This window comes from Chenopodium album, chromosome 7 (assembly GCF_948465745.1).
Source record: "Chenopodium album chromosome 7, dcCheAlbu1.1, whole genome shotgun sequence".
Lineage (NCBI taxonomy): Eukaryota > Viridiplantae > Streptophyta > Magnoliopsida > Caryophyllales > Amaranthaceae > Chenopodium > Chenopodium album.
This window is the reverse complement of record NC_137840.1, coordinates 69,216,117-69,277,064: the sequence shown is the minus strand read 5'-3', so window position 1 is coordinate 69,277,064 and position 60,948 is coordinate 69,216,117. Positions and strand designations below refer to the sequence as shown.

The window sequence follows — 60,948 nt, the reverse complement described above, 5'->3', positions numbered from 1 at the left end:
TAAACATGTGCTTTGTTTTTTTTTTTTTTTTTTTTTTTTCCCTATGTTCTAAATTTATCCTATGTTCTAAACCTGTGCTAAATTTTTTTATGTTCTCCCTTGCTGCTCAGCCACTAAACCTTCACCACGACCTCTCTTATCCTACACCGCATCTCCAATCCACACCCCTCACTCACAGCCACCCAATTCGGCCTACCCCCTGATGCTCCCTCACGCAAAACCCTCCACCTCTGCTAACATCACCAACCTTCTCATTCCTTTGCCACCAATCACAGTCAACAATCACCACCAAATTCACACCACCATAGCAGCCGCAAAACAATAGCAGTACCCACACAACGACATCAACAACCAAAAAAATCGCCCCAAAAAAAATCACACAAAAATCAAACCATAAAAATGAATAAATTTAAATAGAAAAACGAAGAAATCTAAAAAATATTATCCTTTTGAAATCAAATAGAAATCTAACATAAAATCGCCAAATATCGCAAAAGAATGACGAAATCAATCATACAAAATTGACGAACAAATTAGTACTTTTACTAAACAATTTAACTTGCTTCATTATTAATGTCGTAGAAATTATGCGGAAAATTGAAGGAAAATCGTTGAAAAACCTTTGAATTGCAGCTTCAATGGCAGCTTTTGGGAGTTTGAGGAGAGAGAAAGTCATGAACAATTATGAAAGAGAGAGAAAGTCATGGGTTACGTTTTTTTTTTGAAAGATTAAAGTGGTTTTTATTTTGTTTTAATCCTGACCGCTCATCCCAATCTAATCCTACGGCTGAGATTGGTTCTTATATAAATAGGGTTCTTACATAAGGAGGGGTTCTTACCGGATCCCTCCCCTATATATATATATATATATATATATATATATATATATATATATATATATATATTCTTGTTTATACGAGTGATATCTAAGATAAAACTATATAAACCGTGTATGATAATGATAAACTTTGCATCAGCTCTATCCTAATTCTATCCGGCTTAAACGAACTAATTTTTTTTTTTTTTTTTTTTTTTTTATATAAACACACCATCGATGAGATCCTAAAAGTCTAAAACCAAATAGTTACTATTCGCTATAATAATGTCGTTTCAATTTGCATCGTACGATGATTCGGGTATTAAAATACCTTGCGACCATCCGCGTATTTTTCGTAGTTGTTCAAAGAAACTCAAAATTCGATTAATCTTTGAGAACCACGAACGCTTAGTTCATCATATAAAGAATGGTGAACAATTAGTGAGTTTACGCTATTTGCATAGTAAGAAGTATCTCTATGCTAACCCTTTTTGTGGTTGTTGCGAGCTTGATATAATAAGATTTCTGTCCAACACTTATTTATACAAAGGCAAGAAGTATCCTAAAATGGTAAATTTGAAGTCAGAGGTAGAACGTCTAAAGAGCGAGGCAAGGGATCAAATACAGGAGCTCATCAAAACTGAACAAGATGATGACGTTGAGATAATATATGATTATAACACTACTTTTATCAATTTAATTGGCGACAGACTTTGTGATGCGGACGAGTTTAGTGCGTGGATCACCGCCGGTAACTATGCTTATCGCACAACCATACTGGCTTTCGAGGGTATTTCAAGGGTTATCACCGAAAAAGATGAAGCATCGTTCAAGTGCTTCAAGCCGTGGTTGTACGGCGGCAGCTCCCCTCATTACAAAGAATTTCTGTATTGGAATAAATTGCCGGACATCAATGATATAGATAAAACTTGTCCTATTTGTTTTGAAGGATTGTTAAATAGGGAGTCTCAAAAGACTTATTTCGATCCAAATATTGACGACGAGTGCTTATTAGTAAGCTTATTTGGAATAGAAGAATCCCTTGAATCGATCGTAAAATTGAGGTGCAAGTGCAAGCATATGTTTCACGAGCCTTGTATTCTTAAATGGCTTCATCAAAATCCGGAGTGTCCTCGTTGCCGAACTTATATGTGGCCGAAATAACCGAGTTTCTTTTGTGATTTAGGCATTATTATTGTAGGAAGTACTACTCTATATCATATCGATTAATATTTCTTTTATTATTATGTATTGTGATTTGAGTCTTTTTAAGTTTAAAAAAATACTCCGTATATATTTTTGTAAAAGGTTTGTCCGTAGTTAATTTTAATGTCATCACGTACTTCATATATAATTCACCAAGATTTTAATAATTAGAATTATTTGACTATTTTCTCAACCACTGTATAATTTTTTTAAAAAAATTCTTGCGCCACAAGATTTGAGATTAGAGAAAGGAAAGAGGGCAAAATTAAAAAGGCAAAAACTAATGAGCGCCCCCGGGGCGTTAGATAAGTGAATGAAAGTGGAAATATTAGAGTAAAATTAACATTAATTACACCAAACGATGCGTGATTTTTTCAACCAATATAATATCTAACGCCCAGGGCGCTCGTTAGCAACCTCCAATTACCGAGTTTCTTTTGTGATTTAGGCATTATTATTGTACGATATACTATTCTATATCATATCGATTAATATTTCTTTTATTATTATTTATTGTCATTTGAGTCTTTTTAAGAATAAAAAAATACTCCGTATATCGTAATGTCATCACGTATTTCATACATAATTCACCAAGATATATTAATTAGAATTATTTGACTATTTTTTCAACCACCGTATAATATCAAAGATTTTCCTTGAAACACAAAATAATGGTTGAGAGATGTTTTTTTGCTTATCTGCTTCCCTCCTTGACATTTATATTTGCTTGTGGACAATTATAAGGCCTTTATTAAATTTTCTAATTCATAAATCTTCTTGAATCATATCCGTCCCTTATTGATGAGATTATTAAGGTCTTTTCTTTCTAATTCTAACAACTTATCTAAACGTATTACTTTTTTTTAAAAAATTTATCCAAATATTCTCTTTATTTGAATTCTTTACTGTGTGTTTATTTAAGCTAATTTTTGTTAAAATTGAACTTGATGCAAAACTCAACTTTGAATGTCAATTTAATTATCAAATGTTATTATGAATCTATGCATTCAAAGTTAAAGAGTGGGGCTGGGCTTGATGTTGTTGGGAATTTGGGATATCACTTTACTTTGCTCTCCCAATGCAAGTTTCAGCTGAAAAATCTTATGATCAAACACAATTAATTACCAATCTTAATCAGTTAGTTGGTGCTTGTTTGATGACGATGACTAATTATAAAAGGAGATGATCACATTGTATTTTTTGTTTTATAAGTGGTCAATCTCACAAACATCCTAATAATGTCTAGTTATTGGTATTATGTAAATATGATTGATGGAATTAAATAATAAACCGAAGGTAACTAGCTTTTATTAATAAAATTCTCGATCAACAACTAATAAAGGTTTGGACTCCTTCCCTTTGTTGAGCATTCAAGAAGAGTGTGAGGATGAATGCTGGAACATTTTTATTTCCAAGTGCATTATTAAAAATAACATGAACAAACAAATTAACTAACTAACATAGTTCATAGTTGTCGCATAAATTACATTCAAGTAAGAGCCATCACAAACAAGTCCAATGCTTGTATTTATTTATCACTTGCATCAATCTCCTTCAACGACAATGAATTTTGCATCCATGTATAATAAGCCTAACACCACAGCCTCCGCCTCCGCCTCGACTATCTTCGGGTGGAGAGTTTGTATGTCGATGAGTGTGTTGACTGTTATAAAAAAAAAAAATTAGATAAAACATGATGTTAGACGACATACTTAACGTTTCTAATATATACTTGAATACAGAAAAAGAGTATATGAGACCCAAATAAAAAGGAAACCAACTTCAAGCTCCCCGGCCCACCCAATAACGTAAGAGTAATAAATATGTATCAAACAAAGCATAAAACAAAGTCCTTGAAAATTACCTTCATTTTCGATCAGTTGCAACACGCACCACCATCGACACCATGTAATTGAATCTTGGAATTGCTTCTGAATCGAAAGAGAGGAAATGTTGTCAATTAGAATGGAAAACAAAGTTTAGCAAAATGGAAAATGTATTCAATCAAATAATTTTTTTTAAAAAAGAAAAAAGAAAATAACCTTGTTGTATGTAAGGATACAAGCAGACTCCATGCTCCATCATTTTCTGTGGTCTTGTATTGTTTTAAAATCCAACACAATGAAGGGAACATGTGAGATTTTGTGCCATTCAGATCCAGAATCAGGTCCATTTTCTTTGGCACTTATTCTTTCTTTCAAAATTGGACAATCATAAATGAAGATTCTTTTGAGATTTTGGGGAAGATGTTTTTTGGCTGGTAGATGTCTCAACTTGTTGCATTTGTCTAATTCCAATTGTTCAAGAGATGAGAGGGTGCCTATCCACTCTGGAAGTCTTTCCAACTCTTTAAATTCAAAAAGACCCAGAGTTTTAAGGTTAGGGAGGTGGAGTTGAAGTAGTTGTTGAAGCAGACTTTTCATTTTTTGCTGGTTATTTTTTGATCTCTCAAACAACCAAAGTTGTTTAAGGGAGTTATTGGGTTTATGGGGTGGAGGAGTGATGGTGTGGTGGTTGTCATTACATAACACCGTCAAATAAGACAAACACCTTGTACTAGGACTATTATCTCTGCTTTCTATTTCATGCTCCACATGAGCATATAAATATTGAAGGTGAGGAAGATGTGGAATCCACTCTAGCACTGAACTTGTTACATCACGAATTACCAACTCAACAAGGCCCTGCAATTTACTCAAATCTGGGATGGGATGCTTTAGTGATTTACAACCTTCTATTTGTAGTTTTTCCAAAGATGTGCATTCCGTGACACTAGTTGGGATATTTTCTAACCTCACACAATAATAAATTGTCAATGTAAGCAAGGAGGAAAGACCCTTGAACATATCATCAGGTAAAGAAACCAAGTTGGAACAACCCTGTACATGTAATTGACAAAGGGAAGAGAGACTAGACCCATGGAACATATCATCTGGAAGACTAACTAGGCCTGTGCAGTTTTCTAGTGTCAAATGCTTAAGAGAGACTAGGGAACTCAGACCGCAGGGTAAACTCACTAACTTTGGACAATCTACTAACCAAAATTTTTCTAGCCTAGAACAATTTAACAGAGATTGAGGTAGGCTTTTCATCTTGGGCATGTATTTAACAAAGAGAGAAGTTAGACTACCACTTTTGTGATATTTGATTATATTCAAGGGTTCTTCACTCTCAATATTGGCATAAAGAAATAAACTTTTTAAGGATTCAAAACTCAAGGCTGGACTTGTTTCCACAACTTCTAGCCTAGGACACTCAGCTATTTCTAAAACCTCAAGACATGGGAATGGGACTGCTACAGTGGTAGCATTAGCAGGGGGTAGAAGGTTCAACTTTCTCAAACGTTTAAAGCCACGAATTCGAAGCTCTCTTAAAACTGGGAAGAATTCATTTTCTAGAGACGATCTGTCAATATATTTGCCCTTATTCGTGGTATCAAGGCTTTCATTGACATGGTTATTCTCATTCTCATTACCATTTACCTCTTCACCTACAGTTTCCACTTCGGGCATCTTATACAAACACAAGCCCCTCAGATTAGGCAACCCCCCAAGATCATTAATCGGAAGGTGTTGGCAAACACAACCCGATATTGTAAGTCGTCTAAGATTGATCAACTTACACAATTCTTTTGGTAGCTCCTTTAATCTCGTCTCCCAGAGGATCAATGCCTGCAGCTGATAGAGCTTACATATAGAGTCGGGTAAAATTTCGATTGGGTTGGATGACAAATCAAGATATCTTAAATGCTTCAATTTCCCAATTGTAGGCGGCACTTCTGTTATCCCTTTATTAACTATTATCAAGGTTCGCAAGCATCTTGCTTCAGTTAACACATTCCAACTCGGACATTTCCCACTCCATATATTCATTGTTCATACCTGTAGTATTATTTCTTCCTTCAAAGGTTTGCTTTTTTCCTCTGTAAAATCGAATAAAACAAGATGGCGACAATTGAATGTAGTGAATGTATCAGCTTTAACATCCAAAATGAACAACTCCTTTTCGAAAATATGGATTGCAAGATCATGCACTAAATCGTGCATCTTGCATTTCCATATTTCTTTTTCTGTGTTATACTCTGTCCAATCGCCCTCCTCTAATTGTAAGAATGAGATATTCAACAAAGCTTTGAAATAGTCTTCCCCCATCTTCTCCATCTTCGAAGTTGAGTTGCTTGTTCCATGTAAGGTAAGGAAACCCTGAGCAATCCAAAGATCAATTAACTCATTCTTCTCCATAATGTGGTCTTTGGGAAAGGTCGCACAGTAGGCAAAACATTGTTTCAAAGAAAGCGAAGGTAAATGCTGATAACTCAAAAACAACGATGGTAGGATGTAATTTGGGCTACTTTCCAAGAAAGTATCCCATACTTCTTCTTTCTCCATTGCTTCCCAATCCGATAAACTCTTTTTCGATTGAAGTAAACCTCCCATAGTTGTTATTGCCAAAGGAACACCCTTACACTTCTTAACAATCTTATGCCCTACATCCTTATGAGAAGAAGGAATAGTTACCCATTTTTCAAAAAGAGACCAACTATCCTTGTCTGATAATCCTTCCAACTTATATGGTTTACCAACCCCTGCACTCGTTGCAACTTTTTCATTACGAGTGGTAACCAAAATCACACTACCTTGCCGACCCTTAATTCTCTTCAATTGGCCTTTTAATAATTCCCATAAGGCTGTATCTTCGGTCCATACATCATCAAGTACGAGCAAGAACTTTTTTTCTTTCAAATGTTTTTGAAGTTCTGCTACAAGTATATCCATTGTAGTCGATTCCAAGTCCCATTTCTTCGATGAAAGCATTTCAACCATTTCTTTAAGAATTTTTTCAACATTGAAATCCTCAGACACACATATCCACATTTTCTTTTCAAAATGTTTTGCAACTTTCTCTTTGTCATGGTATAGAGCTCTTGCTAAAGTTGTTTTCCCAAGACCTGATTATTAAACAATTAAAATAAAAAGTAATTACATACCATTATTATTGTGGTTAATATATAGGAAAAACATATTCATGTTGAATCTTTATTTTTAAATTCGTCTAAATAAGTACTATCATAATATATAACTTTAATATTTTTTCAGTAATGTAGAATTAAAGTTATTGATCGTTAAAGTTTTATATTGGCAAACGTCATAAAAAATATAGGTCAAGTAATTAAAAAAGAACAAAGGAAGTACGTCACTAACTGATTCTTACCACGGTTAATACTGCTATTGTTTTATTTTTTGGGTTATTTAGAAGTAAGTTTTTATATTCTATTTAGTTATTTTGTTATTTTAAAGGGAAAAAATAAAGGAGATCGAAATATTACGACGGAATTTTTTTAATGTAAATACAATATGTGTGCTTTTGGGATAATTTTGGTGATCTTACTTTAATACTAGTACTAGATGAAGCCCGTGCGATGCACGGTTTGTTTAAATTTTATTTTAAAAAAATTTATAAATATATTAATGTACTAAAATTTCTTATATATTTAGATAAAATTCGTGATATCAAAAGATAATATTTTATATTTAATTAATTTAAACTGGAAAACCTCATTCGCCAATTTTGTTTACGTGTCATTTAAATTATTTAATTCTAAAAGAAATTAATAATCTCGTATTTAATTGGCTACCACTAAAATTGTTTATCTTACGTGGCGCGCTAAAAAAATTAAATCCTATATGGCTCTCTAAAAACTCGGGAAAAAACACCCCTTTATATATATAATTATGACTCGCACGGTTTATTAGTATTTTTTTTTTTTAAAAAAAATCATATATATGTGATTAAAATTGTTATTATATTAGTTTTCAAATATTAGATAAAATTCCTAATTTCCTCAAAAAAAATAAAAATAAAATTCCTAAACTCAAAAGATAATATTTTGTACTTAATTAATTTAAACTTTAAAATCTCATTCGCCAATTTTGCTTACGTAGCATTTGAATTATTTAATTGTAAAAGAAATTAATAATCTCTTATTTATTTGGATACCACTTAAATTTATAATCCTACATGGCGCGCTAAGAAAATTAAATCCTACGTGGCTCTCTAAAAACTTGGGGAAAAACTCCCCTTTATATATATACTAGTTTTGTGCTCGTGCGATGCCCGGGTTTTTTATTAAATTTAAAAATATATTTTAATCTATATGTCAAATTTTAAAACATATCATTGATACAAAATTAGTTAGGAATTGACGTGTTTTTGTGACGATTTAAACTTGTAGACATGTAATGACAAATAATAATCATATTGGTGATTTTTTTTTTTTTTTGACCTTGTCTAAAATGACTCGTGATCCGACCTGATTGACAGGTCTACACACAGTAATAAAATTATATTAGATTGTGAAGTATATTATGTTAATTTATTAGAATATATTATAAACCATGGATGTGGTACATTTTGAACTAATTACTTCGCTCCAAAAAAATATTATAATACAAAAAATAAATTTATATGATAATTTATGAGAGTTATAATCTAATTTTTTTTTTTTTAATAAAATTATAATTCAATTTGTACATATGAAATATTGGTACTTTATCAAAAATAAAACTCTAAATTAACAATTTTATCCTAAAATTCTATCCAAATTTGATTGAAAATAAAATTCTAAACTACCTTTTTTATCCTACAAATTGAATTCTATATAACTCTATCCTACGTGACACGACACTTGGCAAAAAGTTAGAACGCCAAGTGTCGTTGTCTCGTCGCCTGGCTAAAAGTTTAGCTTTATATATTAGTTATATGATATTAGATTAGTATAAACTAGTATTGTATATGCACATGATACGTGCTTGAAATTTTGAAAGCATTTACTATTTGTAAGCAATAATTTTTTTTTATTATTATTATTTTTTTTTTATTGAAGAGCTATATGTAAAAAATATTATCAACAAAAAATAGCTAACTTAATAAAGCTATACTTACAAATCAATAAAGCTAACTTAACAACCTTTTTACTCCTATCTTCCACTTGGTGCATATAATAAAGCTATACTTACAAATCAATTTTGAATGTAACATAATTATAGTCGCACGCACTTGCATGGGCGATAAGGATGCTAATTTAAATGCTAAAATCTCATTAAACTATTTCAAAAATAATCTATAAAATTGGGATATTAATAGTACTCTGTAGTAAATTAGTTTATTAGTTTAGCTTGAATGTAATACGAAGTAGTATAAACTATAAACATTACATGAAACACAAAAGAAATTTAAAAACACTTGCATTATTTTAAAACTTACCTCCAAGCCCAACGATGACAATGGTTGAGAGATGTTCCTTATCATTATCATGACTACACATCATTTCGACCAATTTTTGCTTATCTGCCTCCCTCCCTACTATTAATTCAGCACTTGGATTATTCCGAATATGCTCCAAGTGTGTCCTCTCGTCAGAGGACACACTAAAGAGTGCCTCCTTGTCTAGATCTCTTTGTATGAGACCTATTTTCTTAGCCTCCTTATCTAGCTCATCAAACTTGGAAATAATCTCGAGTACCTTATGAGTCATCCGAAAGCGGAAAACTATAGGGTTATTGGAAGGAGAGAATAAATTACACACCTTTTTCTTACGTGTGAGGTTCTTACCCAGTTCGATCTCTCTACGAAGAATTTCATAGTCATAGTCATCCATGACATTATCAGCAAAGTAAGTGACATCCTTGACCTTTTGAAGCCAACGTTTCACACGCTCTCTTTTCACTACATCATTTGCACTTCCTACATCTTTTAGGAACGCTTGAGTGTCATTGAATTTCTCCTTCAGATTTTTGAGGTGACCTTGAAAACCTCGGGCAAGACTTATCTCCTCCCAAGCTTGAGCAGCAACAAATTGGGTGGTTGCTTTTATAACATCTATGGTTAAATCTACCATATTGAACAATTTTTTTTTTTTTTTTTTTAATGGGGATCAAAAAGAGAAAGAGGTAATACAATTCAATATGAAGTAGTTCACGTACTAAATTGTAACTAGATTTTTCTATGGACAATGATTTAATATAAGCTTATGTTTTTTGGTTTGTGATAATTTTTTCATGCATCTTGTACTCTTTAAATAATGTGTAGAAATTGATTCCTTGCTAGGTTTAGTGTAAAAGTAATCAATTCTTTACTTGTTATCACAAATCTTCCTATTTGCTTCGGGTAATACCGTAATATTATCCCTTGCTTCTTAATCAAATTCTTACTTTTATCTTGCCTATCTTAGCTTGAAGGAAAGTAATTGATTCTAACCTTTACTTGATCACCGAATCCATTCTATTAGTGTCCCAAGTTATGAATATTGCATTTGGGCACAAAACTACATACAGTGGTAAGGAAAGAGTTGGTGCGATGGATATAAAGAGTAAGATAACATTATCTAAAGCCCCATTATGTTCATCTTATTTCAGGAAAAATAAATTCACAAGTGTAGAATTTTAGATGAGTTGGTAAGGGTTACCATTTACCAAATAACAAATTATAACCAAAATAAATTCAATTGAGTGATAATCAAGTGGATATAACATACTCTAAATAATCTTTGATATAAAATAAAGAAGTATACATTTCTTTTCTTCACAAAACGAATGTTTGATGATAATCAAGAAATTAACGTTCATTCATCGAGTTATGTGAGGGTTGTAGATGTACAAAGTATAAGATATTAAATAAAAAAAAATAGTATAATTAAATACAAGTTACTTTGTAAGAGTTGGGCACATATTACATGCATGTATACTCTATCTGTGTTTAAATTAAATAAATTTTGTAAAATAATGGGTGGTAGGGTATAACCGTATAAGTTGAGAAAAGGGAAGAGAATAAGAGTTTTTTTTTTAGGGGACCACTAGCTTAGGCCTCGTGCCATGCACGGCAAGTCAAATTTTTTTATAAAAAAATAAATATATATGTAACAAATTAAAGTGATACTTCAACGTAATTCTTTAATACCTATAATATGAATCAATTTTATTATAACTACTTTCTATGGCAAAATCTAATGTTACTCCGTTTATCATATAATAAAGGAGTTGAAATAATATTTTAGGTAAATGTATATGAAAGAATTATAAACACCAAATAAAAACAAATATATTTGTCATAAATATTATATAAAAGATTTGAATAATATTATTATTATATCAAATATTCACCAAAAAAAAAAAAAAAAAAGGGAGTTTTGGAGGGAAAAAACTGCAACAGAATATGACACATGTTACTCTCGGTGTCTGTTTTAGTACTCCATCCGTCCCTAAATTACATTCCTTTTTCTCTCTATTATGTGAGGAATAAATACTGGAAACAGGAATGTAATTTAGAGACGGAGGGAGTATTAAGTTATTGATTAGTTTTATTTATTTATTTTTTTGAAAAATTTCTAAAGAAAATTAAATAAAAATGAAATAAAATGGAGTACAAAGAATATTACTGTATTAAAATATTATAGAGAGAAATTTATTTAAACAAAAAACATTTCATTTATTTAAACACAGTTTTCCAATGTAATTGCAAGATTAAATCTGAGGTTCAAAGTATAATTAATTACCCCAATGTTACTCTTTCTAATTCTTTTGCAAAAATGACTGTTTCACTATCTTTGTACTTCATACTATGTAATAAGAAGTATATAATGACTATTCGAGTCTACACTGAAGCTAAAAAGAGTGAAATTCCTATTTTCTACAACCTTTAAACAAAAATTATTATTGGTGTTTTAACTAAATTGAATAGGGAATAACATAAAGCAATGTCCGACTTCTGATTCAAACTTCAAGACATTATCAAGAAATTAAAGGTGATAATTGCCGATAGTAGAAACTCATTAGTCATTGAACAAATATCGAATTACATGATGAGTTAACCAAATGCTCTACCGATACAAAAATATTCTCATCAAACATCCAAAAATTAATAATTGTTAAAATTAGGTCACATAGATACAACAAACAAATTTCAAAGTGGAAGAATATCAGAAGCCCTGAGGAGCCCCTAGGCACACAAGGAGCACACATAAAGTAATTTTGAGTTGGGAGGCAGCAAATGGATTTACCGAGCAACCTGAGGTAGCAATCCCAGCAGTGTTTGCAGCAGGTCCACTGCCTGGAAATGAACCCAGAGGTGATAAAACTACGCCTGTGGAACCAGGCAACCTAGCTCCCCGAGCATGTGAGGGTGATGGTGATGGTGCTGATGCCGAAGCGTATATGGTATCCCGAGTAGCTGTAGTAGGAGGTGGAAAGACTGCAGGAAACTGCTGAGGCCCTAAACCATTTCGAGAAACTGCTTCAAAGAGCTCTAAATTTGCTGCAATAAGCTTAAATTACTAAGGCCTGACTACTAAAATGAGTCCTGATTTGCCCAATAATGCAAAAAGCCTGCACATGACACCACAACCAATAAAGTAAAACAAATGTACAATAATATAAACTTGAATCTACAAGAGGAATGTAATCCCGTTGATGTATACAAGAAGCAACTCAAACAATGACATCTTTGATAGAATCTATGAACTAATATCAACTATAATCTATCAATCATTTACTACTTTCTACAGTACCTATCATCATTAGAAATACCCAAACCAAAACCAATAAAAATTTACAAAAAAAAGAAAATAATAAAATACTAATTTCAGGAGACGAAAAACACAAATCTCACAATATTTCTAATCACACTTAATTTAAAAGTAAGAAATATAATTGCTCTAAGTTTGAAAATGAAAAACATGGTAGTGCACATACCCTATCAGTTGAATATGCAGCAACCTTAACCTCAATCTAAGCTTTCATCTCCTCGTCCGTCTTGGTAGCCTCATTAATCTCATTTGGCTTCCTTGCTTTCATATTACCATTAAAATTTACTTCAAATCTAAAGGCTTCTTACTTTCTCTCATATTTGTTCCTCTTTCTTGTCTCATTTCTCTTTCTTTATCCCCCCAACCTTATTGTTCCCTCTTCCTCCCTCCCTATAACTCTATTTTTACGGTTTAAATGATTTACCCCAACCAAATTGTCCCCTCTTTCTCCCTCCCTATAACTCTATTTTACAGTATGAATGATTTCCCCCAACCTTATTGTCTCCTTTTTCTCCCTCCCTGTAACTCTATTTTTACGGTTTGAACAATTTTCCCAAAACCCCCATTGACCTTCTTTAGTAACTCTTTTGAAGGGTTTTATATTCCTTACCCCAAGCACACTCTTGATATGGTCTCTTAAAAGTGATCTCTTTCTCTCTTTCCTTCTCCTTTTATAAGCTTGCATAGTTTATAACAAATGAAAGTTCATGCTTGATTCAACAGTCATTTGGATAATAATGCAAATAGCACTTTTGAAATGGCTTTGCAAAACATAGCAGATATCACTTCATGTTTACCTCTAAAAGCATATGAAAGTTCATGCTAGATTCAACAGTCATGTGGACAATGCATGAATCCCAACACTATCGAATGGTGCAAAAACTAATTTACAGCAAAAATTAACATAACATACTACAATGTTATCAATACCAAACAAAATCACCAATTAATAACTGCACTTATCCTATTTAAATTCATTGATCAGTTACACTGCAGATGCATAGCAAAAACTCATCATAGTTCAAGAGTGAATCACATCACATACTTGATTTAGTACTATAATAGACAAGCAATCAGGTTATAAAAAAGCTTCTAAAATGTCACCAACAGTCCAACACACTGAAGAGTGAAGTCAAACAATGAAATTCATTGACATTATGTTGTCAAAAGAAAAGTACTTACAAAATTCGAGCATTTTTAACGCACTGGCCTCATTTTAAGTAACCTTAAAAGTCGCATGCAAGGAGACATTACAAGAGAGCCAAATGGCAACAGGCAAACATATCAGATAGATTACTTGAGTTTGGCTCATTTGCCATACAGTTAACACAATAAAGCCATTAATATTATAGAATATATGAAACCCTATGACAGAGATGTTGCTACTTAGAAATAAGACCATTTCAGAGGTCCCGGCTTACAAATACTGCATAATCAGCAGGCAGCAAGAAGCAGAGAAGCTCATAAAAGTAGTTTGAAACTTTTCCATTAAGTATACTTGTAGATAGATTCAAACCACGCTGATAAATTGAGTGTTACTACTTCCAACTCTATCCATTACACAATTTGAATTAAGCCAATATTTTTTATTTATTTATTTTTTTTTTTTTAACAAAATCATCATGTATATGAGCAAGTCTTGGTATTTTATAGAAAATATCATAAACATGACACCATAGACCATATATTGACATCCGCTCCCTTTGAGAAAGAGCAAGAATTTTAAACACCAACATAAGATTCTCTTTGAATTTACATAGCTCCTAAAATTATATGCTTCGACCAAAATGGTTGGATAAAATATATACGAAGTATGTGAGAAGTTGACAGTTTTTTAAAAAAAAAAAAAAAATCTTGGATGGAAAGACACATAGATAAGGCATATCAACTGACCTGAACTAAAAAAATTTACAGTTGGAGAAAGATCGGCATCAAGATAGGGCTCAAACAATAGCACACATTAATTATTAGTACCATACCTTATCTCAATACAAGAAGTATATCAAAATTGGATGTGTTTCTACACTTAAGACAGACAAAGTTTCAATGTAGATTTTACACGGGTTGAGCAAAATGATACTATAGTAGTATGCAACATCTATATCACAGTTGAGCTTAACAATATCAGCCAGTTCAAAAACTAAAACAAAGATCACAAAGCCTTTAAAAGAAAAATTATCAGAACTGCAATGATCAATTTTAGACACTCAAATTTCCACACAATTTATGCGAAACGAATATCAATATCAATTCATAGAAACATGAGTAAAGGGGAAACAGAAAAGCTAACCAAATCGTTGACAACAAGAAGATGTGTCTCAAGAGAATTCCAAAAAACAGGAACAGGGACATCTGCTTCCTATCAAAATATCTCCGTCCACCTCATCCTTGACAAATTTGTCTCTAATTAGACTAAACCTCATCCTTGCAATTTCACCAAGCACTTGGTGAACAATCTTAGCCGCCCTAGCAAAGGTAAGAATCAATAAAAAAAAATCAGTAGGAACTAAGCATTATAGCAGCATGATTGGCAATTTGGTAACAAGTAACAACATATTTGCAAGTTGATCATGGTAAGATATTTAATTTCCAATTGCATTTTACCTTAATATTAGCCAATCTCACTAAGCTTACTCATTTGTACACAGGTCGATAACGACGATAAGTATAAATAATTCGTTTACCTCAATCACAGGCCAATATGGTCCAATATCTTATTTTAATTAGCATTTATACCTCATTACAAATTTGTGCTGCTTCAATGGCAATGTTCCTTATCGTGTTAGATTTTTAGCATTTTGTCAGTTGCAATTACCTACGTTTATTACACCCTTTTTTATTGTTATTTTTTCCTATCTTTTTGAATTTAAAAGATCATGAAGCAAGTTTAGGAGCACACTAAATTAAGTTTATAAAATAAATATCATCTTTTGAGTATCAAAGCAAAGGATTACCTCAAATGTTAATCCAAACTTCTAGACTCGTGTGTGTCAAGGATGTACCCGGCTACTCTTGTACACGGATAAAACTGTAGCACTCGATATTTAAAGTAGAGGTACACATTGATTGGGCTTGATTACTGCAAACAAAATCTCCCTTCCTGCATAATGTATTAAAAATTAACCATAAATAACCAGCCAATTATAAATTAGTATTTGCTAAAAAAACAGTTCAATGAAGTGATAAGATAACTATACTTCTCAGGAAAAGATTTTGGCTGGTTATCAGGCATTTGAGTCTGCAGAGAATAGTTTGCATATTCGACCTCGAAAGTTCAATATCGAGAGCTTCTCCAAATGGCTAGTACAGCGGCCAGAGGAGGTGCGTAAAGCATAGCTTACTGTTGAGGAAGGGAAGATCAGAGTTGCTGCAGCTCAGCTGTATCAGGGCTAGCTGACAGATTCAAGAAACTTTGCTTAAAGGATTTAAATGTTATTTGCATATACCTATCCAAAATCCTACAAATACAACAATCAAATTGATTCAAACTTCAACATTTCACTTATTCATTGACATGTATAATTCCCATTGTCTCAAACAGTACCCCCAACCTCAGCTAAACAAGCGATAATAAAATAAATAGAAAATTTTCACCCAAATTTAAACACAGGTCACTAATTGTCAATACTATTGACTATATAAGCAAGAAATTTGAACTCACTCAAGCATCACTAAGACACTAACTCTCTCCTAATACAACTATAAATTAGTCATAACACACTAAAATCATATCTGCCTTAGTAATTTGATTAAATTATGTGCTCTTGGAATTATAATATTCCCTCCTTGCCTCTCCTTTACTCCCTCGCCTTTCATGGTTATGAGAAAATCAAAAGGCTCCTAAAAGAGTTATGTCCCTCTTCCTCATTTACATTCAAAATGGTCTCTTAAGGTACTTCCCAATTATCCCTCGGATCCTCCTACTCTTTTTCTTACCCCATATTCTCTCCCAATTCAGTATGCACTTGCAAAGACCAAACAAAGGAGCTTCCACTTCCATCAAAGCTAGTTCCTAGCCATACAATAAACTTGTTGCAAATTCTAACAGCCTTACCGTGTTCTGTCCACACAACTAAACCAAGCCCAAACATCCAGCATCTCCTTCGATATCGAAGATTTCTTCAGGTGGCTGGCATATTACTTCAGCCAGCATTAAATGTTTATACCAGAAACAAGAATCAAAGCATGTACTCCGTATTTTTCAAAACTCGTGCTACTCTCTAGTCATAGACAATCTGGTTTCTATGGATCATAATGAAGTGTTTCTAGGCATCTAGCATCATTTCTCTAATAATTTGGAAAAAAAAACTCCATTACATAAGTAATGGAGTTTGGGTAACATAATCTATATGGTTGTTTAAGATGCATCAGATGTGGTGACATTTAACAAGTTAACATTCGATAGCCAAAACTAATTCCTAAAATTATAATGATGCCTGTATAATGAAAATGGTCTTCTCTTGAATCAGTCAGATGAATGCAGTGTCAATCAAAACAGAAAAAAAGTCATCAATAAAGGGAGTTAATTAGGGTAACAAATTATCCCAAATAGCTCTGAAAATAGTGAAAAATCAATAAAAGCCTCCCAAATGAATAGTTTGAGCATAAACTCGAATCAATTTTCCAAAATCAAAAGGGTAACAAAATTAAAAGAAAACCCACCTCAAATCAATCATCAGGTTCAATTATAACCAAATATAATTGAAATATAACAGTTACCCAAACAATTCAATCAACCCCACATCAAACAAAGCTGTAATATAATTCAATTAATTTGATATTTTAGATTGATAATCGAAAAGAGATTCGGATGAACAAATGAAAATCCGACAATTCAATTAATTTGATATTTTAGATTGAGAAAAACTTACAAAAGAATTGAAGCCATACGAATTGGTACTTCGAGGAGCAAATTAGTGGAAGGCGTGATTGATTGATTGCTTGCTTTGCTTTGCTCTGATTCCATTGAAGAAAGTCCAGAGCAGTTGAAGAAGAACTCTTCAATTGAGGAGAGAGAAAGTGAATGAAGAGAGAGCAAACACATGGACATCAAGCAACGAAAAATACTGAAAAGACAATCCTACCCCTGAAATTTTGGTGATTCAGCAAGGGAGATAAAGGGCTGGTATTTCTCAAACAAAAAATAAAAGAAAAAAGAAATAGCATAGGGACATCTTATGACCCCTATATTACCTATCCTCTTCTGATCATGGATTCAATACAGTCACATGTCCAAAGATGGAATCAAGCAGCAGAGCTACAGTTTACCATATCCCAACAAATCTATGGGAAAGCATGGGATAGCATACTGGAAATCAGGAACGCCATCTAACAAGGCCTGCATTTCCGTATGTGTAGACGCAGCGTGGAAAAGGAGACGGAGGAAAGACAGAGCATTGGGGGAATGATACACATACATTAAATGTATGTGGTTCCAACATACATTACCAATTAAAAATTGACAACACATTATTAGCTAAAAAAATGAGAGGGAAAATTGAGAGGGAAAAGTTTTTAGTTTTTGGCGCCATTTACCATAAAAAGGCGGGACAAATTTCATTGGCGCCAAATACTTAGAAAATGACATCCTAGTCAATGTCATTAATGAAGAGAGAGGTTTATTATAAGAATCGAATAATACTTCATTTAACGATATTTAACAAACTACAGATCAAAAAATTATTATAAAAAAACCAATGGAATTATATTTTAAAGATCTTTTTATAGACATCCATATCGATATATTTTCAAAAAAATTATAAATTTGGACATTTTTAACCTTACTATGTTTGTTAACTTTTTAAAGAAGTGTTAGTAATTTGTCATTATTGTTACTACAAAAATTTCAAACATACCAAAAAGTACATATTATATTTTTATTACGTATAAGGAACTATATAAAATTAAATAGGTGTTAGCTACAATTATACAATTATCAAGTACGTGTTGTACGGATTAAGTTATACATTGGAGGATTTTATTCATTTCTTGAAGGTTTTTAATCAAATAATTGGAAGTTAACATGAAATTACAAAAGCTAAGGTTACACACCAATTTTTATCGCTTATTGCTAAATACTCCCGTGTGTTTATAACTTATCTTTTTTATTTGCAAAGTTTTATAGTAGTATTATTTTAGTAACAACAACTTTTTTTTAGTAACAAACCACATGTTTTAATACCTATTGGTTTGTATAATCAATAAGGGAAGAACCCATTATTCATGCTATTTATTAAAAAACATACAAACATATCATATTGTACTAATTATAGTATTTAATTAATGACATTTAAGGATTATTTTATGTTTAAAACTATTTGAACATACACGACTACAAATTAAGATACTAAATAAAAGGGAAAAAATTATTTAATAATGTGGGAATATATGTCCCTTACTTGATTCAATTCACTTATTATTCAACTTCATATCTTATGAATAGTGTGAGAACATTTAAATTCTAAAAATGTTAGCTTACCTATAATTAAGCTCCTCTTGATATGATGTTAATTGCATCTAAACTTTTCCCTTGTGTGATTTAAGCTCCTCTTGATTTAATGATTAAACTCTTATTAATAGATGAGAGTATATCCTCTTACATGTTTATTTATGTATTTACCGTTAATAGCACTTTATAAGGGTAATTTAGATAATTTATCTACCAAAAGCATACCAAATATAGTATGGGTCAAGTAGTGTGACATTTCCATTTTAGAAATGTTAGTCAAGTAAATAGAAACATAGGAAGTATAAGATATGCCGTATATGAATAAGGACTATATACAAATGAAGACTTTTCAGTTAAATCTTTTATATAGAATGAAATACAAGCCACCCATTATCTTTTCAAATGAACTTGTCATATTGTGATGCTAGTAATAAGGATTTGAAAAGAAATATTACATTTTATACTCTGTAATATAGAAAGTTCCTTTGACAAGTAAACAATTTTTAAGTGTTGAAGGTGATTGTCCAACAAAATTTATAGTGTTTATTTAATTTCATTTTTTGCTCATGTATGACATCTTACAATAAATAATTATTTCAATTGACAAAAACTTATCATTGCTAAATAATCCATATTGTTTACAACTAATTTCATGAATTAGCATCCCTTATGACTAGAAAAACAAGTTATATATTCTACATTTTTCCTCTAACATATATACGGTTACTAATTAATGTACAAACCTATTGAACAAATTAAGAAAAATAATTATTTACTTGATTACCTTTACTTTTTCACCATGATTTTTTATTACTTTTCATTGATGGTGTCACATTATCTAATTCTCAAAAGACTTGATAGGTGGACCTTTTTCCTCAAAACATGAATTTATTTTAAACAAATACAATTATATAAAGTCAACGCCACTCTAATATTATAAATTCTTTTTTTTTGTAACCTTTGGAAGTTATAATTACCAAAAAATAAATTAAAAAAAAATTACACAAGATCGCTATAAAGTTAACAATAAAAAAAAATCCTATAGGGAAAAATTATGCGCTTTTAAGAAATTATGTAACTCAGAAACAATATGTGCTTACCAAATGTAGTTTCCTGTGTTACTAAAAATTACATTATGAATGGTTGTGTCCTTTTCAGATATGTGCTTACCAAATATACTTTCCCGTGTTACTAAAGATATTATAAACAATATTGTTCGAATATTTTGGGGGGTTTTGCCATTGTCGACGACCTTGTCGACCTAAGACCATTTTCAACCATTATTATTGTCAACCTTCAAATCTCTAATTTATTTATTAATCAATATGGTTTCGGTTACTTGTGTCATTGTGTGCCTTTAACAATTATTGTATTCCAAACAAAAATTCAAATCCATTTGAAATTGATAGAAAGCGAATACCCATTTCACTACTTCAATTGAAAGTGAGTATATTTTGCAAACATACCCATTCTATAATTGGGGAGGATTAATAACTCAATTGAACCACAAAATATATAACACAATATATTCTGCAAATAATATATAAACTTTTACATTGGTAATTGGAATATATCCTTTTTTTTAATAGGGAAATCGATTAGTGCATTCATACTTCTTTGCCAATCTAACCCCAAATATATAGGACCTCTCCCTTTGCATTTCTAGCCACCGTACCAAGACCCACCCAGCTTCCTTCATTTACAAATGCATCACAATTTACTTTAATTACATCTCCTACAGGTGGCTGCCAAGTTTTAGAGCTTTTGCCCCTTTGCACACAACGACCTCCATAGATTTTCTCAGTATATCACCTGTGGTTTGACACAATACGCTACATTCTATCAAGAACCAAGCTGCCACCCTAGCCAACAACCCACCGCCGCCCCTTAAGCGCAACCGCCACAAACCCCACCCCCATCACTGCCAAAGAATCCAACGCATTCACCTTCTCATTAGATGACAATGTTTTTTCATCTTCCATGTTTGCCAAAGTCTGTTAACTAAGTTGCAAAAATGATTTTTTTTTTATGATTTTTTTTTAAAATTTTTTTTTATAAAAATATTTTTTTTTTTGAAAGAATTAAAATATTAAATTCATTACATTGAAAATGACAACTTATTTGAAATTCAAACCTTAGTCTAATTTGAAATTTCATTCAAATTTAAATGAAATATTAAAAGTAGTGGATTTTGGGCCCCATCAAAACAATCAATAAAATGCTGTCATGTCATAATGTATGTGGGAGCCGCATACATTCAATGTATGTGTAGATTTTTCCAAGAGCATTGGGAAGCTGCTATAGCGTGGGTTTTAGAGTCCTCAACCAGATGTCTTCGAAATTCCTCTAGAATTTTCGCAATAAACTCGAATCAAGCGGAGCTCCTAGCAATATGGAAAGCGCTGAGGGAAATTCCTATGGAGTACGGCAATATCATCATCAAGTCTAACTCACTAGTAGCTATCGAAGCCATAAAAAGCCCTAGTAAAGCGGCAGAGGAGCTTAAGAGTGTAGCCAAGGACAGCAAGCAGGAATCCAAGAAAAGAGATTTTGTGTTTTGTATAAAGGTCCAGAGATCACTCGTATCACAAGCCCATGATCTGGCAACTAGCCGGAGAACTATTGGGTGATTTAGATATGTATTAGTTAAATTCCACCTCTGTCAAAAAAAAAAAAAAAAAAAAAAAAAACCTGCAATGGGAGGGAGACGAGAGTGTGGTGGGAGGGGGACGATGTGTGAAAATCAGAAATTGTTCAGAGTATCACCCATTTCATTCCTTTATAAACTCATTCATTCTTTGTTCAGAGTATCACCCATTACTCTCTCCATCTACATTTTCAAGAGAAAAAAAATGGAAAGTTCAACTTCAACAATCCTTCCCTCTCTGTTTTCAACTTCAACAATCCTTCCCTCTCTGTTTCCAACTTCAACAATCCTTCCCTCTCGAGTTTCAACCTTTATCTGCAAGGTTTTTTTTTTATATTTTTCATTTTATTTTTTTTTTGAAAATTTTGTGTAGAACTACCCTAAAGATAGGATCATTTGTGAACAACTACCCATTTTTTTTTTAATTTGTGAAAAACTACCCGCAAGTTTGGAAAAATTTGGGTAGCACTACCCACCAACGTTTTTTCGTCCAATTAAATCATTATTTTGTTCCAATTTTTCACTTTTTCCCATTACAATGGTCAATTAATGCTAAAATAAGCAAAAACCTCAATTCAATTAAACCTCCAAACCTTAGAAATTAAAATCCCCAAATAATACTACACTCATGAACCCTAAAATGAATTATGATTAAAACCCTAATTAGGTTATGTAGATTAAAACCTTTATACAAATTGAGAGAGTTAATTGGGTGGAAAAAGTGAAAAAAATGAGCTCCGATAACGTCATAGTTGGACGAAAAATGTTAATGGGTAGTGGTACCCAAATGTTTTCAAACTTGTGGGTAGTTCTAAACAAATAAAAAAAAAAAATAAATAAATAAAAAAAAAAAAAAAAAAAGGGATAGTTGTTCACAAATGACCCTATCTTTAGGGTAGTTCTACACAAAATTTCCTTTTTTTTTTGTTAATGTCTTTGTTTCTCTGTTTTTTCATGTCTCTGTTTTTTCATTTTTTCCATGTTAATCGTTATTTCACTTAACTTTACAATTTTTTTTTGTTTTAGGCTTCTAAAGTGAAGAAGAAACACTTGAAATTTCACCATGGGAAACCCACCAAAAAGGGAGAAGGAGAAAGAAAGGGCAAGCCAAGAATGGTTGCCGTATGTTACTATTGCAACCCTCGTCGGATGTTCACATCAAAACATTGGTACAAGATCCCGACTAAGATGGATGATTACTACTCTGAAACCCATGTGAACAAATTTAAAGCAGCGGCAACGAGTGGTAATCGGTTTATTGAATGTAACAAGTGCTTCAACAAGTTTGATGATTTTAAAAAAGGAATAGATCACTCCGAAAAATGCAACATCGAAGGCTGGGTGAGATACGTAGAGCAGTAGAGGATTAGTTTAGTTTAAGTGTGGTTTTAATTGTTTATGTTCTTCTATTCTCAGTTATTAGTATTTTAGTTTAAAGGTGGTTTAATGGTTTTTGTTCTTCTGTTCTCCTGTTCTCGGTGTTTAGTAATGTTGTTTAAGGGTCAAGGGTATTAATAATTTCTATAATCTGGTGTTTAATTACTTTTCTTTGTTTTAGGCTTTCAAAGTGAAGAAAATCATCAAAAAATTTCATCCAACAAAAAAGGAGAAAGAGATGGAGGAATAAGCCAACAAAGGTTGCTGCTTGCTTCTATTGCTACCCTCATCGAATTTCTATGTCAAAACACTGGTACAATATGAATAAGTCAATTAACTCCATTTGTTTTTAACTAATTTTTTTAATAAAAATATTTATAAAATAAAGTAATAATAATTTATTTAGCATTAAATTATTTAATATGAGAATACTAATATGTAAATTTTAAGTAATTTATCAATACACATAATTATATGAGTTACTTATGTAGTTTTTTTTTAAAAAAAAAATAAAAATAAAAAAAAAAACTATGTACAATATAATATTTATGTAGATATAAGTAATTTGTTATTTAATAAATAAATTCACATGATTTGTTAATGCATAATAATTTTAATATTATTTGTTTTAATTAATTTTATTTCAACAATGATACCATTAGATTACACAAGATTAAATTCAATATATATGTTTTATACTTCCTCCGTTTAATGTTAATTGCAACAAAGGAATATTTTATTTCTATAAATAATACTCCTTTATTACAATTAACATTTAAAGGAGTAAGTATAAATATATTAGAGTTTCAAAGTCATATACATATTCGGACTTAGGAGTAACAATTGTTATCAATGGTTCCTGCTTGATTATCAATGGGAGTAACAATTGTTATTTACACCCCATTGTTGAGTAGAACTCTTAAACACTATCTCTCTTCCTGTCACTTCCGATCATCTTTTTCCTTTGTCGTTTTCTCTCCATTTCTTCACGTAACCTTTCTTCTTCTCTTTTCCTTTGAAAATTATGTATGGTTTGTTCTCTTTGCACCTGTATTTTTCTTTCCCTTCTTTTGTGTTGCAATAATTCCAAGAACGATGGGCAAAGTTCCCCATTAAGATCATCTCCAAAGGTCAGACTTGAGTGAGTTTTTAAAGAGAGAAAAAGTATTTTTTTGCAAAGTATATCAATAAGTTGGTATCTAAACTTAGCAACTCCAAAAGAAAGTTCTCAACTTTGAGTCTCATTTGACAAAAAATATGGGCCCTTATCAATATTATAATATATTTTGTAATTCACTTAAGTTTTTTTATAAATAAACTTACAATATGGATTTAATGGGCCATAAATTGAAAGTGACATTAGTTTAATTTAGAGAGTTTCACCATTGAAAAATTAGACTTCACATGAGTTGCTAAATTGAGAATTGGGTTGGTAACACCATTGGAGGTAAAAAAAAAACAACTCACTTTGTATTTTAATACTCAAAGTTGAGTCTCACCCTTACCATTGGAGAAGGTCTAACGACATTTGTAAAGTATGCTACAAGCTATTCACTATTATTCTGATGCACTTTCATGAGAAGTATACGTATCTCGCTATCCAAAGGCATATACTCATGATTCATAGTCCGAAAATAAAATTTTGCTCGTAAAGGAAGAGAGAACCCTTCTTTTATAAATTGTCTGTCTCGTTTTGACCAGATATGAAGCATTGAAGATACTTGTAGAGGTATGTCATACTCATTCGAATCATGATGAACTTTTTACCATGGAAAAGGTGCCATTGTCAACCTAAGTATTCTGAAAAGGTTTTAAAAAATACATATTTGTCAATAATAATTGTTAGAATATCCACATCATCTACCAAAACATGCAGCTAACCCCTAGATTTTAGAGATATAAGATGTTAATTTACTTTTTTTGTTTTATTTTCATATACTCTGTTTTAGGCTTTAAAAGTAAAGAAATATAGGGTCAAGAGTAAGCAAACGAAAATTGCTCCTTGTTACTTAGTATTGTAATCTCCTCCGAAAATTTACGTCTAAACATTAGTAACAAATTTCGGGCGAGATGGAAGAGCACTACTTCAAATATCATCCGAATGTGGCTTTTATGGCGGCAACATGTATAATGAGTATCCCAATTGTTTCAACAAATTCAAGGTAATGAATCATGGAAAACTTCACTTGAAAAATTGTGATGTCAAAGGATGGGTTAGATACATATCAAAGTAGTTTAGGAGAAGATGGATTTTCTAGCTTTGAGTACTTTGTTTTTAATTTTACTTGTGACAATCATTGGCGTTTGCATATTTTTACTAGGTTACAAGTTCAATCAATTTTTTGATTACTTTTGAAGTACTATTTAGTGTACTCATATCGACTTCGACGTCCCCACATATCTACTCTATTTCTATATGTCTTGTCTTGTGCAACATAACTAATAACATATACAATGCACGTAACATGCTTGTAAAAATGTATAATCACATGATTTTTGTACGCATTACAAATGCAATATTCAAAGTTCAAATCACATAACTAAGAATGACGTACTAAACCAGAATAAGTTAATTAAACTTATATGGAGTATGTATTTGCCAAATATTCGTTCCCTCTAGGGTTTCCTTGGGAGGGTTTTTTTTTCTAGCTTCTTGGCTAGGTTTTCTTGATTTTTCAAGGCTTTTCTCGATTTGATCTCGAGTTTTGCAATCAAATTTCGATTCCTTTCCTGTTGTGTTGGCCTATCTTTCCTATGGAGAAGGCTAACTCATCTATGTTAACACTAAAAGAGAAGGAGGATGATGTCCGTGGCAATAAGGGTTCTCCAACCAAGGAGGACCCAAGCAAAGCAATCGAATGGGATGATAATGGTGAAGCTGATGAGGATGCGAGGGTTGAACTCGCACTAGTTGGAACTCTCTGGACAAATCGAAACGTCAATTCGAATGCCTTTATTGCAACAATTAAGGGTGTTTGGCAGCCTAAGCATGGAGTGGATGTCTCAAATATTGGAAAGAACCGTTTTCTCTTCCAATTTTATCATTGGAAGGACAAGCAGCGTGTTCTCGATGAACAACCTTGGCACTTTGACAGGCACGCATTGATTCTTGGTGAAACCGCTGACTCTGTGAAACCATCGGACATAGAGTTATTTTACTTGCCAATGTGGATAAGGGTTTACAATCTACCCCTAAAAGGCAGATTAAACCTTGCGAATGTGGAGAAGATAGGTAACAAATTAGGAGTGTTCGTGAAGATGGATGCAGCAGCAAAGGTGGGGATAGACAAGTCTATTCGTTTGCGGGTAATGGTGGATGTTCGTAAACCTCTGTTCAAGAATGTCAGACTAAAATTGAGGGGTGGAGTTGAAGAATTATTTGAAGTCAAATATGAAAAACCGCCCCTATTTTGCTTCTTTTGTGGAATGATGTGACATGGTCTTAAAGACTGTGAGGATCATAGAGAAACCGAAGCTCCAAATCTTCCTTTCGGGACTTGGTTGAAAGCATCTCCGTGGAAGTATAATGTGGGAGGCAGAGAGGAAGAGGAGAGGAGGAGTGGAAGCTGTGCAAAGAACTTGTTTATGACAAAGCCAAAGCAGAGTAGTGTGTCAAAAACTGATAGTATTACTCATGTAAACAAGGTAATGAACAAACTTGTTAATGTTGGGATACATAATAATGATGGGGTTGTAGTTCATAATACTTCGTTGGACACTGAAAATTTTATTTTTAGTAGTGGGGAAGTAGTTGGAGAAGGGAGTGTGAAGGAGCCTGAAGGAGAAAAAATACAGAAGTTGGGAGAGAAAAAAAATAATAAAACCTGGAAGAGAAACACGAGGGATACTGACCATAGTATGAATTGCACTGAAAAAATTTTGGTTGAAAAAAGAAAAAATTCAGTGAGTGATGAGGGGTCAGGCAGTTTGGTGCATAAGAGGGAGGGTGGTGTGATTAAACGAAGGCTAAACTTGAGTGAAACTGCTAGTGTGGCGAGCCCCACCCATAGGGCTCTCGGTGATCAATGACGTACATTATATCATGGAATTGCAGGGGGTTAGGGGGTAACCCTGTAATTAATGCGTTGAAACGCATCGTGTTTCTTGAGAACCCTCAAATTGTATTTCTTTGTGAGACAAAGTTGAAAGCTTTTGAATTTGAAAAAATCAAACAAAAAACAAAGTTTGAGTGTACACTTGTTGTTGACTGTGAAGGAGAAGGCAGAAGGAGGAAAGGTGGACTAGCTTTGATGTGGAGAAATTCGGTTGATGTTAATGTGGACTCATACTCGCAAAATCACATTGATGTGCGGATCAAGTCCATAGGAAGTAGGGAGTGGAGATTTTTGGGTCTTTATGGGTATCCGGAAGACGAGTTTAAATTCAAGACGGGATTGCTTTTAAAGAGTTTATGGGTAGCTGATGGTTTACCTTGGCTTTGCGGAGGAGATTTAAATCTAATGCTGCAATTTAATGAGAAGGCAGGAGGTCGGGTCTTTGATAATGGGGATGCCGAAATTCTCAGAGAGGTTATTTCATATTGTAACTTGGAGGATTTGGGTTACATTGGACATGATTTTACGTGGTCGAATAATAGAGGTGGGATGGACAATATTCAGGAACGTCTAGACAGATTTCTTGCAAATCGGGAGTGGAGGGAATGCTTCCCGAGCTCTTTTGTCACTCATCTTTCAAAAAGGAAATCTGATCATCTCCCCTTACTGTTATGTGTGAAAGAAGCGATGCAGAACACGTAGAAAAAGAAGAAGAAAAAACAATATCGCTTTGAAAAGATGTGGCTTCGGGATACAAACTGTGCTGAAATTGTCTTGGAAGCTTGGGAAAGGGGTGGAGATTTATGCTCTAAAATTGCTTTCACCTCTAGTCAATTGAGTGCATGGAGTAGGGAGAAATTTGGTGACTTTGTGCAGGAAATGCAAGCTTGCAGATCGAAGATGGAAAGGTTGATGAAGGAGGAGCAGTCGGGAGAAATTATTGCTCAAATGAGGGCAATTGATGATAGAATGGATGAATTGGAGAGGAGAGAAGAAATGTACTGGAAACAAAGAAGTAGACAAGAGTGGTTGAAAAATGGAGATAAAAACACTTCTTTTTTCCATACAAAGGCAAAGTAGAGGCGTGAAAGAAATAGCATCAAAAAAATAAAAGATGAAGCAGGTAACATTTTTGAAGAGGAAGAGCAAATTATAGAAACTTTCGTCCAATATTTCTCAGATCTTTTTGCGGGTAGTAGCCACATTGAGATGGAACCTGTGATCGAGAAAGTGAATCCAATGGTTAGCGACAGACAATGTAGCACTTTAAATGCAGCGTTCACAGCCGAGGAAGTGCAAATTGCTTTATTCCAGATGCATCCGACGAAGGCCCCCGGGCCTGATGGTATGTCCGCCATATTTTTTCAGAAGTTTTGGGATATTGTGGGGGTGGATGTTGTAGATAAAGTGCTAAATATGTTAAATAATAATGGTGACATAGGTTTTATTAATCAGACTCATATAGTTTTAATTCCGAAAAAAAAAAAAGAATGTGAGTCTCCTGTTGATTATAGACCTATTAGTTTGTGCAATGTAATATATAAAATTGTCACCAAGGTACTTGCTAACCGTTTAAAGTTAGTTCTACCTTTTATTATTCATGAGTCGCAGAGTGGCTTTGTTCCTGGAAGATTGATCACTGATAATATTCTGGTTGCGTATGAGTGCTTCCACTACCTTACAAAGAAGAAAACAGGGAAGAAAGGTTTTTTGGGGCTCAAACTTGATATGAGTAAAGCCTATGATAGAGTAGAATGGGATTTCCTGGAAAAAATGATGCTAAAATTGGGTTTGCCGGGAAAATTTGTTGCTTTGATTATGAATTGTGTCAGCTCTGCAGAGTTTGATGATTTGGTGAATGGGTAGCCGTCGAGACGTTTTAAGCCTAGTAGGGGGCTTAGACAAGGTGATCCTCTATCACCGTTCTTGTTTATCATGTGTGTGGAAGGCTTGTCGGCTCTCCTTCGTGATGCGGAGAGTAAGAAACTTATCCATGGTGTGAGAATCGGAAGGAATGTTGAACCTACTTCCCACCTTTTCTTTGCGGATGATAGTCTTTTATTTGTGAGAGCAATGGAGGAAGAGATTGAGAATGTTTTGCACATCCTCTCTACTTATGAGTTAGCTTCGGGACATAAACTGAATATGGACAAATCGGAGGTGTCTTTTAGCCGAAATATTGATCATGAACGGAAAAATATGCTTCAGATGAAGTTATCTTTTAAGGTCGTCGAAGGACATGACGAGTATCTTGGTTTGCCGACTTACATTGGTGGATCGAAGAAACAAGTGTTCCAAAATATTCAGGATCGTGTTTGGAAAAAACTCAAAGGGTGGAAAGAAACTTTTTGTCTCAAGCGGGTAAAGAGGTCTTGATTAAATCGATTGCTCAAGCGATTCCTACTTATGCAATGCAATGCTTTGCTCTTCCGGTTAGTATACTTAATGAAATTGAGAGGCTATATCGACATTTCTTTTGGGAACAAAAAGGTGAAGAAAGGAAGATGTGTTGGATTGCGTGGGAAAAGTTATATACTTCAAAAAAAGATGGAGGGCTCGGGTTTAGAAATATGAGAAATTTTAATAGTGCTCTCCTAGCAAAACAAGCTTGGCGTATTATCTCGAATCCGACTTCTCTTGCCGCAAGAGTGATGAAGGGAAAGTATTTTCCTCACTCAACACTTTTTGATGCAAAGGTTTGTCCAAATGCGAGCTATACTTGGAGGTCGATCTTGGGGGCGCGAAATGTGTTAATGAAGGGTGTTAGAAAGGCAGTGGGAAACGGCTCTTCTATCAGCATTTGGCATGATCCTTGGGTGCCAAATTTCCCTGGCAATAAGGTTTCCTCGACTCAAGATGAAATGGATGGAGGTCCTACTACTGTGCGCGATTTGTGAACTGATAAATCGTGGAATTTGGAGGTGTTAAATGCTCTTTTCTCTCCAGTAGAAGTTGCTGAAATGTGTAACATTCCCATCCCTTTATATGACTGAGTGGACGCGTGGGTTTGGCATCATACAAAGTATGGGAAATACCCTATAATTTGATCACGATTGAGCAAAAACAAAACAAGGCTGCTTCTTCGAGTGAGTCCTGCAATTTTGATTGGAATGTTATTTGGCATGCTGAGGTCCCCCGAAAGTGAAGTTTTTCGCATGGAGAGCTATCAAGGGGGTTGTGGCAGCCCGTCAGAGTCTGGTTCAACGAGGTATGGAAATCGATCCCATATGTCCTTTGTGTGGGATTGAGAATGAAAGTATATTGCATATGCTCAGCTTGTGTGAAGACTCAAAAAGGATTTTGTATCTCTCCCCTTTAAGATTGGAGGTGGAGCGATACAAAGGGGATTCGTTTTGGGAGTGGTGTGCTGCTGTTCGAAGAAGGCATAAGGACGGTGAGTGGTGGAACTTATTTTTCTGCTTGCTTTGGGGATTATGGCTTCGCATAAATGCTTGGGTGTTTGAGGGGAGAAAGATGGATATAGGTGAGGTTAATTACAAAGCTATGGGCATGGTAGGGGAGTACGCTCCGGCTCAGAGTGCTCCTAATGCGAGTAATGCAAAATCAAAGCTAAATGAGACATGGAAACCTCCCTCACAAGGGGTGATTAAGATCAACTCGGATGCTGCGATTGTCAAGCCGAATGGAGTGGGATTAGGGGGTGTTATGAGAGATGTCGTGGGTGATGTTGTTGCCTCAACCTGCTTGCCCCTCCATGGTAATTTTGAAGTTGATATCGCTGAAGCTCTTGCCATGAGACACGCCTTAAGTGTAGCCATCGATTCGGGATTTTGGAAAATCTGTTTGGAAACAGAAAGCCTCAAGTTTCACAACCATTTGATCAAGCGATGTTCACTTGCTACTGCATTTGGATCTATAGTCCATGATACACTCCAGCTTTCTAGTAGTTGTCTTTCTTGTCATTTTACTTTTGTTAAAAGGAAGGAAAATTTCACATTTGCTACCAGCAAAAGGACCCTATTTCACATTTGCTACCCCTTTAAAATTTTATTTTATTTTACTACCACCGAAACACACTAACTTTCATAATCACTACCACTTAACGGAATCCGTTAGATTTTCCGTTAAGTGGGTCCATAACGACACGTGTCGTGTTATTATTGGCCAAAAAAATTAAAAAAATAAATAAAATAAATTAAATAAAAAAAATTTTAAAAAAGAAAAACCTAAACTACCCAGCCACCACCCCCGCGCCACCACCCCCTTCCCCCCAACTCACCGCACCCCTCCCCGAAACCACCACCCGCGTCGCACCACCAGCCCCAACCCACCTGAACTCTCCCCCTCCCTTACCCGCAACCGCGTCGCCCCCAAAAACCACCAAAACTAAAACCCTAGATCCCACCACGGCCACGAATCTGGCCACAAATGGCCGAAATCGGCCGGTTTTGGGGCTCAGTGGCCTTAACCGGCCGATTTCGGCCTTTTTTTGGGACGAGGGTTTTGGGTTTTGGGTTTTTGGGGGCGATGCGGTTGCGGGAAAGGGAGGGGGAGGGTTCGGGTTGGGGCTGGTGGTGCGACGCGGGTGGTGGTTTTGGGGAGGGGTGCGGTGAGTTGGGGGGAAGGGGGTGGTGGCGCGGTGGTGGCTGGGTAGTTTAGGTTTTTCTTTTTTTTATTATTTTTTTCGAGGGGAGAGGGGCTGAGATTGAGGTGGGTTACGAGGGGAGAGAGGGGCTGATCGGGTTTTCGAGGGGCTGGAAATGCGACGCCAGCGCCGACAATCAGGGTGGTCGGAGTCGCGGGCAGCAGGGGATTGGGCTCAGGCAACTATGGCAGTGGCTTGGTGGCTGGGCTGGGCTGGACGGTGAGTTGTGGTTGCGGCGGATTGGCAGCTGGTGGGTGGGAAGGAGTGGAAGCTGGACGGTGGTTGGGTGGTGGTAACGGAAATACTAACGGGGTAAGTCAAGTGGTAGTGATTATAACAGTTAGTGTGTTTGGGTGGTAGTAATATAAAATAAAAAATTAAAGGGGTAGCAAATGTGAAACAGGGTCCTTTTGCTGGTAGCAAATGTGAAATTTTCCTAAAAGGAACGGCAACCGAGTGGCTCATGCTCTTGCCAAACTTAGTTCTTCCTTCGACTCACTTTGAGTGTGGATGGAAGAAGTTCCATTGAGTATACTGCTGTTGTTATGGCTGATTTGAGCCTATTAGTTGATTAATAAAGCTGTTTCGATCGGTTCTCGTCAAAAAAAAAAAAAAAAAAACAAACTTATATGGAGTGCAATACTACAAAATATATATATAGAACAATTATGACCACTCATACAACAACAAAAAATGCATCTTTGAATTGCAAAATACAAAGCTCTTTCCGATACCGTCCACTTATATAAATATATAGAACAATTATGACAAATTACACAACAAAAAAATGCATCTTTGAAATGCAGAATACAAAGCTCTTTTCAGAATTTTAGCATCTTCCTCTGACAGAGTTCCTATTTATCAACTTCTAAAACAGATTTTATGAAAACTATAAGCACTAAATACACTCTCTTCCTAATTTTTAGAAAACTATAAGCACTAAAAAAAAAAAGCAGCATAAATACATAATCATCCTATGCCTATCAAATTCCTCGTCATTGGTCCTTCAAGTGAAACGTCCAGGATCAATAATCACTATTCACTATCACCTGAAGAGAAGAACCAAAATCAGCATGAAACAGCAACCATCAGAACTACACAACACTTTCTGTAGCTAATGTTTCCGCAGAGCAGGAAGAGACCTAGTCAGAATATTAGGACCTCAACCTAAGCATCACACTGAAAACTACAATGGAGTAATCTGGTTTGTGAGAATGTAGTTCAACGGACCAACATTGACTATATAGTATCCACTCAGACAAAATATAGCAATCAAATGCTTTATAATCCCTGGACCAAGAGGCAACCAAGGTTGGCATGTTATAAAATTGAATAGAAAAAAAAATTACCTTTGTCGGAAGCCTCATTTTGACTGTTATTACCACCATTCTCCTGATCTTCATCAGCCTCCACATTTTCTGCTTCCTCATCCCCTTCTTCTTCTTCATCCTCATCATCGTCATTCTCACTTTCTTCTGATTCACTTTCACTGAGATCTGGAATTTTGGGCTTAGGTGGAGGTATAAAGCTGGTGGTAGATCGTCGGCGACCACTTGAAACAATATTGCTTAAATCTATGCCTTCAAGTTCTTTTGCTCTTTCCTTCCTTTTCTTTACATCCTTGATCTCTGTTTATTTTTTAAAAAGTCAGTAATGTGCCTTTTCATGCTCTCCTATCAGACAGAAGTATTGTAAGACCTAATAGGCACACACCTAAGCTCCAATGAAAAATTTCAGCACCTAAGCTCCATAAATTGAAAAGCTTCAACCAGTGTGAAAGTAACTATTAAAATGATCTACAAAAGCAAAGCCAAAATAAATTTAAGTATGAACTAACTTAGCACATGTCAGTGATTGGTGAATACAGTACCTACTGCAATAAGCTCAGTTAACTCTCCTAAATTTTGAAATATATCCAGCGAAGGAATTTGTAAGTTGTAACCTTTCAGTTTTCAATGTTACCAAATGGAAAAAGCTGTAGTACCACTTTCAGCAAGTGAGTTTATGGATTACCAAGAGACAATGATTTAGCAAAGCTAGATCCTGAAGAGGAATCAACAAGCGCCAACAGCTTAATTATTACACACAAGAGCCAATTTTTGCAAGCTGAATCAATACTTTACTACAGCCCCTAATCTAAACTGCACCTTATCCAATATTCCAATTAATACATCAATGTTGAAGCACCTGAAATAACTCCACATAACAGATTATTGCAAGCCCATAGAATTCTGAACGAGGTCCAGAAGGGTGTTCACATCTTGTTTTTAAACAATAAAGCTCTTGATTCCACAAATACTTAATGCCAATGAGAAGGCTGTTTCTGGTATTTTTTGCATCCCTTGATGTTCATGGTATCATATATACCCAAGCATGCAAAGTCTAAATCTTTCAATGATACTATTGCACCTGAAATTCATGCCCAATTAAGCTGTAGATGGTAATTTTATAGATATATAGTTGAAGAAAGGACAACCAAAAACTATAAAACATATAGTAAATAGCAATCTAGCAAGACAAGCACAAATGTACAATTCGTACTATCTAGTTTCTACCACCATACTCACCTTTTTCAGAAGGGTTAGTAGACAATCCCTCCTTCGCAAGCATCTCTTCAAGCTCTTTCATCAAGCAGGATTCACGCTTGTTTTCAGGAGCCTGTTTAACTTTCTTGTATATAGCAGGGGAAATACTGCAGAAGAGCAAAGGAATAACATTAGCCTTCACAGAAACCATATGGTAGCAACTTGTTCAATTACTAAAATTAATTTGAAAGATTGAGATACTAAGAAATTAGAGACCTCAAGCCGCAAGATTTGATCACTGATTTTAAACGCTCCACTTGCTTGCCATATGAGGGTGGTTTAGGAACTTCTTTCTTCTGTTAAGTAAAATACTTCAATAGAAGATAATATTGATAAAGAATTTCATCAATTAGAAGAAATAGAGAGATATCTCACCTTCTTAGGTTTCTCAGCAGATGAATCAGAATTATCATTGTCAGAAACATTTCTGCCTTCCTCCTCATCACTTCCCTCTGATGTAGATTTTGAAACCTTACTTTGTTTTCTTCTAGCTCCTTTTGTGTCCTCCTCGGTCTTTTTACGTTTTTTGACTGACTCTGTTTTCTGTGGCTTTCTTTTGGTAGCACTTCTCTTTCTAACTTTCACTTCCTCTTCTTCAACCTCATCACTTTCATTCCCTGAAGAAGCAGCTGTTTCCTCTTTTCTAGAATTGGAAGAGACTTTTCGAGAAGAATTTTTCTTAGGATTCTTCTTCTTCTCACTCTCAGTGGATTGAGGAACATCAGATAAGTTTAATATCTGAAAAATTAGTGTCACACCTATTAGCAATGTTTATCTCAACACATCCACTTTTTGTTATCTCTTCCAAATGAGTTCCAATTTATGTTAGCTCACCTCATCCACTTCCTGACCGATAAACTTCTTGAACGGATCCAATGAATGTTTATTGAATGCCATGTCTTCCTCCAGAAGCCGACGTAGTCCAACCAATGTAATATTCCTGAGTATAAAAAAAGATTTCTTCTTTACTATAAACTCTTCCATAAACAAATGAGCATCAAAAGATACAATGGCAACCCCTCCCGCCTTCCAAGAGAGAATGAGAGAGATGACAGCTATAAAAATTGAGCTATAGAAGACATACTCGGAATTCTCTCTGAGATAAGAAGCTCTAGCCCAAATGGCCTTCTTTATTGTGATTTCATCTGGGACAAGTTTGCTTTCAGTGTCTTCAGCATCAACATTAGGTTTTTCTTTCTTAGGACCTGTCATGAGACCCATAACAGGAGAGTCTTCCATTGTTTGTACACCTCCAGCGTTTGCCTCCTCTGCTTCGTTTTTCACTTGAAGATCATCTACAGGTTGTGGTTCGTCAGTTGAGGAAACAACATTCTCCCCAGCTTCATCTTGGCTCTTGGACAAGTTATCAGAAGTAGCAGATTCTATGCACTAGCATTCAGAGAAGAGCAACATATATATCTTTGAGTATTTGATCATCAACATCATCTTTATGAATTTAAGACAAGGTAATTATTTCCCATGGAAACCCAATTTTATAAAGTTAATTGAGAAGCTGTAGCGTATCAGCAGGCCAGTTTTCTCTCACTTAAATTTCCTTCTTTATTATTATCTACAATGTAAGGACATAAAGGAAGAAAATCTAAGCAGCTGAGATCTGACTAGGTCACTTAAATTGATGAAAATTGTTTCTGAAATCTGAAGTAAACAAGGTTTAAAGCAAACAAGTCATCTAAAGAGGATTTCAGGTCAGGAATAACCAGAATCATTCAATTAAAAAGATAAGTACATTGCCCAATAGCCAAAAATCACATGGATGGAAGAGAGGGTGGGGCAGGGCAGAAAGAGAGAAAGAGGCACATAATATTTCATCTCAAATAGCTGGAGGGGAATGACCCTGATTGGTCACTCTAGCCTATATTCAATGGATTACATTTCCTTATTTCCCTATGCCGTTCCTCCTAAACGTGAATAATAAAGAGATTTTTTTTTTCATTTGTTTCTGCACTTGCATGAATACAGGGACTTATTTTTTAAATGTTTTGACTTGTTTAGTATGCGTGCAAAACACCTTCCCTTTACATAAAGCTACCATCCAAATAAACCCAATAGATTCCTCTCGTATCTTTTCTAACATTTAAAGACACTTCATCTGACCTCAGGTTATTATAGAAGACAGTGCTGCCCAATGACAGTAAGCTAGACCAGTCAATTTACCATTTCCTTCCCCATAACAGCTTAACTCAATCCACTACTTAGTTCACCAGTTTTCTTATGAAATCTTATCAGGCATATATACGGGAAAACGGAAACAACAAAACATCCACCTTAATATAGGGTCATCTTAGACAATAAATTGCCACTTAAATACATTCTCCATATGAGAGCGTCCAGTTATCAGAAAAACCTTCAACTATTTACTAAAAAATTGATGTTAAGTTTATCAAATCACTGGAATATATATCTATAGTCATAAGCTGTCTCACAGCCTTCCAAATAAAATCAATAGCTCCATGCTTCTTCTGACAACGCCACTCTCTAACTAATCTCGGCTTCTATGTTTAAAAACACATCTTCACCAATTCTTATCAATCATGAAGAAACTAAACAATCATCTTCCCCCTTTTACAAAACTTGCTACCACATACTAAGACGTCGAAAAAACAAAGTAAACAATTAGCATTCCCAAACACCCTTACTTGAGCAAGACTCATACTTTCTCCAACCAAACTAAACTAAATAACAAGCCAAATCACTAAATGCAACATAATCAGCAATAAACAGCTCAAATTAACAATGACTAAACAAAATTAAAACTCGAATCCGTAATCGCTACTGCATAAAGCTTAAAGAAGCATCAACAATCCAACATTACCAAAGATCTGTTACAAATAAACTAAAAATCAATCAAAATTTAGCTCCCACAACAATAATCACCACACTCCAATACAATACAATCAATCACAAACAAATCATCCAAATAAAAAAAGAAATTAAAAAAAAAATACCGTTTGAAGCCATTGTTTAACAAATCGTTTATGAGTATCCAAAGCGTGAGTCTCTAACCCTAAATCCTTCTCAAGTAACCTTCGCACTTTCTCAAACGTCAAAGAACTGCAAATTCATTCCACAAATCACAAAAAAAAATCAAAATTCATCAATCAAAAACTCAAACAAACATCAAATTGAACCCAAAGATGATTCTAGAAAGTAAAGAAGAAGATTGAAGAGAGAGAAAGAGGAGTTACTCGGCTTGTTCTTGGAAGTAAGAAGAGCGAGAATTAATGGCGGACTTGATTTGAGACTCGATATCGAGCGCCGTTTGATTGTCCTGAGCATTTTCCGCCATTGTTAGAGGATGTTGTTGCTCAATAGAGGTTTGTGGAAAATGAGGTAAGCAGGTTTCAGGGAAGAGTGAACTCTCTTTTTTTTTTTTTTTAATTTAATTGTAGTGTGTGGACTTTTGCGCATACAAGTAGTTTTATTTTATGTTTCTATGAGAATTTTTTTTGTCTTTTTGAATTTTGAATTTTTGACATTGGAAACTCCTTTTGAAAAATACCCTCCATCTTGAAAAAATTGCGCCATTATTTGTTTTATTTTGGGTAGGGTTGAATGATAAGATTTCAAATTTCGATTAAACAAAAAATAACAAGCGCTTTTAGGGTGTTAAATACGAGAGCTAAAATGTAAAAATGTTACACTAGTACTATAAAATAAAATAAATATTAATCACATCAATCAAAGTGTAATTTTGACATTTGTTTCAAAGATAATACTCCAAGAGGTGGAACTGCGAAAGTGCTTATTAGCAAGATCCTTCTGATTATATAGCCTAGGCTTGTGATGTGTGGAATGTGGTTCAATTTGTTTCAACATTTGAAGTAAAGCTGTCAAAAACTGACTCAACCCGAAAACTCGACCTGAACTGGCTATGATCTGAACTCAACCTGTACCCGAACAATGGGGTGAATCTAATGACCTGTAACCCGACCTGAACCTGACCATATGTTAACCGACAACTGATTTGATCCAATACTTTTTTACCTGAACCCAAACCTGCTCCCGACCTGAGAGTAACCGTCAACCGATTTAATCCGACCTAACAACAATTTGTACCCGAACTAGTACCCGACCTTATTAGAACTTGTACCCAAGTCATGGAAGGTTCAATAAAATTTATGTCTTTTGTTCAACTGATATACGAGTATAAATCTGTAAACCCACAATCCGATTCAACTTGTATACCTTTTGTTCTCTATTACTCATATATAGGTTTAATAAAATCTTGATAAAGCTGATCAAATTATGGAATGAAGGTGTAATTATATAGGTTCAACTTGAGCACATTGATATTTACTGGAATTGAAATTGAACCAAAACTCAACCCAACATTAACTCGAACCCGAATGTATCATCTATTTACCCACTCAAACCTAACTCATACACAACTCGAACGAAATTGAATCCGATTTGAATTTGGCTCGAATTGAACTCGACACATATCCGAAAAGGTGAACGACCCAGAATAAACTCAAGTGAAATTGACCCGACCCGAATTTGAACCTGATACGAGGCTAGATTGACCCGACATAACCAAATCCTAATTTAACCCGAGACATGATTTAATTTGACCCAACCCAAACCCGACTTGAATACCCGAATCAACAACTCTACTATAATACACAAAATCAGAGCAATTTAGGAGGTGTCGGGAGCTGGTGTTGGAATTTCACGGAACACTATGGGATGAATCCCGGGATCATATAATATTATGTGGACCCATATGTGACCATTATCCGTCAACGTAAAGGCCCCGTGAGAGCTAATAGCCAATACAAGAGGCATGTACGAAAACTGGTAAAATGACCGTTTAAAAGCAAATTAGATGGTTCCATCCACCCAATTAAATTCTCGGAGGGTATTAGGGACCATAGTAAACATCTCGGCAATTTTTATTTCCAGGCGAAAAAAGGTCAAAAAATTACAAAATTAAAGGCTATATAATCCACAGTTTTTGAAGAATTTTTGAGGTTTCAGCAAGGCCCGGTGACGAAAAGTATTGAGACCCTAAAGCTAGCAAAAACTGACCCGACCTTAACCGATAATGATCTGAACCGCCCAGCCTGTACTCGAACAATGGGGTGCATTATAGCCTTCAATTTTGCCACTTTTCTCCATCGGCCCCCAAAACCTCAAACTTTCCTTAAAAAGCGTTGATCATAGCCTTCAATTTTGTAATTTTTTGACCTTTTTTCACTCGGAAATATAAATTGCCGAGATGTTTACCATGGTCCCTAATACCCTCCAAGAGTCCAATTGGGTCGGTGGAACCATCCAATATACCCTTAAACTGTCATTTTATCATGTAATACCCCGTATTTTTATGTATTTTTATAAAGTATTTAAGTATTAATAAAATGTATTGTCAAGAGCTCAAGTATTTTAATTAAATATTTTAAAGGGTTAAAGTATTTTAAATATAAAGTTTTATAAAAGTAAAATATGTTTGGAAATGAAAAGATTACTTGGTTTCGAGAAGTACTCCAAGTTGTTAAGATCTCTCGGTATTCAAGGAAATGATATTGCTATAAACTTAAGGGAATGAGTTGAAGGATGGCGAACTATGAGTTTAAGGGTGGTTTTCAAGACATAAAGTCTTTGGGAGTTTGATTGAATTGAATTCTAAATAATCAATTCATATATTAGCTAAAAGAAAGGTGAGATAAAAAATAAAGATAAGGAATCAATCAAGAAAGAAGGTAGGCGAAAGTTCAACAAAATGGCTAAAGAGATTTAAAGGAATATTTTGGAAATGATAAAAAGTTTAAAGGCGGCTTGAGTAACTCTTGAAACTTAAGGAAATTTGAATTATGAAGACGTTGTATACTTGAAAGTGTCGAGAATATTGAACTACGGATGTAAAAATGTCATAAAGGAGAAAGAGTTTATGACAAGATTTATGAATTTGATTGAGATGTGTTGAAATAACTTGAGTGAGGATTGTATATGAGGTGATTGAAGTTGAGATTATTTAGGGGTCACGAGATTTATTCAAGGGGTGCTAGAAGAAAGATTATGGATTTAATTGGAGGAAAGATGTAAGCATGGGAAATATAAGCAAGGATATAAAGGTTAAGTGAAGTTGGAGGTATTATATGGACATAATTACGTGTGGAGAAAGGGTTAATGTTGCATTGCTTAAAGGAAGTTGAAAGATACTATTGAAGTCATTGAAAGAAGGTTACATCGCCCTGGAGAGCCCATGTAATTGTTAAAGAAAGGGATGGAAGTGTCTGTAAAGTGCCTATGGGGGATTAATCAATGTGACAAATAAGTATAATTATCCTTTGCTTTAAAGCGACGATTTGTTTGATCAAATGAAAGGAGCAAATATAATTTCGAGATTAGACTTGAGGATAGAACTACTAAGTAAAAATATTCGAAAGAGGATATTTAGAATTTGGCGCTTATGACAAGGTTTGGACGATTCGACTTTTCATTTTTGCCTTTTGGGATAATGAATCACCTATAATTTCCATGGACTTATGGAATTCAGTATTTTCATTGAAGGTATTTTGGTGAATTCTAAGAATGGGAAGGAAAGGACGATGTAAACATCTGTAATAAAACATGTTGATGCTTAGAGAGAAGCAAATGCACGCAAGTTTTTCCCGAGCGTGAGTTGTGATTGAGAAAGGACCATTTTGGGAAACCTTGCGATAAGAGGAAAAGTTTATGTAACAGGGATAGAAGCGGTGAGTTATGGACTCCGTGATAAACAATTGTTGTTGAGGTTTAAGTTGGACAACGGTGTGGAAGATTTTGATAGATTCGAAAGGATTATTAACAAGTGAATGCCCTGGCGAAGAATAATTGGAAGTTCATGGAAAGTAATAAGTGTGAAATAACTTTGTATAAATTAATGATTATTTGTGAATGAATTTTAAAGTTTAAAGTTTGAGATAGACTCTCACACATAAGGATTTAAAAATGTAACAAGAAATTATTGGAGTTGATAAAGGACCGTGGAAGAGACATTCAATGTCATTGAAAGGGAAGCAATGTATTGGGCAAATGCGCTGCTAATAATGTTAAATTTAAGGGGGAATAAGGAAATTAATCTCCTCGAAAGTGTTGGAAAAGGAAAGTTAAAAAAAAAAGTTGGGGTAACTACAGCATGAGACCAACAATATTCGAGGAAATGAAAAAAAAAAAAAATCAAGTAGAGAGTGTGAATTTGATTGAATTTGTAAGAGAATATGTCATTTCAATATTCATGGGGATAAAAGCTTGACTAAACCTTGTAAGAGTAAGAAGTTTAAAGGAAATATAACGGAAGAAAAGTGAAATACAACCAGGAAAGGACAAGCTGCAAAAATGATTTGGTAAAGGTGTATTGAGGGTTTAGAGTGATTAATTTATTCGGATTGTGGTGGATAGATTGTCTAAGTCCGCAATGTTTAAAACCCGATGAAGGAGACTTCGAAGATGGAACAACTTGCGAAGGCTTACATCAAATTCGTTGTGAGATTACATGGAGTTCCTGAAAATATCATGTCAGATAAAAATTCCTAGTTTCTTTCAAAATCCTAGAAGGAGGTATACAGGAGAACGTTGGTAATACATTTGAGACGATTACAACCTCCACCCATTAGTATAATAGCGAAATAATATTTGACAGGGGAATTTATGCAGAAAACCAGCGTATTCAATTTCAGAAAAGGATGTAACAAGGTCACCATACAAGCCAGCATTGGTATGGCAACATTTTGAGGTTGGAATAAAAGAACCATGAAATTTCACTATATTGGGGAACATTAGTGACCGAAGCAAGAAAAATATACATGAATGGATTTGATCTGGGTAGTGAAAGTTAAACAACGGACAGGACACAAGTGTTATTAAAAGTGTAACCCATAAGACAAGGATGAATTTTGGTAAGAAAGAAAATTTGAGCCAAAGTATATAGAAATATATATATATGAATTTGCATAGAATTGGTAAAGTGGCAAATAACTTGGCATATTATCGGACCTTGGTAAGGTATAAGACGTTCTTATAGGTCATTGTGAAAGAACAATGACTAAAGGTATGAGTTGCAAAGGAAACTAATGGGTGTAATCAATTTGATCAAGAGAAAGCTAGACAAAATCAAGGTTTTGAATAGCAAGTGCTTCGTAATTTTACTAGAGGATGGGTGAAAGATAGTATAGATGGAAATTTATTATTTTTGGTATAATGAGTAAGAATTAATAAGAATTTTGGTTCGCAACAAAGAGTGCATACAGAGAAGTGATATGACCTTACCAAAGATGGAATGAGAAAAGATCAACATGATTCTAAAGTTGAGTTAAATGGAGTTACGGGGGCGTAACTCGTTTTCTTTAAGGGGGGTAGAGTGCGATAGAGTTACGCGCTTTTTCCTTAATTTTGGCATTTTATAGTGCTTTTTCGTCAGTTTTACACTGATTTATTTGATAAGTTTGATTATGTTACACACTAAGATGTGTAAGTTTATTACCAAAGTTGATTCTTACACTAATGCTAGTGTGAGTTTGTTAGATAGTCTAATAGTTTACACATTATTTTGTGTAAGTTTGTTAGTAAAGTTGTTATCTTACACATTATTTTGTGTAAGTAGGTCAGCAAGTTGGTTACTTTACACACTAGTTTGTGTGTGAATGAATAGAAGTATCACAAAAGTACAGCAACTAAAAGTACTAAGAAAAGTTTTTGAGATTTTAAGTATTTATTTGCCTTTAAACGAGTTTTTTAAGTTTTCGTACCTAAGTTTTTAAGGGGGGTAGACTGTAATACCTCGTATTTTGTGTATTTTTATAAAGTATTTAAGTATTAATAAAATGTATTGTCAAGGGCTCAAGTATTTTAATTAAATATTTTAAAGGGTTAAAGTATTTTAAATATAAAGTTTTATAAAAGTAAAATATGTTTTGGGCCAAACATTTATTAATTATTGGGCAATGTAAATTATTCCAACATATCCTTATTGGAATAACTCATTCAAAAACCCATAACTTAAGCCCTATCCCATAACTCAAGCCCACATTTTTATAAGCCCAAATTTAAACCTACATTTTCTACTCTATAAATACCCCATGAATCCCCAAAAATTTCCCACACAAAAAGGTTAGTCTTATTTTCTCTCTCCTTTGTTTTATTAATTTGTGTAATTATAATTATTGATTTATGGGTTTTGATTTTATTGTTTGAAATTAATTTAATTAGTATCAAATTGTATTTTGATGATTAAACTTTATAATTTTCAGATTTTGTAAATTTTATAACCTAGGGTTTTTAATTATTGAAAATCATGATTTTAGGGTTTTTATGAATAATTGATTTAGGGCTTTTATAGTAATGATGTTTTGAAATTTTGGTGATTATAACTACTTATTAGTTTAACTTAATTCCAGATTATTTTGAACACGTAAATTCATGTTTTAATTATTAGATTTTCATTCGTTAATATTAATCATGTTTTAATCCCGATCAGGTTCTAAACTCCTCCGATTTTGATAAAAAAAAAGTAGTGTTTTTCGAGTGGAAACAATGTTTTAAGAAAGACTCACTACCTTTTGTAGTGAGAGCACCACCCTCTCGTGGCCAAATTCAGCCTCTAAATACGATTTTCGAGCAGTTTTTGATTTTTAACGAAGTTTTTTTTTATGCTTTAAATTTTATCTTTGAGTTTAAAAGGGGTAAGAGATAATTTAATGTTTCTATGGATAATTTAAGTATAAATATGTATTTTGATGAAGTTTTAAAGGATTTTTGATTAGTTTAAAATGTTGGAATTTTATTTAAAGTAGTATAATTGTGATTTTTAATAAAAGGGTGTGATTATCCATTAAAAAGGAGTTTAATTAGGGGTTTTAAAATAATTTTCAGATTATTATAAGTTATATAAAGTGAGTTTAAGTTGTTGGAAATTGTGTATACAAGAGTAATTAATATAGTATTATTGTCCCTTTATGTAGGAGACTTGGTTCGAGAATTGTTGTAGAGTACTCGGTTATTTTAAGACCTTATTTGAGGTACGTTCGCGTACTTAGCATATTTTGGTGATGTAGAATCATGCTAGGTTTGATTTCAATTAATTACAAGTAGTATCATGCTAAGGTTTATGTGTGGAATTGTGAATTTATGATGTTTGTGGTTGAATTGGGAAGCATGAATTATTTGTGACGGTTATAGATTGGAAGATTATATTTTGGGCATGTTGTGTTTGAACCACATTTTTATTTATGGCATGTTAGAAGGCATGATTAATTAAACTACATGTTTAATTATGTTTGGAATATTGAAAAGGAATTTTATTATGGTTCAAATAATTTTTATTGATGCTTTAAGCATGATGAAGGAGCTATATAAGTGTCTATGTACACAAGGAATAAATTGTATGTTGGTGCCTTTGTGCACTTAAGGTGTTTTTAACACCAAGGGATAGGATTTTTGGCGCATTATGCGTTTAAGGTGTCTTTGACACTGAGGTAGAATTAAAAAGGGTTCAACATTAAATAATATGTGGTCACTAATTATTCAAGAATTAAATTGGTATGTTTGTTTGATTGAATAATTATTGTTGATTGACTTATTATGCTTTGAGAGTCATCACCAAGTCTAATAATATGTAAATAACGTAAAGTGAAAGAGATTACGCACCAAAACTCTTGGAACGTATATACCTTGAGTATGAACAATGGGGGGGGTTATGGGGTTTTATATTTAACCATAACTTCCAATAGAGTACATGACGTTGTATATTCTTTTTTTTATTATTTATTATTATGCACAGGAATTCCGCCACCTTTGTGTGGTTTTGTCGCTGGCACGGTTAGCTCCCGTGCCAGTTAACCTCAAATTTATTTGGGGGAGGTTAATAGGTGGAAACCCGTTCGATGCGTAATCAATGCAAAATGAATTAATTAGTGTCTAGTCATTGTGTCTTGTTGATTGGTGTGTGTGCTTGTGAACAGGTGCAATGAGGTAAGTGTGTGTTGATAGGTGAAAGCATGTTAGTGTGACTAATTTACGCTTATGTACTCAGCTTTGCTGATTGTGTGTGTTTGTGTATTTGGCCATGTCTTTATCTTGGCCCTATGATGACCTATTTTTAATGGAGAGTAGTGGGAACAAGTAGAGATAAACTTTTCAGGTATTGAAGCATGATCATGATGGGGCATGAGAGAAGAGTGAATCTTACTAGTTTTCATTAGGTTACAAGGTGTTTTATGATTTATTTATTTATGATATATTTTGTGTGGACTAACACAAAGGTTTGGTTTTGGGAACGGTTTTTGAATAAGGGCCTTTAATGGTTCCAAGTTGTAGTTTGATTTTTATTTGACTTGTTCGTTTGGTTTTGAACTTTATTTTCGTTTGGTTGACTTTGAGTTGACTTGTTTAACCGGTTTTTAATTTTGAGTCTTCCGCTGTGTATCTTTGATAATTGCCTTAGCCGTTTTCACGGTGGCGGTAATGTCTTAGTTATTCCAAAATCGTATTTTTAAAAGAGTAGAATGGGTATTTAAAGGAAATGAATTTCTAGGGTGTTACATATCCGTTCACAACTTGAAGCGATTTCGTAAAATCAAGCCTACCACGGACGTTTATGACAAAACATAATGAACATATGTGGTTTCAAACGGAATTATATGAACCTGAGATGTATCCCTTAAGGTCTCAAGACTTTTCGCCACCGGGCCCCGAAACCTCAAAAGTTCCTCAAAAAGCGCGGATTATAGCCTTCAATTTTGTAATTTTTTTAACTTCTTTCGCCAGGAACTAAAAATTGCCAAGATGTTTAACATGGTCCCTAATACCCTCTAGGGGTATAATTGGGTCGGTGGAACCATCCTATACGCCCTTAAACGGTAATTTTACCCGTTCACAACTTGCAATGATTTCGTAAACTCAAACCTACCACGGACGTTTATGACAACATATAATGATCATATATGGTTTCAAACGGCATTATATGGCCCTGAGATGTATCCCTAAGAGTCTTAAGGCTTTCCACAACCAGGCCCCGAAACCTCAAAATTTCCTCAAAAAGCGCGGATTATAGCCTTCAATTTTGTAATTTTTTGACCTTCTTTCGCTCGGAACAAAAAATTGCCAAGATGCTTACCATGGTCCCTAATACCCTCCGGGAGTATTATTGGGTCGGTGGAACCGTCCAATTTGCCTTTAAAGGGTCATTTTACCCGTTCACAACTTACAGTGATTTCGTAAACTCAAGCCTACCACGGAGGTTTATGACAACATATAATGATCATATATGGTTTCAAACTGCATTATATGACCCCTAGATGTATCCCTTAGGGTTTCAAGGCTTTTCGCCACCAGGCCCTAAAACCTCATATTTTCCTCAAAAAGCGTGGATTATAGCCTTTAATTTTGTAATTTTTTGACCTTTTTTCTTCTGGAAATAAAAATTGCCGAGATGTTTACCATGGTTCCCTATATCTTCAGGAAGTCAAATTGGGTCGGTGAAACCGTCCAATATGCCCTTAAACGGTCATTTTACTCGTTCACAATTTGCAGTGATTTCGTAAACTCAAGCCTACCACGGACGTTTATGACAACGTATAATGATCATATATGGTTTCAAACGGAATTATATAAACCCGAGATGTATCCCTTAGAGTTTCAAGGTTTTTCGCCACCGGGTTCCGAAAACTCAAATTTTCCTCAAAAAGCATGGATTATAGCCTTCAATTTTGTAATTTTTTGACCTTTTTTCGACCGGAAATAAAAATTGCCGAGGCGTTTACCATTGTCCCTAATATCCCCCAGGAGTCTAATTGGGTCGTCGGAACCATCCAATATGCCCTTAAACGGTCATTTTACCCGTTCACAACTTGTAGTGATTTCGTAAACTCAAGCCTACCACGGACGTTTATGACAACATATAATGGTCATATATGGTTTCAAACGGCATTATATAACCCCAAAATGTATCCCTTAGAGTTTCTAGGCTTTTCGCCACCGGGACCCGAAATCTCAAAATTTCCTAAAAAATCGTGGATTATAGCATTCAATTTTGTAATTTTTTTTACCTTTATTTGCCTAGAAATTAAAATTGCCCAGATGTTTATCACGGTCCCTAATATCTTCCGGGAGTCAAATTGGGTCGGTGGAACCATCCAATATGCCCTTAAATGGTCATTTTACCCGTTCACAACTTGAAGTGATTTCGTAAACTCAAGCGTATCACGTACGTTTATGACAATATATAATGATCATATATATATGGTTACAAATGGCATTCTATGACACCGAGATATATTCCCTAGGGTCTCAACAATTTTCGCCACCGGACCCCAAAACCTCAAAATTTCATCAAAAAACGTGGATTATAGCCTTTAATTTTGTAATTTTTTTGACTTTTTTCGCCCGAAAATAAAAATTGCCGAGATGTTTACCATGGTCCCTAATATCCTCCGGGAGTCCAATTGGGTCGATGGAACCACCCAATATGCCCTTAAATGGTCATTTTACCCGTTCCAAACTTGTATTGATTTCGTAAATACTCAAGTCTACCACGGACGTTTATGACAACATATAATGATCATATATGGTTTCAAACGGTATTATATGACACCGAGATATATCCCCTAGGTTCTCAACACATTTCGCCACCGGGCCCTGAAACCTTAAAATTTCCTCAAAAAGCGTGGATTATAGCCTTCGATTTTGTAATTTTTTGACCTTTTTTTGCCCTGAATTAAAAATTTTCGAGATGTTTATCATGGTCCCTAATACCCTCTGGGAGTCCAATTGGGTCGGTGGAACCATCCAATATGTCCTGAAACGTTCATTTTACGCGTTCGCAACTTGCATTGATTTCGTAAACTCAAGCCTACCACGGTCGTTTATGACAACATATAATGATCATATGTGGTTTCAAAAGGCATTATATGACCCTGAGATGTATCCCTTAGGGTGGTTTCAGGCTTTTCACCACCGGGCTTCGAAACCTTAAAATTTCTCAAAAAGCGTGGATTATAGCCTTCAATTTTGTATTATTTGACCTTTTTTCGCTTGGGAAATAAAAATTGATGAGATGTTTATCATGGTCCCTAATATCCTCCGGGAGTCAAATTTGGTCGGTGTAACCATCTAATATGCCCTTAAACGGTCATTTTACTTGTTCATAACTTGCAGTGATTTCGTTATCTCAAGCTTACCACGTACGTTTATGACAACATATAATGATCATATATGGTTTGAAACGGCATTAAATGACCCCAAGATACATCCCCTAGGGTCAACACTTTTTTCCACCGGGCCCCAAAACATCAAAATATCCTCAAAAAGTGTGGATTATAGGATTTTGAAGTATATTTATAGAATACTAGATGTCTTTAAAAAAATATTCATATGAGATACGTATGAGATATTAGTAATTTGACACTCATATGGGATATTAGTAAGATCTGTAAATGATATTGACCTGATTCTAAATGGGTTAGAAAGTAAACTTTTAGAGCTTTCTAATGATATACTCCGTATTATTTGTCTTAATTCAAGTTTTGGATAAAAAATTATGATAAAAACAAAAAACGCAAAAAACTGGAAAATTCTATGGATTAAAAACGCAATTCTATGGGTGAAAATTCTATGGATTAAAAATTATGATAAAAACAAAAAACTGGAAAAAACCTGATTCTAAAATTTTCGATAAAAACAAATAACGCAAAAAACTGGAAAATTCTGTAGGTGAAAATTTTATGATAAAAACAAAAAAACGCAAAAAACTGGAAAAACCTTATTCTAAAATTTTCGAATCTCCTAGGGACTTGGGACTTGAAAAGTCTAGACATTTCTCCCCTAGAGTTTTGAAAAAACTTGGCGTTTGACCTCCACACACACAAAAAAAAAAAAAAAAAAAAAGGACTTGAACTTCGGCGATGTGTCCGATGGCCTTGTCCTCGGTCGGTGGTGGTGTGTTACTATTGTTAGGAGGAGAGAATGGTGGATTGAATTAGAGGCTAGGGAAGAAAAACATGGGATACATGTGAGGGTATGTTTGTCAATTTATATTTAAATGCGAGTGTTACCTGGTAAAATAAGGACATTGTTTAACAACCATTGGAAAAAGTAATAAATTTATTAATAATTTAAAAGTAGTGGAATAACCATTTTCACTTTCGGTAATTTTTTTTACTACTACAACGTTTTCCAATATAATACGAGTATTAATTTTCCGAACACATGGTTATTGACTTATTGTTATTCGTCGAGTCGAGTCGAATCGAGTTAGGACAAATTCGACATGTACACAAACTCATAAATACATCTACTCTAAACTCATCAATATGTTAAACAAGTTTTGTTATAATTGTCATCCCCAATTGAGTAAAGATTAAAGAACACCTTACCCAAATAACAAGAGAAAACAATGGGTCACGCTAAAGAAGCGGTAGAAGCGGCGAAGATCGTGGTCGAGGTGGCGGAGCTCGCTTGGTGCGCCGCTGAGCTCCTCCATCGCAACAACCACTCTGATCACCCCGATAATTTCGTCGCTGAATTTAATGCTCCTCTTACTGTCGAAGAATTCGAGGAAATTCGAACAGAGAATAGACAATTGAAGGAATTGTTGGAGCAGAATTTGAAGTTGTTTCAGAAGATTTCTTCTTCTCCTTGCCTTCTTCAAGATTGCCCTCCTGATGTATGTTCTTAATTTTGATGTTATGTTCTAGGGTTTGTTTGATTTGGGTATGTGAATTTAGGGATTTGGGAAGTAATTTTGGTTAATTTTTTGGTAGAATCTTGCTTTTTTTTTTTTTTGTTGTAATTTGGTAGATATAAATATTATGACGAAATTAGCTTAAAAGATTTGGTCTTTTTAGCTTTTTGTTGTGTTTTTGGGAATTTTTTTTAATTGGGGATTGATGATTGAAAAGAGAATTGCCTGCTCCTTTAGAATTATGCTCCTAAAGATGATGATTTTACTGTTTCGCAGTGATTGAATGAAATATTGCATATCTCCCTTTTGAAAGATGATAATTGTATTGTTTTGAAATGATTGATTGGTGAAAGGAAAATTTCCATTGCCCTTTCTGCCTTTTCGAGTTGTGAATCAGAAAATGATGATTAAATTGCTATGGATTGATAGGTGATGGGAAGAAAATTGCCATTTTCCCTTATTGAACTATATTTAAAAAGATTTTGTTATAAAAAATGATTATTGTTTTAAGAGATCGATGAAGATTTATGCAAGTAATTTGCTATGTGTTTGTTTGGTTTAGATCAATTACAGTGAGATTGATGGATCAGGAATTGTGTATTTGTGTGAGCCCATTTCAGATCAAGGGGGATAGGAGGAATGAATTAATCAGTTTGGCTGTATTGGAATGTAATATTAGCTAATTATGTAATTTGTTTTATGTTGTGAATGCAGCTTCACGAGCGTCTTGTGACTGCTGTAGATTCTGAAAACTTCTTGACACGACTTCAGTCGCTCCGTGATGGATCAGTGAATAGGACTACAAAGGAGTTTCCTTTTAAAGAGCCTACAGGTTTGTTGTCATCTGTAGTAACTAAATTATAGTCTGTACAAATTTTTTCCATATACTGCCGCAAGTCCTGACATTTGCTGTTTTTGGGGATTATTGTTGCTTGGCAGGAGAAGACTTGGAAGCTGTTGAAGTTTTAATCAATGTTGACCAAGAAGAACCCAGTTGGTGGGTGTGGGTTACGGATTCCATGGTTCCTGGAAAAGTTGAGGAGCGCAGTGGTATAGATGACGAAAACTATGTTATAGTCTGTGAGGAACAGGTGGTGGATGGTGTTGCCAACTTCCTTGCTAGATGCATTGTGTCAAATCCTAAGTTGCAGAAATTGACTCCAGAGCAGCTACAGAAAAGTAAGTTTATGTTGGCTATTGGCTTTTCATTACTTTTGTAGAACCATTTGTCATTAATATATGACATTTGTATTCTACAGAGTATAAAATAAGTCTCTTTTAGACATTGATATCTGTAGAATTTCCATTCCACTGCATCTCTAAGGTTGCTCTCAACGGTTTGCTTGTTCATGGCTTCATACCCTGCAATTAATTTTATTCGTCTTGCTTACAATGATTTTTTATAAAACAAGTGTGGGCTGAAGTTACAGGCATTGGGAACTTTTTTGAGATCTAACTAGGTAGTTTTCCTTTAAAGGAATTGGCAATTTAACATCCCTGATCTTGACATAATGACATAATCTGCTATCCAATGGATCTCAAGTGCCCAACTTTTGGATCTTCATATAACGTGATCTTAATTTTTCTTGACAAAAACCCTAGAGTAAGCCTTTTGGTACCTCTTTAAGAGTTAAGACAACAAAGACAATATGACATATGCCCTTTATAAGATGTTTGTGAATCAAATGAGGAAACTTTTGTTTCTAAGTGTCTCATAGATGTCCAATTACATTGATTTCTGCTGCTGTAATTTATGTACTGATGTGTGATTTTAACCGTTGCAGCTTTGACCAGCTCACTTGGTGGATTTCACAAGGTTGAGAAGATGCTGAGTATATGGCATGCTGGGAAGCTGTTCTATGCCCTTTCTACATGGGGACTTGCTATCGCAGGGTCAGTTGACTTCCACATAAATACATTTCCCAGGCCCCCTTTCTTTAATTTTCAAGTTCATATTTTTTTTCTTGAAAGTAAACATGACAACCCTCCACTCCCCTTTCATTTTTGCCCTTTCACTGTTGAACATGGGGACAAGTAATGGATATCAGTGTAAATTCAAGTGTCTGCCCTCTCAATTGGAAATTTTCTGACCGATTAACGCTAATTACCAAGCTAGAACGTGGGCTGTGCTTACAACACCGAATTTTAATCTAATAATTTTCGATGATAATAATAAATCATTCTTCCTAAAATTGTTGTTAAAGTGTACTACACAAAACAGGATTGCAATATTTTAGCAAGTTTTTTTTTTTTTCTTGGGGTCTATTCTTTGTGTAGTAGCTGCTTGGTATGGGATCTTGCCTTTATCATTATTCAGTGATCAAGAAATATAGGAACTTTAACTTCCCATGACATATACAGTTTTTTTTTTTTTGCTGCCTCATCTCTCTCTCTCTCTCTCTTCACTGGGTGCCAGATTGCCAGTGAGTCAGCTATTTGATTAGCCTCTCTCTGTTGTGCAACAAGCTGAAACTCTTATCTTTTTTGTCAATTTATGCTTCACTTTTTCACATGTAGTCTTTCCTAGAGCTGGCAAAGCAGGTATACTGGTTGTGTTTGTGTTTGATTTTGTATCAATTTCTGGTGGTTCACCAAATACATAAAAAAATTATGTAAAAAGTAGGATAGGATAGCTGATAGGTGCATAATTGCATATAATTACAAATTGATCTGTTTGGGTCGGGTTTGATTCTTGTTTGTGTCTTTTTGGATTTGGGTTTCTCTAGGTTGGTTTTATGTCGTGCCAAGGATTACCAACTCTAGGACTACTCTTTCCTACTTACCTATACCCTTTAATCTTAGATCATACTCCCTCCGTTTTTAAATACTTGCTCCACTTTCCTTTTCCGGCCGTTTGTAAATACTTGCTCCATTTCCTCTTTTGGAAAGCTTTTACAAAATTTAATTCATTTCTCACACTTAGTGGACCCAACATAATACTCTCTCTCCTCCTATTCTTCCACCACTTTTGCTTTTTACGATTTTTTATTTTCTCAACTACCCCACTACCTCCCTATTTTATTACTTTCTCCAATTTCTCCTAAAACTCCGCGCATGGAGAAATGGAACAAGTATTTAAAAACGGAGGGAGTAATATGTTTTCAATTTTCTTCAGCAAGGCTCCCACCAAGGGACAGGGTTTAGTTATTCAGAAATTCACAGCCTTTAGCTACGCAATTATAAATCCTCTTTCCCTTGCTCCTACTACTGCAAAGAAGTTGTTTCCATTACTTTTGTCTGGATAGGCAATTGACTGTTTTACTTCATTGCAAATTAGAAGCTAGACAATTTAGTATGACATTTTTTAGACAGCTTAACAACATTGAGGGTGTAATCTCTCTCAGTATCAGAGCCATCTTTTGGTCATATCTTCTTATATGACATGTGAATGACAGGGATTGATTGGACTGTGGAATAGCCTATGCGCTGCCATCATCCCATCAATGACTCAATCCTAATGGAGCCACATCCTGAAAATCACTGTGTATGTTAGCTATATTTTGTCATCTGCATTTTGTCTCTCTGGAGCAATGCAGAGCCACAGAGGCTAAGTCATGGAATTGTTCTTTGTAGTGCCCTACCTTTGAGCCATATGCCCTTAGGCACAGCCGTACTTCACATTGAAATCACACTTGGAAGGATTTGAGATGCCCTTAGGCACGGCTGTACTTATCATAGAAATCACACTTGGAAGGAATTTGAAATAGCCATGCCTTATGCATGTAGGAACTATGAAGCAGGCTACAGCTTTTTGGTTTTAAAACATTCATTTAATTGGGCCTTGTGCTCGTATACTTTCTTGTGTAGGTTGTACCAAAGCCGTGCAGTGCTGAAACTTGCTGCTCATGGGGTTCATCATACTAGTAAACTTGTACTAAAGGCCATTTGAAGACTACCATCTTACTATGATGCGTGCCTGTGAATCAAGGCTGTTTGAAGATTATTGTCTTACTTTGAAGTGTCCCTGTGAATCAAGGCTGTTTGAAGATGACCGTCTTACTTTGAATCAATAATGCACGCTGTTAGGATTGTTTTCATCTGTCTTAATGTGTTACCTAGCTCACTAATTAATTGTAAATAGTTGTAAATAACATTGGCTTTCTTTGTTATGTGATGAGATTCTCAGTGGAAATATTGATGTTCATTGTTTCTTCAATTTAATCATTCTTGTCCAAGCTTTATATTCACATTCTTAATGCCGAGGGAATTAAGCTCTCACTTACTCTAAGCTGAATCAAGCTGAACTATTCCGAATGGAATTTTTGGTTGTTTTTTTCTCTAATACAGTAAGATACGGGATCCCTCCACCCCCTCTTCCTATTAGAGTAGAATGAATTGAAATAAATTGCAGTGAAATTGTCAATATTTATACTAGTTCAAAATGGATAGGTTTTTTTTTTTTTTTTTAGGGAAGTTCAAAATGGATAGATAAAAGTGAATATCCAAAATAATAAATAATTAATGATCCTTCAAAAAAAAAAAAAAATTAATTAATGGTACCACAATTTGCAATAAACAAAGCTGCCTACTTGACTACAGATCAAGATCTATCTTTTTCGTAAAAATAAATAAATAAAATACTCAGTATCTTCATAAATTATACTCTGTACTCCGTATTAATTGACTATATACGTATAACAGAACAGCAAAAAAAAAAAAAAAAAAAAAAAAAAAAATTACAAAGAATTTACAGAAGCTAGAACAGGACAGCTCAGACAGAGCATCACTCAGTCATATCCTCATTCTTGATCATGAAATCATGGAATTGTACACAAAAATGCATGGCTGGTATTTCAAGCACTTTATCCATTAATTTCTCATACCAACCATCTCTATTCATTTCTTGGTTCAATCTTCCAACAAATCCTTTACTTTTCTTCTCACAGTAAGCCAAAAACTTTGCCACAATTTCTGAATCCTTTTCTTCCCAGCACTTCGCGCTGACATCTCTCGGTTTGAACACCGGCTTTGGACCGCCAAAACCGGCCAAATCGCTTATATATTCAACCATTCCAGCTAGCAAGGTCTTCGGAGCTGTGTGTTGCCTATTGAACAGCAAAATTTCAGCCATGCCTTTTTGAATTTCTTTTCTGATTCTGTACCTGAAGTTACCAAATTCCATGGCTAAAGGATTTATGAAGAGTATATACTTGCTCTTTTGTCCCAAAGACTTGACAGCAACTGTATGATCACTGGTTAGATTGTGGCTGACTAGTTGGACATCGATCTGGTCGATGAGCTTCTCAGGTATGCTATCATCACCAGGAAAAAGAACTTTGGCAGCAAAAGTGGAAGACCTTTGAACTAACCGGATGGCTTCATCATTAGAGACGAAGAAGAGAGTGAATCTCTCTCCTGCCGGTGTATCCTTCATGTTGTTAACGACTGTGATCGCAAATCCTTTTGATGCCTCCTGGGATGCCCATATGGAGATGGCACCAATTAAGAATATAACAAGGAGACGAGCAGATACACTCAAGCGGGATGAGGTGGTCTTGCCACTATCGTTTGATGTCGGACCCACAAAGCCAGTAGTGGTGGTTATTGTGGTATCTGCATGGTTTGCCAAGGGGAGGAGGGGGTGGCGGAGGTCCTTCTCTTCCATGGATGGAATGCTGTATAGGATAGATTGAAGGGGCAGCTCCAGATAGTTTTGTATGATCAAAATCACATAAGAAGCCAATGAGTTATCCTTAAAAATAACATGGGTGGGACACTATAGATTCAATAAAGGCACATGGGATCATATTATCCAGCTAGATATTTGTCAGATCTTTTTTAATTACGCGTGTTTAAATACAAACCTAGTCTTTGGAAAGAACATTGTACTAAAAGAGACGTAAAGTTATCCAAAACATAGCAACATCTGCTGTTATTATCACTCTTCAAAACAATTAACTGAGTTATCTGATACTAATGAAAGGCTACAAAGAAATACAGTATATGATTTATAACCAAAGAACTATAAGGGGAAAAAACACATAATCTAACCAACTAGGCCTAACCAGAAGAAATTGCAGTATCAGAAAACTGTGTAATGATCCTGGTATAATTTCATATTTGCTTATGCCAGGAATAACAGAATGGACCATGCTTAACAGTTTTTCGACTCTTGTAAACGAAGCTTCATGGAGCCACGTAAGCATACTGCCGCAAGTTTGAAACCCTGCAAGTAAATTTGGCACACACGTTAGATTGATCAAAGGTGAAAAGGGAGATAAAATCTAAATATCTACTCGTATATAAAATAAAGATCACGCCCCCTATAGGATATAAGATATTTGCCAATACCATCATTTGTGCAGAGTAAAAGTTTGAGCTGAAATACCGAACATGTGTGTCATGATGGATCTTTTCTCTTCTGACCTGATACTGATGATGCATCTGACTGGGCTCGGCCATAAACTGACCTATTTTCTCAAATAAAGATGCAGAAAGCAAAGAACAGAAAAGCAATCAGATATGTAAAGGAAGATCAATACAGGAATGTGACACCAAAATCTGAGAATTAACTCTCTCCCAAGAAAGTAAATGTCACGTCTTTTTGACTCCTGCCAAAAAAAAAAAAAACCTTGCAAACCCACCCTCACACACACTTAACAATACAGTTCAGAAATAGCAAGACGAATAATCCACCAAAAAAGTTTGTACAACGCGCTTCACCGCACAGTGCACAAACTGATCTTGAGCAGATGAACCAAATGACAAGTCCAATGGCACTACGGAAGGTATGGTAGGTCTATAAATAACTAGATGACAAGTTCAATGGAAGGTAAAAGAGTTTTCCAGTTAATTATATTGGGCAGACCAAGTGGATGTAAAGAACCAAAATTATGTCAAATCCACAAAAAAGAGACTCATATCCCCTGCAATGTAATGGGCAACAGCTAAAATAAACTAAACTGCTTATACAACTGCTAAGCATGATCCTTTAACCATACTAAGTTTGTTAAGTCCAGAATGGTATCAAGAGATCAGCAGGAGGTGGTAGCTTCACTAATACAAAATAATGCAGAAGTTGTTAAATTTAGTTGCTGAGAGATTTGTTACTCACCCACACGTAGAACATTTCTTGTGGTGCATACAGAATATCGACAAGCATACTGAACATATGTAACCCATATCTATCGTGTTTTTGTGGCAAAAACACCTGGAAAATTGCATAGCAGACATTAGCACATAATATTGAGAAAATGGCAAAGCACAAAATACCATGTTAAAGCAACATAAAAGGAATCATTTATACACGAAAGTAATAAGAAAGCTTCAGTTGAGCTAATGCAAAGGAATAATAAACTTACGAGGCACGGAAATCAACGCCTACAGGTTTAGGAAGTTGTATGAAGTTCCTCGAGTGCAAGTCAGTAGCAAAAACAGTCTGCATATTTTAAGCGTAAAAGTATAAGTCTGGAGAAAAAAAATTAGGAAACAGTCCCTGACTCCCTGCAATAACCAAGGCCAAACTACAGTTGGTTCAACTGTTCAACCATACCTCCATACCCCTAATTATAGGAGGGGGAGCAGATAAAATTGTAGAAATGGAACGCATTATTGACAAGGACAACAAATAACTTACAGAAAGATACTGAAATAGCCCTTCAAGTTGTTGAGGTTTCAAATAGACCCCGCCAGTAATATAAGACGCCTTGCATATCAAATGCAACAGCCTTTAAAACATCTAAATGGACTATAAAAGCAAAATCATTGAGGAAAAAGCATCATGCACTACCTGCTGCAAGAAGGCAGAGTGCTGTGCTCCTATAACACAAGAATCAATTGGGACCTGCATGTATATAACCAAACATATCAAATTTGTAGACATCAATTGATCAAACAAGAGCAGTCAATTATGTTTAATGTGTCTTCCTTTGGGATTAGGATGAGGATAGGGTCATTGTTCCAGCCAGAACTTGAAATTGGTATAATGACTAGTTCCCTTCACCTTATAAATAACCTATATTCAGTAAAAATTAACTTTGATCCTTAGAATCAGTAATTTCATACAACCAAATATACAAGTGACTCATTTAAAATGTTTTAATCGGTGAAAATCAGTTTTATCATTAAAATATAATCTAGTTCAGTAGAATCAAGGCCTAGGAAGGTTTTTGTTGAACCAAAAAAATAAAATAAAATATAAAGCAAAACACACACAAGATCAGATAATACAGCCAAAAACAAAAAAAGATATTAATACTTCAGAAAGAATTCTATTTTAACATTTGCAAGGCTAGAAGTATCCCTCTCTTCCATCCAAGTTATAGTAGAACTAAAGTTCAATTCAATCTTTAAGTCAACTGAAGCCCCCTGTTTAAGCAATATATGTTTCTAATGGTAATGAGTATATATGTATGTGTATGGAGAGTCTTATGCCAATGTCCATTGTTATGCATGTTCACCCCAAGATGGTAAAAGTAATGAGTATATATGCAAATTTGTATGGAGACTGGAGAGTATCATCACTATCATGCAAATGTCCATTGCAATGCATGTTCACCCAAATATTATCAACTTTTTTTTTCAAAATAATCCATTACTAGAAATACCACATCAACCATTTGTACTCATATAAGCTCACCTGTAGCAGAGACCAACATGGAACCATTTCTTAGCATACAGTCCTTTAAAGTTATCACCGCATAATAACATTAATCTTCGAACAAAAGATTCCGAGGATTCCGCATAATGAAATCATATTAAATGTTGTTTTGGAAGAGTAAGTTTGGTCCTAAATCAATAATGTTCATACTAGGTTAGCAATAGTCATTCTAAGCAACATTCCAGAAATATATCTAACCTATGCCAACTCACCACTTATGGATTCTTTCATCTTGACCCCATAAACATCAGGAAAGAGAAACAAAGGTAACAAAGGAAGATGGAAATAGTGTAGCATCATGACAAGGAGCATGAAATATGCAACATAATGTCTAGGAGTGCAGAATTTGAAGGTGTCCATCGAAAGAAAGTCTGAAACCATAAAATAGAAAAGAGCTAAAAAAACATAAATAAGGGACTCTCATTAATTTCTTTATATGCAATCCTATCTCCAATATGACATATAAATAAATCAAAGGGACTATATTCTAAAACACAACCTATCTACCAAAAATATTAATAACTGTCATCGCCGCTCTAAGAGATTCCCACGGGCTCCAATATCAGAAAGGCATCACTAAGTCATACTCCCTAGTGAAGCATTAACTACTAGACAAACACTTCCCTACAGTCTACCAAATCAGCAAAATAATTACTAGTATAAGAATTTAAATGTAAAGTAGATGGCTGTGTACTCTGCTTAGGGATGGCAATTTAATCCGAGTTCGATTCGAATCCGATCCGATCCGAAGGAAAAAATCCGATTCGAATCCGTTTAAAATTAGTCCGAATCCGAATCCGATAAAATAGATCCGAATCCGAATAGGAGGTGGATCGGACTTGGACCCTACGCAAAGTCCGACGGAGTCCGATCCGAGTCCGAATCCGAGAGTATAAGCATATGCTCTATAACTTGGGACAATTATTTGCTTGTTTTGTAGCAAAATTTTGTTATGTAACTTAGTTTATAATTTAAATATGTTATGTATATACTTTAATTGGTATGACAATACAAGCAATTATAGGTATATGACATTACAAAAAATAAAAAAAAAATATTCGGACCATTTCGGAGGTCCGAATAAACGGACCGGATTCGGATCCGAAAATTACGAGTCGGATCGGATTCGGACTCGGATTTTTCGGATTCGGACTCGGATTCGGATCCAAGTCCAGGGTCCGTTTACTAAATGGATCGGATTCGGATTTAGCCACATCCGACCCGAATCCGATCCGTTGCCATTCCTACCTCTGCTAAGTACTACTATATGTACAGAGTACAGCTACTGAACTATTTCTCCTTGCTCTTAGCTTTGTATCATCAACTCAATCTCATACTTACTGGGGCATCAAAGCAGACACTATGGTGGCAGAGAAACAACTAAAATATGATGTTAATCAGCTTCCATGGTCTCACAAATCTGTTGGGTTATCAGGAAAAAGAAGCAGGGAATTTGCATTAAGCTTCCTTTGTTTTACCACATAAGACTCATGGTGAAGCTTCACCATAATATTGGTCAAATAGATGCTTTATCAACCCGTGACAACGGGGAAAAAAAAATTGGATTACACAAACTTTAACTTGAGTATTGAATGAATAAGGTACCATGGAACGCTGAGCTGAAAAGATAGAATTCATCACAGCAACATATCTGAGAAAGGCAAATTAAAGAAACTTAAAGACCAATGTTAAGTTACAAAATTGTAGAGTAGAATAAAGGAATGAAAAAGAAAAGAACGTACTGCTCAGGTCCATCGGGGGATCCATGCAAGCATAATATCTGCCAATGTAGCACAAAAATTACTAAATTGATCCAACAACTCTTGCACATGTTACACTAATAACCAGCATTTTTCTTTAGATGTCATGTAAAGGCCAGTAGGCCACAGATAATATCACAAACAACTACGTCAGCTGAAGAAATGTTCAAGTTTTACACTTTATTGCGGACTCGCGGTACCATGGATGAATGCAGATGCTTTGGAAAGGCATGAAAGGTTCAATCAACATAGCAGTATTTGAAGGGTGCTTAACAACAGTTATACAGAATGCAACTAGCTCTAAATTATAATTTTAATAAAGTTCTTTTTTTTTTTTTTGAAACTGAGCAAATATTACAAAATCCACAAATTGCTTCAACAAAATTGAGATTTTTCATAAATATTGAAGCCCATATTTGATACATACAGTAGTTATCAAATTTCAATATTACCAAACATGATGAAACACAAAGAAGACCAAAAACTACAAACACAAAATACAATCAAGCAACTCACCCTTGGCTGAGGATGAAGTGGCCCGGATCGAAAAACACGCTGAACATCTATTTTCCACAAATTAATCCAAACAAAAC

At 34.6% G+C, this 60,948-nt stretch overlaps 6 protein-coding genes and 1 long non-coding RNA gene across 9 annotated transcripts in view; 3 read left to right on the top strand and 4 right to left on the bottom strand.

Moving 5' to 3' along the window:
- Positions 1–3,375: 3,375 nt before the first annotated feature.
- LOC145638243 (putative disease resistance protein RGA3) lies at positions 3,376–10,055 on the bottom strand. The gene is made up of 4 exons (XM_081689208.1): positions 9,287–10,055; positions 4,066–6,971; positions 3,888–3,954; positions 3,376–3,686 (listed from the first exon to the last, which is right to left on the bottom strand). The coding sequence occupies exons 1-2, from the start codon at positions 9,918–9,920 to the stop codon at positions 5,899–5,901; spliced, it is 1,707 nt and encodes a 568-aa protein (XP_081545334.1). The 5' UTR covers positions 9,921–10,055; the 3' UTR covers positions 3,376–3,686; positions 3,888–3,954; positions 4,066–5,898.
- Positions 10,056–11,836: 1,781 nt separating this feature from the next.
- Positions 11,837–17,664, bottom strand: LOC145638242 (uncharacterized). The gene is made up of 5 exons (XR_014114636.1): positions 17,474–17,664; positions 15,800–15,995; positions 15,557–15,702; positions 14,893–15,068; positions 11,837–12,402 (listed from the first exon to the last, which is right to left on the bottom strand). It is a non-coding gene; the product is annotated as an uncharacterized LOC145638242 (long non-coding RNA).
- A 9,435-nt stretch (positions 17,665–27,099) lies between these two features.
- On the top strand, positions 27,100–27,831 carry LOC145640590 (uncharacterized). Its single transcript, XM_081691843.1, has one exon. The coding sequence runs from the start codon at positions 27,100–27,102 to the stop codon at positions 27,829–27,831; it is 732 nt and encodes a 243-aa protein (XP_081547969.1).
- A 2,508-nt stretch (positions 27,832–30,339) lies between these two features.
- LOC145640589 (uncharacterized) lies at positions 30,340–32,264 on the top strand. The gene is made up of 3 exons (XM_081691841.1): positions 30,340–31,033; positions 31,983–32,047; positions 32,139–32,264. Exons 1-3 carry the CDS (start codon positions 30,340–30,342, stop codon positions 32,262–32,264), a joined length of 885 nt encoding a protein of 294 aa, XP_081547967.1.
- Positions 32,265–32,441: 177 nt separating this feature from the next.
- LOC145639312 (uncharacterized) lies at positions 32,442–37,703 on the bottom strand. Of its 2 annotated transcripts, none has more exons than XM_081690524.1 (9): positions 37,527–37,703; positions 37,287–37,392; positions 35,405–35,709; positions 35,155–35,260; positions 34,696–35,058; positions 34,537–34,616; positions 34,303–34,427; positions 33,085–33,363; positions 32,442–32,784 (listed from the first exon to the last, which is right to left on the bottom strand). In XM_081690524.1, the coding sequence occupies exons 1-9, from the start codon at positions 37,625–37,627 to the stop codon at positions 32,771–32,773; spliced, it is 1,479 nt and encodes a 492-aa protein (XP_081546650.1). In that variant the 5' UTR covers positions 37,628–37,703; the 3' UTR covers positions 32,442–32,770. The 2 variants fall into 2 exon arrangements, 1 of the variants encoding a protein (XP_081546650.1); XR_014114868.1 differs by lacking the exon at positions 32,442–32,784 and adding an exon at positions 33,449–33,531 and having other exon boundaries at positions 33,230–33,363.
- Positions 37,704–49,617: 11,914 nt separating this feature from the next.
- Positions 49,618–54,183, top strand: LOC145639311 (uncharacterized). The gene is made up of 5 exons (XM_081690523.1): positions 49,618–49,978; positions 50,711–50,828; positions 50,936–51,175; positions 51,781–51,889; positions 53,804–54,183. Exons 1-5 carry the CDS (start codon positions 49,709–49,711, stop codon positions 53,883–53,885), a joined length of 819 nt encoding a protein of 272 aa, XP_081546649.1. The 5' UTR covers positions 49,618–49,708; the 3' UTR covers positions 53,886–54,183.
- A 285-nt stretch (positions 54,184–54,468) lies between these two features.
- The window catches only part of LOC145639310 (general transcription and DNA repair factor IIH subunit TFB4-like), a 7,213-nt gene continuing 733 nt past the window's right edge, over positions 54,469–60,948 (bottom strand). Inside the window, exons 4-12 of one of the 2 annotated variants that reach the window (XM_081690520.1) lie at positions 60,872–60,918; positions 60,338–60,375; positions 60,201–60,246; positions 57,726–57,779; positions 57,573–57,641; positions 57,298–57,374; positions 57,051–57,146; positions 56,288–56,406; positions 54,469–56,162 (exon numbers count right to left, since the gene is read on the bottom strand). In XM_081690520.1, the coding sequence (XP_081546646.1) occupies positions 56,337–56,406; positions 57,051–57,146; positions 57,298–57,374; positions 57,573–57,641; positions 57,726–57,779; positions 60,201–60,246; positions 60,338–60,375; positions 60,872–60,918 (497 nt within the window). In that variant the 3' untranslated portion in view covers positions 54,469–56,162; positions 56,288–56,336. The remainder of the gene's footprint in view (positions 56,163–56,287; positions 56,407–57,050; positions 57,147–57,297; positions 57,375–57,572; positions 57,642–57,725; positions 57,780–60,200; positions 60,247–60,337; positions 60,376–60,871; positions 60,919–60,948) is intronic. The other variant, XM_081690522.1, reaches the window with a different exon arrangement.

Coding starts and splice junctions, on each gene's coding strand:
- LOC145640589 (XM_081691841.1), top strand. CDS start 30,340: ATGGAAATCGATCCCATATGTCCTTTGTGTGGGATTGAGAATGAAAGT. Junction 31,034..31,982: donor TGATACACTCCAGCTTTCTA/GTAGTTGTCTTT, acceptor GCGGATTGGCAG/CTGGTGGGTGGGAAGGAGTG. Junction 32,048..32,138: donor GTAACGGAAATACTAACGGG/GTAAGTCAAGTG, acceptor AATGTGAAACAG/GGTCCTTTTGCTGGTAGCAA.
- LOC145639311 (XM_081690523.1), top strand. CDS start 49,709: ATGGGTCACGCTAAAGAAGCGGTAGAAGCGGCGAAGATCGTGGTCGAG. Junction 51,176..51,780: donor TCCAGAGCAGCTACAGAAAA/GTAAGTTTATGT, acceptor TAACCGTTGCAG/CTTTGACCAGCTCACTTGGT. Junction 51,890..53,803: donor TGGGGACTTGCTATCGCAGG/GTCAGTTGACTT, acceptor TTTCTTGTGTAG/GTTGTACCAAAGCCGTGCAG.
- LOC145640590 (XM_081691843.1), top strand. CDS start 27,100: ATGACGTACATTATATCATGGAATTGCAGGGGGTTAGGGGGTAACCCT.
- LOC145639312 (XM_081690524.1), bottom strand. CDS start 37,627: ATGGCGGAAAATGCTCAGGACAATCAAACGGCGCTCGATATCGAGTCT. Junction 37,393..37,526: donor TACTTCCAAGAACAAGCCGA/GTAACTCCTCTT, acceptor ATGAATTTGCAG/TTCTTTGACGTTTGAGAAAG. Junction 35,261..35,404: donor TATCTCAGAGAGAATTCCGA/GTATGTCTTCTA, acceptor TTTTATACTCAG/GAATATTACATTGGTTGGAC.
- LOC145638243 (XM_081689208.1), bottom strand. CDS start 9,920: ATGGTAGATTTAACCATAGATGTTATAAAAGCAACCACCCAATTTGTT. Junction 6,972..9,286: donor TGTCATCGTTGGGCTTGGAG/GTAAGTTTTAAA, acceptor TTTAATAATCAG/GTCTTGGGAAAACAACTTTA.